The sequence below is a fragment of the Sebastes umbrosus genome, chromosome 21, assembly GCF_015220745.1.
Source record: "Sebastes umbrosus isolate fSebUmb1 chromosome 21, fSebUmb1.pri, whole genome shotgun sequence".
NCBI classification, from domain to species: Eukaryota; Metazoa; Chordata; class Actinopteri; order Perciformes; family Sebastidae; genus Sebastes; species Sebastes umbrosus.
Genome location: NC_051289.1, coordinates 9,156,046 through 9,228,134, shown reverse-complemented (window position 1 = coordinate 9,228,134; position 72,089 = coordinate 9,156,046). Strand labels below are relative to the sequence as shown.

The 72,089-nt window shown below is 39.0% G+C and overlaps 2 protein-coding genes across 8 annotated transcripts; one reads left to right on the top strand and one right to left on the bottom strand.

Moving 5' to 3' along the window:
- The first annotated feature begins 26,758 nt into the window (after positions 1-26,758).
- On the top strand, positions 26,759-58,360 carry rbm33a (RNA binding motif protein 33a). 7 transcript variants are annotated; one of them, XM_037757382.1, is made up of 19 exons: positions 26,759-26,954; positions 31,604-31,682; positions 32,410-32,458; positions 32,869-32,942; positions 33,087-33,390; positions 35,602-35,736; positions 36,924-37,092; positions 37,243-37,466; positions 38,854-39,175; positions 40,218-40,279; positions 43,701-43,830; positions 44,241-44,599; positions 45,232-45,465; positions 45,676-45,960; positions 47,136-47,939; positions 50,447-50,626; positions 51,472-51,657; positions 52,145-52,233; positions 52,753-58,360. In XM_037757382.1, exons 1-19 carry the CDS (start codon positions 26,936-26,938, stop codon positions 52,799-52,801), a joined length of 3,753 nt encoding a protein of 1,250 aa, XP_037613310.1. In that variant the 5' UTR covers positions 26,759-26,935; the 3' UTR covers positions 52,802-58,360. The 7 variants fall into 7 exon arrangements, with proteins under 7 accessions (XP_037613310.1, XP_037613308.1, XP_037613309.1 ...); XM_037757380.1 differs by having other exon boundaries at positions 45,202-45,465; XM_037757381.1 differs by having other exon boundaries at positions 44,241-44,611.
- Positions 58,361-62,375: 4,015 nt separating this feature from the next.
- On the bottom strand, positions 62,376-71,873 carry shha (sonic hedgehog signaling molecule a). Its single transcript, XM_037757406.1, has 3 exons — positions 70,895-71,873; positions 66,344-66,605; positions 62,376-63,407 (listed from the first exon to the last, which is right to left on the bottom strand). The coding sequence occupies exons 1-3, from the start codon at positions 71,195-71,197 to the stop codon at positions 62,731-62,733; spliced, it is 1,242 nt and encodes a 413-aa protein (XP_037613334.1). The 5' UTR covers positions 71,198-71,873; the 3' UTR covers positions 62,376-62,730.
- Positions 71,874-72,089: the final 216 nt, after the last annotated feature.

The following is a 72,089-nucleotide window of genomic DNA, read 5'->3' as shown; positions in this document are numbered from 1 at the left end:
GAACAGCAGCCCTAAATTTAGCACTGAAAACTTCCTACGCCTCCAGTATTTTCCTGCTCCCTCAAACTCTGTAAGCCTTCCAACTTAAAATATAAGCTATATTTGAGCTAAAATAGGTATGCAACAAAACCTTCACAAAACAAGATCTGACTCCACAGAAACGATACCTCTCTCTGACATCTTTTTTTAAAGTGGCATTGGGTGTTTAATACTGTATCTGTAAAGCACTGAAGTAAACAATGCTGAATATCTACCAAAATCACTACTAAAAACATCCAGTACTCTGGAGGAAACAGATGCATGTAAAGAAATCAAAAGGTACGAGCTGTATGTGTGATATGCTGCATTATGATTTCATAATTCATAAGATGATGGGAGCTTATGCAATGGAAACCAGATCTCTTGAACAGAAATAGTCAAGTTGGTTGTGTGTTTCCTACATTCTTCTTCTTCTATATACTAAATTAAGATGTACAATGTACAGTCATGCCATTTCTGGCCTTTGTTACTGAGTTTGTGTTGCTTGCTGACACAGCTAGACAGGGTCAAGGATACATCTGACTCACCTCAGGCCCCCTGCTCTCCCCGGGGACTGGCCTGTCACTCACTTTGTGGTTACGCATCATAACTGACAGAGGCACAAAGTGAGAGCTCGACGCCGCATCAACAGCAGCAACATCATCACCAAAACCCATCCTTAGCATGACATCTTCCTCCTAGTCCACCACCGAGGAAGAAGAAAAAAAACACACATATTCACACCAGGAGCCAATAATAAAATGTCATTCAGTGTGAGTAGCAAGACCTAAAAATAGAAGATTTGGACATTTACCTTAAAATTCTCCACACTGCAGTGCAGTTTGGATGTGGGATGCCTTGCAATAGAGTTGTTATGAAGTGGCAGCCAGACCTGCAAAGGGAATGATTGGGTGTAATACTTAATTTCAGATGGTTTATTGAGACTGGATGCACACATCTACGCTCTGTGATCCATTCTAAATGGGTCTCCAGCTCATTGGAACAGCGTTGGGTTGGTGTAGCGTATAGCCTTTAATTGGTATTAAGTAGATGACATAATAGGAACATACATAGAGCGGTTTGACTAAGAGCAAAGGGTTTCAATGATCACTTTGTTCTTTCTACATTAAAAATGAATACAGCCACTGAAATACTGTACTGTTCAGAATACAAATGATGCTATGGTCAACACTGACTACCAAAACTAAGATATATTACAACTAACACATATACAGTATATGAATAATACAGCTGGTTTTCACATCTTAGATGCTACAGAGCAGGAAAACGCTGTGATGATCAGCGAGTGCCCGTTCCCCGTGCCAGGCTGCAACCCATAATTTGGAGAATAAAATGGCAGCCGGCCAAAGATCTGGGTGAAGAGTTCAAAAAATGTTAACACCATCCATTATATTGTTGTAATGGTCACTGGATGTTTTTCTATTTGGCTGCATTTGTAGTGTGAAAATTGCAGCCGTGGTTTCGCCAATTATGTTTGGACGGATTCCATTTTTTAAACATTTAATAGAGGAATGTATTTAGTTCTACATCCTGACAAATTGTGGCTGGAAATAGAGCACCATCGTGAACTGATTTGGGATAAAGCGGTGACAAAAGAGGTTAACCCTTCACTGGTTTCCAGCCCAATCTACCTGTCTAGACTCCTTCAGATTCTACATTGTTCTCAGACGGCCGAATACACCAAAAATAATCACCTCAGTTTGAGTTGGCGTAGCTGCGGCTCAGTCGACCGTGCCACAGCTCACAGTAGTGGGCGTCTCTCTCTTTCTCCCTCTCACTCATTTTGCTGCATGCTGCCATTTTAACTGTTCCTGAGTGGCAGGCGAGAGGGCGGGGTTGGTAGCGGCGGCCATGATGGTGGAATCGCTACACCCACTCCTGAGGAAGAGCCTCAACATCAAAGCCAGTTCACACATTGGGTTGTGTTGTGGTTCGGGGCCAAAACCAGGGACTCTAGGTACAGGACGAAGAATGACGTGATAAATTAGAACAATGCCAACATCTTACTGCATGCACGGCGAAGCATTTGTGTTAGAGAATTCACATACTAATTACGTTATTCTGACAATATGAAAACAATTTTCATCCTAATTATTTGCAAAACCTTCCATAAAAAATCTAGACTTGTGACATTTAAATTCAAAATACTATACATCAATAGTAAGTCTGTACGTTCAATAGTATACATCAATACTGTATGTCGGTATTCATCTACTTTGGTTTTTACAAAAGACTTTGACTCCGCTTTGCTTTGTTTATTGCACTGCACAGCTTAAATTTTTAATATTTATCAAATCTTTTTCATTAAATCATGTATGTATAAGCTCTGTATAAATACAAATTAAGAGAAAAGTGCATGTTGAGAATAAATGCAGATAACTCATCTACTGAAATATAAAATCACAATTTTATACATGATAAAACAGAATAAAATAGAATGCAAAATTACTGTATGAGGTAGAAAATTGCCTTGGATCAACAAGGCACAACGTAAAAACAGCTCTGGAAGACGTGTATTACTCAGCAATGTTAAAAAATATGTCAACGTAAGAATATTTTTCTTTGTTTTACCCACAAACTGCCTGTTGAATATAATATTTAACAAGATAAAACAGGTAAGAAATTCAAAGATTACTTACTGTGCATGAGAAATAAATGGTCCAAAAATGTAAAAAATAATAATATGATGAACCAAAAACAGCATGACTTCTGTGGTGTTAGAAAATGTCACAAATTAAAAAAAAAAAAAAAAATCCTCCTTCCAAGAGCGTCATCGTGGCATCAGATGAACTAAAGCAAACAAACATAAAATTCTCGGAAAAGTAAATTAGTCAGCTATATTGTTCTTTATCTGTCCTGACGTCCTGACACCTCTCTGAAAATGTCACTCAGTTATTAAAATAAAAAAAGGAAGTTTTGCCAACAAATTCATGCTTGTGGTCCCTCAAAGCAGATTGTGTATTATGTGGGTCACATCAGTGCCCCCGCCTCATTTCCCCACCCCCAACACTGAAAATTAAAAAGAAAAAAAAAATGTCTTCCCTGGATGACCAGAGTGGCTCCTAACCAACTACATTTGAGGTCAAAGTTCATTATGTCCCCTTGGCAACACCAGGGCAACAAGCAACGGTGTCTAGACAGGTCATGGTATCCCCCCCTCTATGCCCACACCAACCCACCACCCCCTGGCTCTTTCCGGAAGGAGGTGTCAGCAGCAGCCAAGTGCAGGGTAAACAGGGCGGAGGGGGAGCGGGTGGCCTTTGGCCCTTGTGAGGTCGGATCAGCACCTCCACCCTCCACTGATCAAAGATGAGGATCCTCCATGCCAGGGCTTTGGTCAAAGGGGGCAGGGTCGGGAGATGAACTCTGCGTTTCTGTAATCTAGACGTGTCCAGACCCGATTGTCTTCTTTCACAGCCCAAAATGGACCCTTCCGGTGCCGCTGATTACATTAGGGAGGACAGCCTCCTTTCACTGGGGCGCCCGGACAAAAGAGGCGCTTCCGTGCCCCCTCGCCATCTGGTCCCAAAATAACAGAAAAGGTCCCAGAAAAAAAAAAAAAAAAAAAAAAGCCCAGGCAGCACACACAGCCTTAAATGAAAGGAACGCTGTTTGAATAGATGGGATGGCTGGACAGATAAGCAAACATACAGTAAAGCCTCGCACATTTACGCAGAGATTGGAAGCCAATCTAAATCAGCAAATAAAGCAGTGTACATGGGCTCTGATGAGCAGGTCTGCAAACCACTGACGGATTTAAGCAGAAATGGATTTCTGCTGTGCACAAAATACAGAACGGTGCCACACATGCATCATTATTATTATTACTATCAATGCCCAGAGGCTCTTCATCAGTTTAAACTAATCTGTGTTGTACCACTGTGGATAGATGTGTGATGGAAATGAAATGAAAAAAACACTAATTTATGTGACAGTTTAGAGTTTCTAATACAATACAGTCGATAGAAAGAGGTAAATAATTTAAGACATGAAACAGTAGGCATAACCGTAACTAGAAAAGCCAATATGTGGTGGCCAAACTTTGAGTTTAGTAAATCAGCATTGTTGCTACACAGGTGCATCATATTAGGTTGATTGCCAATTAGCAGTATTTGCTGTATGTCTGTCTGTTGGTTAGTTTCACCTTGCTCTCAGTCCACTTGGTCAAAGCTGTGTCAGTGTTTTGCACATAGCGTCATGACTTTTCACTGCTCCTTTCACATATCAAATTTTTTTTTTTTTTTTTTTTAAACCGCTGCAGCTCATATTGCCTTGAAAAAAATCAAAGTGCTAATTACTAGACATCTAGAAAAATGATGCTAACTGGTATTCCACATAATATTACTAGCATTTTTAACGTTGTGAGGAAGTCAATGGTGTAATGATACATCGATCTGGATCGATTCAATGATCAACGATCCAATAACATCGATGCAAAGTGAAAACATCGATACATATCATCTTTAAGATATGCCTTTATTTTGAAATTCTTTACTGATAAAAAATATTTGCAGTGAGAAATGTGACACTTTATAGTAAACTACAGGTCTATTTTTTATTATTTTTATTAAAAAGAATAAATAAATAAATAAAGGGTCAATCGATTAAAATATTTAATCGTGATTAATGGCAAATTAATCGCACATTTTTATCTATTCAAAATGTTCCTTAAAGGGAGATTTGTCAAGTATTTAATACTCTTATTAACATGTGGATGCAAATGTATGTATATATTTATTATTGGAAATCAGTTAACAACACAAAACAATGACAAATATTGTCTAGAAACCCTCACAGGTACTGCATTTAAAATAGAAATATGCTCAAATCATAACATTAGAAACAGCAGCCCAACAGGCAACAACAGCTGTCAGTGTGTCAGTGTGCTGACTTGACTATGACTTGCCCCAAACTGAATGTGATTGTCATAAAAGTGGGCATGTCTGTAAAGGGGAGACTCGTGGGTACCCATAGAACCCATTTTCAGGTCGAGGGACCCCGTTGAAAATGGCCATGCCAGTTTTTCCTCGCCAAAATTTTGCGTAAGTTTGGAACATTATTTAGCCTCCTTCGCTAGTATGACATGGTTGGTACCAAAGGGGTTCCTTAGGATTTCTAGTTTCATATGATACCGGTATCTTCACTCTAGCTTTAAAACTGAGCCCGCTACAACATAAAAAATCGCAAGTTGCGTTAATGTGTTAAAAAAATTAGTGGTAATAAACAAATTTGCGTTAACGCGGGCAGCCCAAAAAAGAATAGATTGTTTTTTCATTTAAATGTCTGGAAAAGCCCAGTAACGAAATTGTCAGATCATAATTGAGTTGCTTTTTGTGAGTTGGCCCCTGAATTGGATCGAAATCGTATCGTGTCAGACTTTGTGGTATCAGCAAATATCGTAACGTTGTCCAAAGAATCAATATAATATCGATATATTGCGCTGAAACTTGTGATTTACACCCCTAGAGGAAGTTGCTTCAGAGTTGTGATCATTTTCATGAGGTGTTTATCGCTGTTTTGTCTCTCTCCTGTATGTGCACTGGTGTAACTAGCGGAGTGAAATCATAGAATAAAAATGAAGAGTCTGGATTTTAAGAGGTATTACTGTTAAAGATATCAGTCACATGCAAATCTTCAAAGTTGTGCTATTTTGACATACTCATCTGGGTTTTTGAAAACCTGACATGGTATAAAAGTAGTGAATGTTATCAAAATGGGTATCGAGCAAATTTTAAATAAAAGCCTTAAAAGTGCTAATCTCCAGTCAGGAAGTCTTTATTTCTTTCCTTTGAAGATTACGTCCAATTTAAAAATCCAGCTCGACTTCAGGTTGTAATAATGTGGTTGAAAGGTTTCCATGTTCAACATGCAGGTACTTCAGGTGAGCTACACGTTTTACTGTCACAAAAATGTAGAACTTTTGGAGCTCAGTCGTGCTAATGCTGATTTTATGCTCTGCTATGCATGGCTCGTCTTTCTCTCACAGTCCACAAGGAAATTTGGTAAATAAACAACCTCATTAGTGGCAAAGGTGATACCGCCCTTGATCGTGAACGGCTCTGTCAGATGAAAAAGGTGAATGTGCAGCATTGGGAAGTAAAGTTAGATTGAGTGGTCTGCTCTTATGGGACCAGCTTTCTTATGAAAACTGATCTCATAACAATGCTTAAAAATATAAATTCAGCTCTTGGCTGGCACAAGCCAAGCAACGATGATCTGGAAAGAAGTATAAAACATATATTTTTGCACACATTATATGATTCTAACAGCTACAAATCACAGGGATAATATGCCCCACGCCCAAATTGAATATTAAACTTACATATTTGTCTAACGAATGCATCACTCTGTCCACCAATCATGAGAGGGAAGCCTGGATTATAAGATAAACTCACAGTAAATATAACCAGCTACAGCACAAAATTCAGTTTTAAATGAATGTACGCAGTGTTGGAAGAAGTACTCCGATCTTTTACTTAGGTAAAAGTAGCAATACTACAATGTATACTCAGTTAGAAGTAAAAGTCATGCATTCAAAATCGTACTCAAGCACAAAAGTATTAACATAAAAATATACTTAAATTACCAAAGTAATGTACTCATTATGCAGACTGGCCCATTTCAGAATAATATATATAAATTATTGGATTACATATATTGATGAGTTAATGTGTTTGACATTGCAGCTGGCAAAGGTGGAGCTAATTTGAATTACTTTAAATACTGCTATGTAGCTTATCTAAGATAATACATCATAGTCTGAAATTATTTTGTATTAATAATCTGCAAAGTAACTAGTAAATAAAGCTGACAAATAAATATATTGGAGTAAAAACCACGATATTTACCTCTGAGATGCAGTGGAGTAGAAGTATAAAGTTGCATAAAATGAAAATACTAAAGTATAAGTACCTCGAATACTTGTACTTAGTTACATTCCGCCACTGAATGTACCTATTCAAGGTTTCAGACAGACCTGCCATCCTAACTTTGAATGTAGATATGAGGGATTTATGACATCCAAATTAATAGTATTACCAGAACAAATTGACATTTTAATGAATAATGAGATTTATGAATATTACTGGTAGAACTAGGACACACAGAACATCCAAGGTAAAACTCCAACTAAAGACGATTTTTCTCTTATTAACTTTAAACTCCAGAGAAATTATGTAAAGCTGATTTTAAGTGCTGAAATTTCATGTAATTTTAATATCCTCTTAAATTTCAGTGTCCCAGGTCTGACATAGCACATATTCTATTCCGTGAATTGTTTACCTTCCTACTTTTCTTTATCTACAGGTCCTAATTATCGACCTTTTCTTACTTTTCTTCATTATAAAATCACATCCAGGCCCCAAACTTTCAGCTGTCTGTTTTTAATCTATATATAAATAAGTTAAAATAAAATTGAAATGCATGAAAAGAAGCAAATAGCTAAACGAATGAGCAAAATAACTGTGAAGATGCACATCTAAGTAGCCGAAAATGGTCAAATGGCACAGATAAATAAGCTGATTCTTAAAAAAACGAACTGAATGACAGTCTGCTGCTATGATTTCTGACAGCTATATCCTGAGAAGAGCGGAAATTACTGTTGACTTCAACGTCTTAAAAGATCTACTTCACACATGACAACAAGCTCTCCTCATCCCTGCTGTGATGCAGCAACATCCTGCTCGTATTTTACATCTGATTTCTTCATCTGTGTCATTTCTAGGAGAGGAGTTCATATAAAAAAAAAAACAATATGGAGGGAATAAACTGGAGCAGGTGAGGTGCTCTGATGTGTGTGCTGATGTTGGGATGATGCTCAAGAGGCTTTTTTTTCCAGTACCAAATAAAAGCACAACTCCAAACTTCAGAGATGACGCTCGTAACTGCCCTGAAATGCTCAAGACCTGCTGTATTGACATGCACTAAAACAACGATATGACATGAGTAAGCATGGCTTGGCCAGTCAGTTGTCAACCACATTGGTTCTTCTCTGTAATGATGCTGCTGCACGCTTGCACCTGCTTCAGCACTAAAAAAAATCAAACCTCTAACATACACAAACATGATGTGGCTGATGTTGCTTTTCTTTGTTCTTTCCTTTCTTTACTTTTTGGCCTTGCAATTATTGATATAAAAAAAATAGTCAGAGAAAAAAAAGGTTTGTAAACCAGGAAAGAATACAAATTTCCAGGGCAGCTAAAGCCAAACTGCTGCAAGATGACAATTTACTGGTAAATTGTGCAAAAGTAAAATATTACTTTAAATGTGTGGCAGTCAGATGCACATTGTAGGTATCAGTTGGAAAATCACTTAATGTATTGAACTTGTCGTAGTGCCACTGTGGCATAAATGTTAGAACTTAAACCAAAAGCTGATTTATATTCATGAACGACTTTGTCACTTTTTTCAACAAGGTAGTGTGGAGAAAAAATAATAATGCAGAGGGAAGAGATTCACAACCAGAAGTGAAGCAAACTCCTCATACAGTGCTGCATATGCCCTACACCGTGTTCCTGCCCTTCTAAATGTCTATTCCCAAAACATTTTATTGAAATATTTTAGACAAAATGCAAGAAAAACCAGAGCTCTTCCAGCAGCAGGTCAAGCCACAACATCTGACAAATACTGTCCAGTGCACCATATGTACTAATAAGCGCCTAGAAACTTTCTTTTCACTGCTGACTTTCTAAACTTTCCCTAAGTTTCGGTAAAATCAGCAACACTGGAGGGATTTCACTGAATCCTCCTTCGAACCAAACTCTCAATCCTCTACGTCATCTACTTCTAATCTTTTGTTTACGGGTAAATAAAATCTAAATGACAAAAGCATTATCAAGTCCAACCCACTACTGATTCATTGCGTGTCTGTGTGTGTCTGTGTGTGTCTGCTGGGGGTTGCACATAACTGGCAGACACCAGCTCGCTTTCACAACTGTGGGATAAGTGAAGTGAGTGTGACATATAGAGGGCAGGTGGTGCCAGTCAAGTGAAGTACACGAGCGGAGTCCCAATCTGTAGTTTCTGAGCTCCATAATTAGTTATTTTTCCGTAGCAATCTCCAAATTATGTCATCAGGCCTTACAGAGTACTCATTATTCAGTGCAACAAACAAGCTGGAAATAACACCCAATCCTATGGAGACCTGGGAACCGCGTTCCAGGGAGGGACTCGAGTCGCTGTGTGAAACCAACAAGAACCAACACGACACCTGGCATTTTCCAGCTAAAGTGGGCTGTTGCACACTGCTGAGCACAATGGAGAGACATGCTTCTTAATTGTGCAGGTTTGAGAGTGCTGAGGGAAAAAAAAAAGATCACACATATGGTCGGCCATATAAAGGCTTAAAAACCTGCCTTTTTATATAAATATGTATTTATGAGGAAACTGACTTAATGTTTGGACATCTTAAAAGAGAGAAAAAAAGAAAAGAAAGGTTGTTGTAGCTTAGCATCAGTTCAAGGGTATGCCAAATAGAGCTGCAACGATTAATCAATTAGTTGTCAACTATTAAATTAATCGCCAACTATTTTGATAATCGATTCATCGGTTTGAGTATTTTTTTAAGAAAACAAAAGGTGAATATTTTCTGGTTTCTTTACTCCTCCATGACAGTAAACTGAATATCTTTGAGTTGTGGACATATGAGGACGTCATCTTGGGCTTTGGGAAACACTGATCAACATTTTCTTACCATTTTCTGACATTTCATAAACCAAACAACTAATCGATTAATCGAAGAACTGATCAACAGATTAATCAATGATAAAAGATTAATTGTTAACTGCAGCCCTACTAAATATGTCACTGTCTAGTCAGTGTACAGTCTACAGTATTTACTCATTTTAAGGCTACACCCGACAACATTCAATAGTGTGAAAATATTTCAAAACATCTGAGAAAAATCAAAGGAAAAAGGGAAAAATTAAACCTAAATATCAGATGCAAAGAGGAGTTAAATGTGTTTAAAAATGGTAAACCTTTCTTGGAAAGTATCCACAGAATAAACAGGTCAATGAATGTGCTCAGTCTAAGCTGTAAAAGTAAAAAAAAAATTATTATGCTCTTTAAGGCAACACTTATTAATACTGTAAATATTTGCTATAAACAAACTCTACAACTTGCCTTGCTGTAGTCTTGGAAGTATGAGGAGGGGAACATCTAAATAACCTGTTCATCAGCAATCCTCTGCAGGCTGTCAGACATTCACTGTTTATATTTTCAGTGTAATTGAATGAAAAACTTGTTGAAGGTAAACTGATGGCAGGTTAGACATACTATATGTGGCTCAACTTAAAGATTCAACAGGAACTTATTTGAGTTTTAAAAAGTAAACGTCGTCCTCATTCACTAAACACTTTTATACAATTTATATACTTTACAAACCTAGTGGATCAATCAAAATGATCAGAGGATCAAGCAGCAGCATTGCTCAATACCTCATTAATAACCCCAATAATCTGAGTCCTTTCTTAATTTCTGATAGAACCGTCATATTGTACCAAAACAAAGTCATATCATAACAAATAAAACTATTTCTATGCAACAGGTTTGTAAAAAATATACAGAGTTTGTGAAAAGATAATTTTAAGAAGTATTTCTAAACATCCTGATTTATTAGTTATTTATCTATTGTATTATTGCCAATCACTCCCCACTGAGAAAAAAATTCAGTTTCAGGCATTTCATGAGGAAATAATTTGTTAAAATGAATAAAGTTCAATAACAAAAGTATATTTTGATATACAGCCAAGTGGCAAATTACTGCAATTGTTGGCTACAGTGTAAATTTCTAACAAAGATGTGAGAATAATGTAAAACTTCAGTACAGATGTTGTAACGTGGAAGATGTCTAATATAATTTAGTTAAGTTGGTAACCACTTCTAGCTGGAGTGAAACGGTGAAAAGGATGAAAAGGTTGAGGGCTGCAACTAAGGATCATTTTCTCGATTAATCTGTCGATAATTTTCTAGATTAATTGATTAGTTGTTTCGTCTATAAAATGGTGAAAAGTGTCGATCAGTGTTTCCCAAAGCCCAAGATGACGTCCTCAAATGTCTCGTTTTGTCCACAACTCAAAGATATTCAGTTTACTGTCATAGAGGAGTAAAGAAACCAGAAAATATTCACATTTAAGAAGCTGAATCAGATAATTAAGACTTGTTTTTCTTATAAGAATTACTCAAACTGATTAATCGATTAACAAAATAGTTACTGATTAATTTAATAGTAAACGTTGCAGTTCTAAAAAGGGTTCATTAGGGTCTAGTGACTGCCAGTAAACATATAAATAATATAAAGTGCTAATATGGGTTGCAGTATGAAGATCAGAGAATGTTAACAGAAGAAGTTACTAAGAAGTGGTAGAACTCCTGCACTTTCATAAAGGTGACACGGGTCCTGACTTAAAGTCCTCACAACATTTTAAAGAGGGTCATTAGTTAATAGTTGAAGGCGGTAATCACCTAGTGATGAAGATGAAAGCCCTCAAAGGGAAACAAAATGGAAATGGGCTGGTACCATTCACATCACAGTCGGATTCTAGAGGTCAGGTGCTAAGTCCTGTTAAGAGCCTCAAAGGGCAAACGGCTGAGCATTGGCCACTTTTGTGTGAGTGTTTAGAAACACAGCCAGATTTTAAGCACACAAACATGAAAAATATCAATTTCACATTTGGTTTAACGCTTTCACACTTTGTGTCACTGACACCCAGAGAGAAGGGCTGTGGAAGACAAAACACAGCTCCTGGATAAGGATCATGTTAATGCCTATCAATTAGGATCAAAAAGGGATTAAGCGGCATGGTTGCAGCGGTGGGACGGAGGCCCATGCAAAGTCACTGAATACGAGGGGTCACACCCCCGACTTCATTAGGCCTGACCTTTCCACGCCATTGTGTGGCAGGAAAGAGACCCTGCAGTCTGTGTTTCCCCTTTACCCATCTTACATGGCTTATGGAGAGTCAAATATGAGACATGCAGAAAAGCTGTTAGAGATCAGTGAAATATGAAATATTCACTTTCAAAGTCCAGGGAGACTTATTAGGTTACTGCAACTTGGAGCAGGTGGGTATTTACTCATCAACCCCCAACCTCACTGCAAAGGAAATCATTTTTTTCACCTTAGAGAGAAGTGAGATTTACTAATTAGTCATGGTGCGGCCTCCCCTTTCCTCTGTGATGTACCGCAGGGTTGACGACTCCTACTCTGATGCTTTGCTGTCTTAATTCACAAAAAGGTCAAATGGCAAAGTGGAAGGTGTGTCCAGGTGTGTTTAAAATAAGCCCCAATTAGGGAAAAATGCAAGCACACCCTCAAGTCTCACATATCCAACTTGGAAGGAAACTTCCAGTAAAGCTCCTGATCTGGGGCAATTTTAATGCTGTGGCATGTTAGAGCACTTTTTTACATATTCATTGCATATGGAGAGAAAAATGGGAGCAATAGAAATAACTTTTACATACAAGCTCATTGTATGAATATGATATTTAAACTAAATTATTGAACACGAAACACAAATAGTGGTGTTTACACAAGTGTACAACTGGGGTTTGCAACTCTTACGGCTAAACAGGGTTGTTGCATCATTAAAACTACTTGCTGCAATTAGGGCTGCAACTAACGATTATTTTCTCAATTAATATATTAGTTGTTTGGTTATAAAATGACAGAAAATTGTGAAAAATAGCGAAAAAATGCCCAAGATGACGTCCTCAAATGTCTTGTTTTGTCCACAACTCAAAAATATTCAGTTTACTGTCATAGAGGAGTAAAGAAACCAGAAAATATTCACATTTAAGAAGCTGAATCAGAGAATGATAACTAATCAATTATTTGATTAATCATTGAAGCTCGAGCTGCAATATTATTTTTACACCTTAGCTGCAGCTGAGAGCAGAGACAAAACATGTCTAACTTCATAGTTTCTCTTTCGTCAGTATATAAAGTTAATTCAACATGTTACACTTGAGTTCAAGCGTCTTTAAGGTTCAAAAAAGCAAAATTTATAGCTGAGCGGACTAGAAATGAATACAAATCGTTTTACTATATGGTTTAGAGATACAGCGATTAATCGATTAGTTGTCAAATAATAAATTAATCGCCAACTATTTTGATAATCAATTAATCGGTTTGAGTAATCTTTTAAGGGAAAAAAGAAAAATTCTCTGATTCCAGCTTCTTAAATGAGAATATTTTCTGGTTTCTTTACTCCTCTATGACAGTAAACTGAATATCTTTGAGTTGTGGACAAAGCAAGACATTTCAGGACGTCATCTGAACACTGATCGACATTTTTCACAATTTTCTGACATTTTATAGACCAAGAAACTATTGATTAATCAGGAAAATAATCAACAGACTAATCGACAATGAAAATAATCGTTAGATGCAGCTCTAATATGGTTCTCATAGTACCATAATACAGTTTGACCAGATGTTTGTAATCACTCTGGTAAGACAATCACGTTATTGTTCAACTGCACAATAACTCTAATAACTGAATTTGATTGATTCTTGATTAAAATGTGTAGAAAATAAACAAATATCTGCTGATTTATCATTAGCAGAATGTTTTATCACTGTCAGGCTCTATATACTGTAGTCACTACAGGGTTACAAAGACACTATGTACTTTACGTTCAACCTTTCATATCAGAGCTGAACAGGGTCTGGCCTGCATGGAACCCCGGCTCAGAGAAAGGTAGATCTGGGTTAGATAACGGACAGTGAATTGACCCATTGTTACCAACGGCAACCAGTGTTTTTTTCATCAGCTTTTGTATGAAAGGGAAAAAAATATATATCTTTTAGTTGAGAATTGAGTCCAAACATGCACATATTTGATGATTTTACTGTAGACACTGACCCTGTTGTTCTAATGAACAACACAATCGTCATAAAGCACTGTTCATGCAACTGTTGCATTGAAATGAAAATGGTAACTTAGACTACACCTCTTCATTTGCCTCCATCCAGCGGTACGTGTTGAAAACTCAGTGAAAGTTAAGAGTTAAAGTGAAAAAGCAGAAGTTCATCTCAGGCCAAAAGTTTCTTCCCAGAAAGTGAGTAGTACTTGTTCAGGCTGCTGTTCAGTTTAAGCAGGCATGCAGCCTTGCACCGCAGTCAAACAGTGGTCACCCAGGCCTACAGCCGCCTTTGTACCGTTTATGAGGGTGTTATAGATGAGCACACTCCATTTCAAAGTCAGTGGTGGATTCGCAGTCAAATTAAAACAGGAAGTATCGCTGATGCTGTCAATGCTACGCAGCTGAGAGAGAACGGACGTGCTGCTGGCTGGGTCACAAACATACGGCAGGTCACACAACACTGCAGAAGTTATTTACTTACCTTTCACAAAGCTCAAAAATAAGCGTTTTAACAATCGACATTTACAGAATTTAATTCTTCTAATGAGGATCTAATATTCATGTGACGCTGATATTGATGTTGTGGCTGCACCTGAAATTCAAAACCTCTGCTCAGTCAGTGAATGGTGTGTGTTGTGGTTGTTTTTATGTTGAAACAAAGGTCTGCTATCTCCAGGCAAAGATCTCACTGTTGGCTCAAGATCAATTGCACACCTCAGAAATTGTGTTTGAACACAAGAGAACAAGATAGTTTGCAAAATCCAGCCGATAAACATGTTGTTATTGTAATATTAGTGCGTCACAAATACAGTATAAAGGAAATAAATTGTAACTGATCGGCAGAAATATTAGATCAAACGACAAAAAAACAACAGAGAATATTATCAAAAGCATTTGTGGTGAACTGAAGTATCGATATGAATAACTATTTAATACAATCGGGATATTATTCGGCTAAAATAGTTTAATTTCAGTGTCCATACTACCTGCTTGCAATATGGTGAAGTAAACTTGTTTTGCACCATCTACAAAAAAAGGTCAACAGGTTTGCAAAACAATAAATAAAATAAAAAATGAAAATACTCAATCTGACATTAATCTATAGGTTCCGACCTTCCCCCAACATATGCATAACCCCAAAGTGCCTTTTCTCTCTCTATTTTCATGGCAACAGAGCAGAGGCCTGCAGCTTAATATGTTACTGACAGCCACTGTTGTGTTACGTGGCATCAGGACACAGTCTGGCTTTCACGCAAGGTCTTAACGGTGGACGAAAACACGTATTCAAGAGGGTAAAGGTCACCTAAACCTTTCAGGGAGTTAAGTTAGCAGCTCTGCATCACAATGTACAGTATGTTTAAATAAATGCTGCAATGGGCTGATTTTAAATTGAAAGTTTGCAACTTTATCATAAAGATATAACGATCAGTTTTAAGATGAAGAATTTTCAATTAATGCAAAATAACAAACAAATAACATGGTATTTTATATTGCTTTCATTTTTTTTTTAAATTCTCAGTAAGCGTAATATACTGTACATAAAATATTTTTTACATTTAATATACACGTGTTTATAGTTAGCTTAAAATGACAAAAATGGCATCGCAATATTTGCAAACTGAAATAATTTTCTTTTTTTAATATAATATGATCGTGCAAAACAGCCAACTAACATTTTAATGTCCTTTATTACCCAGGTGATGTACTGAAAAAAATAATTTTGTATTAAATCATGTTTACAATGCCCGACTTGCTTAAATAAAACTAAATTTTATTTAATGTGTATATATTCTTTTGATGACAGTTTTTTATAAATAAAACACAATTTAACTACGTCAAGAACTAATAATACATGTAATATTCAGCTGTTGAAAATATACACTTACAATATCAAATCATCGAGCGTATCAAAAAAAAATCTTTTCATTCCTTTTGAAAATATTTTTCTCTTCACGTACTTTGCACGTCTTACTCATCACCTTATGATTTAGGTGACGTTTGGATCATTTTTGCAATTAAAAATATAAATAAACAGCAAAACTGCATCGCACACGACATTTTCAAAGTAAATAATTTCACTTGGTTAATATTATGTTACTGTAGTATATTATTATACGCATGGAATTTAATTACTGCTGCAACATTTTATCAAGTCTTTATCGACGTGCATTTTTTGAAAAATGAAATATCCCATCAAAAGCATTTGTTTAAAAAGAAGAGTGAAAATAAAATAGGAAAATGTAATGCTAAAATCAAAACGCTCATCCAAATGAAAATGAAACGCGTTGCACTTGACAAAAAGTGAACCTATAAATCATAAAACGCAATTCAATGCAAGAATTTTTCCACGTGTGCCCGTTTGTTCGGTATCATTTTCAAATCTGTCCCCTGAAAAGTTCCACAAAAGTCGTACCGTTTCCAAACTGAATTTACGCTGCGAGTTCAGATTTCCTTTTTTCTACCAGCTATGTTATAGTATATCTCTTTCGCCACTGCCTAAACCTAAAATGGACGCCGCTGGCTTTGAGTTATCGATGGCTAGGACCGGCTTGGGGTCACAGCTGTGCAGTTGTGCTCTTAGGAGGGAACGGGCAAATGGATCCATGTTTTGGCAGGCTGCCAGGAGCCTCCTTAAAATACAGTGAAGGCCTTGATTTAAAATATGCCACACCAATGTCAAAGGAAACTGCGTCATTACGCAGCAGAGGCTGGCGAGATAAACAACCCACCGTTTTACAACAGACAATGGCAGGTGCTGCTGTAGTACAGAGCAACGCTTTGAAACTAGCTCACATTTTACTGTGTATGTGCACAGAAATAACCCTTTTCATTATAGCTCAGGCAGCATTAGAGCCTGGATGAAAGCCTGTTTTCTCCAGACATCATCATGATGTTGGACCTCGTGACTGCACTGTGGGTGGAGACAATGAGCCAATAGAAAATCAGGATGGAGATTCAGAGCCCTTCTTGCATCAGCATTTTCCGGCTAAGCCTCAAGTGAAAGTTACGAGATCCATATCCATGATTATCTTATGAAGAGATCACAAATCAGTGTAAATAAAAAATGATTGCTGCTGACGAGTGAACGACAGCACTGAATTTGATTAGCCATTTCTCCTCATCATATCATGCAGGATTGACGCTGCAAGCCAGAGCTCAACCTCTGTAAACACTGGTGTGTGCAGCCGACTGATATTTCCCTCAGGCAATCACATTCGCCCACTGCAGCACCTTAAAGCATTCCTGGAATAGCTTTTCTCAACTTTTAACGTGCCCAAATGTGCTTTAATGAACAGGTCAACACAGATCTTACCATTTGGGCGGACACACTCCAGCGTCGGAGACATGGAGGCATGACAGGCTGCAAGGAACCATGGACGTCCTGTGAAAACAAGGGAGAGAAAAAACAAACAGCTGTGAGGCTTGGTCTAGAGACACATGTTGTCACAGACAGAGTCAATAAACAAACAGAATGAAACCTAAAGGACGAGCATTAAATTAAAAAGCTTTTTCCACATTTGTTTTGTAGATTTGGCTATATCAAACTATATTTGCAGTCCTTAAGTTAGAAAATATATATAAATAAATACGATGTTGCATAGGTAGCAAGAATTGTCCGAAACGATTAAAAACAAATAATTGTTGCAGTCGTTTATCATTGTAAAAAAAAGCATAATATTTACGTTAAAATAGAGGATATCTAATTCAAGCCGTATAAATTAGGAATAATTGTTTTAAGGTAGTATTAAGTGATGCATCACTTATTGTATAACAAGCACACAAATCCTCATCCACTCAGTATTGTGGTCACTACTACAAATAACAACACATGACCACCAACATCTAATAAACTGCTGTATCATATGTAGGGCTGCAAATGATGATTATTTTCATTGTCGATTAATCCGTCAATTATTTTCTTGATTAATCGATTAGTTGTTTGGTCTAGAAAATGGTGAAAAATGTTGATTAGTGTTTCCCAAAGCCCAAGATGACGTCCTAAAATATCTTGTTTTGTCCACAGCTCAAAGATATTCAGTTTACTGTCATAGATGAGTAAAGAAACCAGAAAATATTCACATTTAAGAAGCTGGAATCAAAGAAATTTTCCTTATTTTCTTGAAAAATTACTCAAACTGATTAATTGATCATCAAAATAGGTGGCGATTACTTTAATAGTTGCAGCTCTAACTGTATGCATAACCGAGAATTGTGATTTTGTGACGCATATTTTTTATGTTTTGAAAACAAAACTGAAAGCCATACCGTCAATAATCTGATAATATATATTGAGCAGAACTACGACAACAAGTTACCCCAAGAAAAATGCATAATCCTAAAACTGTGCTGTCCATATTTCTTACCTTTCTAATTACGATTCCAGTCATTTTTGTCAGACACTGGATCAGTTTTGGGACAGGCCCTGCAAAGACACTGCATGCTTTAAGTGTTTCTGTACTCTCCAATGAAAACATAATCAACAAGCACTCACAAACCATTAAGGAATATGACAAGACGAGACTAAGAGGAGCTGTCTGACAGCAGACGAGTATGCACTAAGTAGGTGTTAATGAAGAGATCTGTCCAGGCCGGTCACTGATATGGCAAACAGATAAACATCATACACTCACTGAGTGGAAGTAACTTGTAATGTCAGAGTGAAGCTCGAAGCACTTTTAGAAGCCAAAGTTAATATTGCCTCCCTCACTGAATAAGTGGACTGTAAAAAAAAAGTACTTTTTTTAAAAAGCACGTCATTGCTTTGTGCAATATATGACTTTTTAAAGCTGTAAAAATGTATATAAATAAGTGATATAGTGCTTAAACAAATCCACTAAGTGGCAGGTTGCTGCTCATGAAACTTAACCTCTCATGAACATAAGAGGCTTATCTTATACCATCATGCATACCACTTTTTACGATAGAAATTATGACATTAAGATACGTTTCATTGACTATTATTATAGCAAGGAACTGAGTCTAAAGCAACAAAGCTACAAGAAGTGATAATAATACTTAAAATGTAACTTTTGCTTCTAACTGATGAGAAATGTCATCTAGATTCAGTGAGTATTTAGCCCAAAATCCACCAAATATGATCATTTATACCAAAATATAAACCGTTTTTTTACAGCTGCTAATTTCATTATCAACAATATTCATACATTGCATAAAATTACGCTTGTGTTCACACTGTTGCCTCCACAATGTGCTTCGCCACATGATAGAAAATGCTGTAATTATAATATATTTTGTTTATATTTCTTTCAAACGGCCTCTAACATATTGTAATTACTTTAGAGATACCTCCTATAAGTATGTGTAGTTGCATGATATTGTATTCAATAGATATACCGATTAAAATCAGAAGCCACTGCTGATATTTCTATAGTGTGCATAGACATTATCGTTGCTCACCAAAGTGATGAATCAGACAAAATGGCTACCAAACGTACTAATAACAGACAGATACGCTGTGGTAGAGAACAAGGAATGAACTTCCATCAAGTCAAGAATTGCATAATAACACTGGAACGGTCCAGTTACTGGGTTGCGTTGACACTATAGGATGAAAACTAGTGATTAAATAATCATCCAATCGACTAAATGCAAAAACATTTAGGTTAACAAAACCTGTTAAAGAGTTCACTGTCCTTTCCTGTGTGCGATATACTGTACAGGGATATGCTTGAGCAGCTGTGCTCGGTTTCATTGAAGTATAATGTATCACCATGTCTCCCATGTTTTTTCCGCTCACATCAATTCATATATACGTCATGGATAACAACAGTGCTATAGCAGCCATCTTGCCCCAAAAGAGCAGACACTGGGAGGAGGGGAGGAAGGCTCCCCAAGTCATATGACTGCTGCACCGTCTGCTGACAACTGCAGTGACGGGGCAAAAGCGTCTAGACGAGTCTGAGGCAGCAGAACAGGTACACATACATTGTCGCATACAACTTATTTGCACATATTTACCCCTATTTTAATTTCTGATCTACGAGATGTAAAAGCTCAGAAATGTGGGTAGGAAATAGTGTGATGATTAACCTCCTCAAAAGTGTGGACAAGCACTGTTCAAACTGGTGAACATCGTAACATTTTTTTAAATATATCAAGCGGTGTAGTGGTCGTTGATGAGGTGGGTGTACTACTAGGTAGACGAGTAGTAGGTTACAGAAGAGGAAGTGGGTATACTCTCCTATATATTCCAATGTGGCTGATTGGTGGGTTTACTGTAAACCACCAGAAAAAGAGGTGAGTATAGTCCATACACTGCGTATACCCTCCACTACACCACTGATTATAGAATAGAAAATGCTTTTTTGTGTGCTTTTCGTGTACAAAAGGCAGAAATTTGTCTTTTTTTTTGTTGCATGTGGAAAAACTGCTATTAAAAGAGTGCATTAAAACAGCATATCACATCCAGACAGATCACATTAAAACACAAGAAGATACATTCAAAAGGACCACCAGTTATCAGGACTGAATCAAGGTTAAATAAACAAAAAATAATATGCCAGGCTCAACCCCAGAGAATGTGTAAAAACAATGCACAAAACATGCAGAATTCTCTATTTAAAGTGATGATTTAATATTACATTTAGATAGATTTAAATATAGTGTGAAAGACTGCAGATACATATATACTTTATGTAATGTTGTCAGACAGTGTGGAAAATGTTTTATTGTACTTTTAAGCTTGTGTGAAGTTTACCATAAATACTGAAAACATTAAAATGTTTTCAAAATTGCTATTGGGAGATGTAATAATGACAAATGAATAAATGCAATGGTGTGATAAACCCTATTAAATCTATGCATTATCACTCAACACCACTCTACAGACATTTAAAGTGAACACACTACTACCCCTGTTTGAACCTACAATGTGTACAGCAACTGACCTTTTCTGAGCTGCAGACTGAACTTCTGGATGTTGCACTCCTCTTGAACTCCTGATGCCCTGCAGAGCATAATAAACAAGGGCAGGACAAGAAAATAAACAATTTATACATGGATTCATGATTTTACCTCATCTCAGAGACACATAGATTAGTTTAAATTAGTTATCTGCATGTGTGCGTGAAATATGTCATATTCGGTAATCATAAATTAATATTGGAGGTATGGCTGAAAGGGTTAAAAAATAAAAAAGAAGACAGGTTTCCCCCCCAGGTGCCTGCTGGGTAACAGGTAGCTTAAAGCGCGCGTGGGGTTAATCAACAACCACACGTCAGCAGCAAAGGTGCGTCACCTGCGCATCTCCTCCTGAAGTAGTGTGAATGAGGTCAAGTCTCCAAAACAAAAAATACATGCACAAAAATGCATGCAAAAAAAGAAATAATAATAAAAAAGCATATCATGCAACATTATTTTAACGACACAAAATAATCAAGCCACTTCCAGTTTGTTACAATAGCACAGAATATTTTAAATTAGAAGCTAGCAAGCCATTTTTTGCAACAAAAACGTGCAAAAATAAACATCTTTTTTGCAGATAATGCTGCAGTATCCACTGTGTGTGATAGCTAACTTGCACTCAGGCGCCTGCCTTACCTACCTGTGCATAAAGAGCTGATAGACTGCAGGAGGAAAAAAAACTTTCACAGCATTTATCTAATAAAATATATTTTTTGTCTCAGCCTGGCGACTCGTGGGCGAAGACGTCTGCAGGATGGAGAGCAAAAAAAAAAAATCCCATTTCCATCAGTCGGCTTCGTTGTAAAAATGAGCAAAACAGATGTAAAAAAAAAAACTCCATCTGCAATTTTATCAATTTCAGACAGACTCCAGACAGTCTCCAAGCGGGGACGTGCCTGCTTGTCTTTTGCGCGTGCACGCCGAATGGCGCGGGAAGCGGCGATAACAGATTCCAGAAGTGACAGCTCGAGCAGCCAATAGGAGAAGAGGAGCCGAATCCAGCGTCCAATCAGAGCGGCCCGATGCGTATAAGCCCCGCCCTCTCCGCCTCCTCCTCACCAGTCTGTGTTGACAGTGCACTGAATAAAACAACAGTCTGAGTTAAGCAGTTCATTGCACTGAGATATGGGTCACTGACTGCAGCCTATTCACTCAATGCAGATGCGTGGTATTATGTATTACAAAGACATATTATTACCCACAGATATGTGCATGAATTATACAATTAATTGTACACGGCCTAAATGTAATTAACTAACATAATCATAATCTACATTTTTTCATATTCTTTTTAAATATATACCATGGAAAAGCACATTAATATGACCTTAGTTTATAAAGGAACCACACAGATTTTGTGTCAATACATACAATCCTTTGTTGCACATGACTATACTACTATTATAATACCATACTTATTTCATCTATCTATCAAAAAAAAGCAAGAATTTCCCAATTTGGGATCAATAAAGTACATCTATCTATCTATCTATCTATCTATCTATCTATCTATATATATATATATATATATATATATCCACCTATCTATCGATCTATCTAACTATCTATCTATCCATCTATCTATCTATCTATCTATCTATCTATCTATCTATCTATCTATATATATATATATATATATATCCATCTATCTATCTATCTATCTATCTATCTATCTATCTACATTTGACTGAAATTACTGCAAAATTAAAAAATACTCTGTTATAAGTCAAATTTGTGCATTAAGCATCAAAATATACTTTAAGTACCAAAAGTAAAAGTACTCATTATGCAGAATTTCCCATTTCAGAAAAACACAAAATCAATGGATTATAATTAGTGATGATTAATGATGATTCATGATGATTCATGATGATTAATGATGATTCATGATGATTAATTAATCTATCTGCGTGAATAGTAAATTATATATATTTCTAGATAGATAGATGGATAGATGAGGCAGATAAGAACCAAAATACAATTAAAAACACTACAATAGACTAGAATAATAGCTGAGAATATAGACTATAAGTAAGACCTCTATAGGATGTGTGCACAGTAAGGTGTAGGATTGTCCTTGGATATCAAAATATAATATTTTCTGCGTAAACAATGTTCAGAATAGAAGCTCAAATCCCTGACTTTTCCAGTGAAAAAATATGAGATTCAAACCCCCAGTCTCCCATGTGCATTTGAAACAAACATCTATAAATCTGCCAAAGGCAAATCTTCCTGTTGGAGTATATTAAGCTAATTGTTCTCAGGTATCCTTTGACCTCCCCTAATTACAAAAACTGCTCCAACTTGGATGATAGTCTGCATCTAAAAACAATGCATTTAAAAAATTACTTATTAAATCTCTCATTCACAAGACAATCTATTGCAGGCCAATACACTCCACAGCTCCAGTATCACTTTCTCAAGACAGTTACTGACCCTCATGAATTGACAGCAAAAAACTCATTGTCTCGCACAAAACAACTTCCAAGTTGAATTAAATTTAAAGGCGTACAGACAAGTTTGTTGTAAAGAACCTCTGTCCTTTGGATGGAAAATAACAAGTCTTGTCTCCTTCGGCTTTGCACCCTTTAATTTGCATTGTTATGGAAAACCGCTGGATTTGGACAGGGCACAGAATCATTGAGGTCACCATAATAGAGTGTGACAGCTCCCCTTTTCACACCTATTTGGAAGTAAAATCAAAATTCCTGGGAAAGTGAATCCAGGGAGCAAAGAAATATCTCATAGAGCTTTGGAAACAGCTGTTTAGAGTGAATATTTAATAAGGTGTGGATTACATATTGATATGCATTGCACCTGCATTCAATTCAAGGAGGAAAAACTGGATACACAAGCTTGTGCATGTACATACAACATGAAAAATGGGAGTTTGGGAGGCTGAAACATCAGGCTTTTAGAAAGATAAGAAAGCACGTTATAAAAACTGGGCCCTTGCCATTTTTTATTTAATTTGTACACTACTATAAATATTGACCTTGCATGAAGCAATAACTGCCCATGACTCAAGGAAGTGCCTGGGAGCCTGCAATACTGTGGATAAATTGCATTTCATATTACTTTTAAAGAGAAAAGGGAAACATTTGCAAGCTCAACATCTTGGCTGTACAATCCCCACAGTCCATTAGAATTCACACACTGTCTTTCATGAGGAAAACCCCTTTACGCTTTCTCAAATTAAAAATCTCATGGCTGATCCCCTCCATCGCCCTGGCTTTCATATATTGACCTTGTGCTGCTACAAAATAGCTTCTTCCTCACTGCGGGACCCCATAATGAGCCAATACAATGAGGCTTCAGTTCACTGCTCACCTCTCTTTGGTGTCTCTCGGGGTCTTTGTTGACGTTTGTCAGCCCAGGAGGAATTTGGGGGTTAGGATTCTGCTGTAGTCTCGCTGTAGACAACAACTCTGACTCCCAGACTTAAGCACGAATGAGGAAAAAACTTGGTCAGAGATAAAAAGGCTTTGACCTTACAGGGAAGAAAATCAAAGGAGTGACTTGAATAAAACTTGAATTGCCAAATTGACCAAGATTTAAAAGAACAAGCATACAAACATGTGGCATACTTGCTATAGCACTAAAATTGGAAACCAAGAATAATCATATTTTTTTAAGATTGACTAATTTTCAGGTTCTAATGCATTCAAAGATTTGTTGTGCTATTAAAATTGCCTAAAATGGCAAAGGAAGGTGGGACTAAGAGTGAGTTAAACCTGCAGTAGGCAGAATATTTTTGGCATAATTGGGCAAAAATTCCATAATAACCTTTCAGCATATTGTAATTCAAGTGTTCTGAGAGAAAACTAGACTTCTGCACCTCCTCATGGCTCTGTTTTCAGGCTTTAAAACATCTAAAGCCCGTGATCTGTGATGCAATACTCCCATATTGTAAAAACTGACATTTTCATGTCTTTTATATTATAAAGCAGGTTTAAGTTCTACATAAGTGCTTTACATAAACATTCAAGAACATTGCGACAAAGTGCAAAAGAACATTGAGACATAATTAAAACAGTTATAAAAACATAAAAACATTAAATATTAAAAAATAAAAACAAGCTAAAAATAAAAGCTAGGATCGAAGCTAAAATAGAGAATAACACACAAGAGTAAAAGCTGTAGTGCAGTATAAGATCATTATCTGGTTTAATAAAAGGCAGCAGCAGCAAACAGGAAAGTTTTAAGCTTTGATTTAAAAGAGTTGGAGTTGGTCCTGCAGGTTTCTGGGAGCTTGTTCCAAATATTTGGTGCATAAAAACTGAACGCTGCTTCTGCATGTTTAGTTGTGACTCTGGGGACACTAAGCAGACCTGATCCAGATGACCTGAGAGGTCTGGATGGTTCATAACATAGCACAATATCAGAAATGTATTTTGGCCCTAAACCATTAAATAATAATAATAATAATAATACATTTTATTTAGTGGCGCCTTTCTTGACACCCAAGGACACCTTACAAGAATCAATTACAACATTGACAGATAAAACAATATAAAAACAACAGGACATGACAGAGACATAATTGTACAGACACATAGGATGGGTGATGATGAGTACTAGAGAGAGTAGGCCAGTTTAAACAGGTGGGTTTTGAGGAGGGATTTGAATGATGTGATATTGTCAGACTGCCGGATGTGTGGTGGGAGTGAGTTCCATAACCTGGGAGCAGAGCAGCTGAATGCCCTTTAGTGCTTTGTTATTTGCATGCAGTTGTGGAGTTTGCAGATTGCATGTCAGATTCATAATGATCCTCCAGTCCAGTGTGTTTTACTTTTCTTTTTTTTTTCGTTACCAAAATGTTGCTATATTGAGCCCTGCATCAACAGCAGTGGATTCAAACACAAATACATAATGCAAATCACACAACTGTTTGTGGTTTCACTGAACAGTGGATTCACAATAGAAACAATGTAAATTCGGCATAGAGTGCAATGGATTCGCAATACATATAATGTAACCTTGCATTAACCGTTTTCACAGTGTATCAATAGGAGCATATACATACTTCAAATGTATCTTCAGAGTGGATTAAGAACAGCAAATACAGTTATAAACCCAGTGTAAACTTGTCACAGTAGATTTAAAAGTGCAAATACAAAATACTGTCAACTATTACCACAAACAGCAGATTTTCAAGAGCAAATACAAAACTAGAATAACACTATCTCATAAGTAAACTAAACATGGTACAAAGTGAATAAGGCAAAATTAGAGGTGGTGCTTTGTTAAAAAATTTACTCCCAAGGTTAACCCTGCGTAAACCATTTTTCACAGTGCGGACAACAGTATTTTCAAAGTGGATTTACAAATTAAAAAACAAACGAATATCAACCATGCGAAAAAAAGGTTTTTCTCTGAGGAATAAACACAGATATGTAAACCTTGTACAAGCTGTCAGTGTGTTTTACTTTTTTTTTTTTTTAAAGACTTTATTCAATTTTTACAATTTTATAGGAATTTGGTGAATATACATAGGATGTGACATGGATTACAATAGAAGAATACAAAAAGAAAAGACAGTTATGCAAATAAAGTGCTATGTGGAGAAGTCATTGATTGTTCGTTAAAAGTGCCTCCTTGAGCGCACAAGGTTAGAGGTCAATTGAGAAAGGCCGGAACCGGAGGGACCGGGCTCTGGGGCATGGGTAACATCACAATATACAGGGTAAGATCACAATGTTCAGGGTAAACCTCACAAAGTACAGGGTATCAGAAGTCCAGTTGGCTCCATGGGAGGATCTGGTTCTTGTCCAAAGTTCTCCTCCTTCTGAGGTCAGTCAGTATTTGCTTCACAACAGTATCGCTGTCATGTGTTTTACCTGAACCTGTCATCAGCTCTCTGTTGTGCAGCAAACCTATAGGGGGTTGAGCTGGTGTTTACCACCCACAATGCATCACCGCAGCAAACACAGCTCGGCCATGTTCGGTCGCGAGTGGAAACCACAGCCTGCCGCATAGAGAGAAGAAGCTGTTCTCTTTGCAGTAGTTTCACCTCTTTGTAACCTTACATAATGGTGAAATACTAAAGAATTAAATGCACTCTATTAGTTTGTAGTCAGACTTTAAGCTGGACGCGCCTTGCACCATGTCAGCCAACACACAAGGTGAGTAGCGACAGAGGCGTGTTGTCGACAATGCTAAAGTTAACTTAGCATTGTAGCTAATGTAGCTAAGCTAACCAGGCTGTGTTGACTGTAGGCCGCATACTAAACCTCTGTTTTTGTAAACTAAAAGATAGATTAGCTTCACATTGAGTAAACATTTAACACTCTTTGGTTATAAACATAAATAAAATCAAGTTAAAGCTAACACTAGCATTAGCTTGTGAGCTAACACTAGCATTCACATGATATAGCGGCTAGCTTATTTTAGCGTAATTTGTGCCATTTATAAAAGTGTTTATTTGCTTATCCACGATTATATCAACTATTATTATCCACAGCTTATTAACTGTAGGTTAAATTACGAGCTAACTTAAGCTTTTAATGTTTTAATCTTAAGTTTTCCGGCTGTGTGTGCTAACATTGTAAGCTAATTTAGCTTTGTACCAATCATCATAACATCACTTGAGTGACTGATCCAGAGTCTTGCGTCTGGTTTGCCATATTACAATTACTCTTGAAGTGTTAACTTTGATAAAATTGTGATGTTTTGGGGGGATAATGTTCTCCATAATGTCAGGTGTTTTGGGCTCAAATGCAAGCTAACATTAGCATTTCTGGTAGAAGCTATCCAATTACGCACAAGGCAATCGTGTTTCTTAGAAAGACTTTAACTTAACAAACGTTGCAGTATCTGACATAACTGGTAGTCATAGTCTTTTATTGTTTGTCCTTGTCGCCAGGGTTGGGTGCATGGGGACACCAGTATATGACGCAGTTTACGCGGTGCTTTTATTCCACATTTGCGTTTGGGCTGTAGTGACTATCAGAAGGTACTTAGCATGATAATTATACTCAAAGTCTATACAGGTGACTTGATGTGGTGAAATACATGCACCAGGCCTGTTTAGCACACATTAGCTCACCACAAGTGGCATTACTGGGGAAGAGATACAAGCAAATATGCCCATATAACTAATATCTTTCTGTATTGTTCTGTGATTAACAACATATCCAGGCAAGAAAATATTCTAATATTTACATCATGCATTGGCTTTTCTCTCAAACTCTAAATTAACCAGTTACTGATTACCACCTGAATGCAAACACTTGGTAAATATGGCTTGGTCTTCTGATATTGCTAAATACTCCCAATTGTTCTGTGATTAACAACATATCCAGGCTGAAAAGCCACTGCATGATGTAAATATTGGAATCTTGCTTACAGCCTGCATATGTTGTTAATCACTGAACAATGCAGAAAGATGTTAGTTGTATGGGCACACTTGCTTGTACCAACATATCAACATATGCAGGCTTGCTTGGTAAATATTGCTTGGTCTTCTGATATTTTGCCAAATACTCAAATTGTGTCTGCAAAATGTCAGAAGACCAAGCAATATTTACAGAGTGTTTGCATTCAGGTGATAATCAGTAACTGGTTAATTTAGAGTTTGAGAGAAAAGCCACAATGCATGATGTAAATATTGGAATATTTTCTTGCTTACAGCCTGGATATGTTGTTATGTTGTTACAAGCAAGTGTGCCCGTATAACTAATATCTTTCTGTATTGTCCTGTGATTAACAACATATACAGGTTGTAAATATTGGAATATTTTCTTGCTTGCAGCCTGGATATGTTGTTAATCACAGGACAATACAGAAAGATATTAGTTACAAGCAAGTGTGCCCATATAACTAATATCTTTCTGTATTATCCTCTGAAAATACGTGCAACAGAAAGATGCATTTCCTAGCTATTTTTGTAATCGGGCAGCTTCATCAGCCTGTTATGTCTGAGTAGGTATTGAGTAACTCAAGAGAGCTTCAAGTGCTGTTGTTATCAAATGTTAGACCAACAGTTTTGTGTATGTATGGGGACACCAGTATATGACGCAGTGTTTTATTCCACATTTGCCTTTTGACTTTTTTAATCAGTGTTTGGGCTGTACTGAATATCAGAAGGTACTTAGCATGATAATTATACTCAAAGTCTATACAGGTGACTTGATGTGGTGAAATACATGCACCAGGCCTGTTTAGCACACATTAGCTCACCAAAAGTGGCATTACTGGGGAAGAGATACAAGCAAATATGCCCATATAACTAATATCTTTCTGTATTGTCCTGTGATTAACAACATATCCAGGCAAGAAAATATTCCAATATTTACATCATGCATTGGCTTTTCCCTCAAACTCTAAATTAACCAGTTACTGATTACCACCTGAATGCAAACACTTGGTAAATATGGCTTGGTCTTCTGATATTTGCCAAATACTCCCAAATTTGTCTGCAAAATACGTGCAACAGAAGGATGCATTTCCTAGCTATTTTTGTAATGGGGCAGCTTCATCAGCCTGTCATGTCTGAGTAGGTATTGAGTAACTCAAGAGAGCTTCAAGTGCAGAGACTGAAATGTTAGACCAACAGTTTAAACTTAATCTTGGCCACATCCACAACCTTATTTTGAAGCCAGTAATATGTCTGTTTCATGGAAGACATGTCGCAGTAGCAGAAAAGCACAAGTCTAAATAATAAAATTAATGATGGCTGAATTTTATTTAGTTGCTTTGGTTTTATGCACATGGTATTGTGCATGCTGGCTCACTGTAACAGTGTCATAGCTTAAAATCTCAGCATGCTTTCTGTAGAAACCTGCATGCTGTCTCCTATGTGGGTGTACATGCACTGCCACAACAGTTATTGTGTACATACAAGCCTCACTCTTGTCCATCTGGGTGCTGTGGACACATCTATAGCAAGCACATGGGTAGAAGAAGAAAGCAGGAAAAGCTGCATGTGATGGTTCTTTATTCAAACTTTTTTTTACAGTGGCTTTTTCGCCACTGTGCTCGTGTGTTGTATTCTACTTGCTTCCTTCTTCTTCTCGTCTTTATAACGTTGGTTATCTGATTATCTGTGTGTTTTTGAAGGATGCAGATGAGGAAGTGAATTAACCAATCATTAAAGCCTTGTTTATTCTTGCGCAAGACACTTGGCGTGCAAGGTGTGAGCACGCACAAAGACGTTTATGCTCCGTGCTGTGTTTGTTGTAGTATTCTCCAAAACGCCAAGGGGAGCTTACAAACAAAACATTCTGTGAAGAAGCAAGACAAGAGTTACTGGAAGATTATATCAGATCATATCTCATATAAAATATTCATGGACATACTTTATCACCTTTATACAATCCCTGTAAAAAAAGGAGTCAATTATTTAGAACAACAAATGTATTATAATGAAACAAAGGTTAATAGGTTAAATATCCTGAAAACGATTTGATTTGGCTTGTAAAATATTTACTCAAATGTAGATTTTTAAGATCCCCTTTTTAATCGCTTTTAAAATGAATAGGTCATCTTTCTAAACTCCTGAGATATTTATAGTAAAATAATTTAATTATTTTACTTCTTAATTTAAACAATTAGATTTTTTTTCAGTATTTGTGGCACTCATGTCTGAAAAGCCCTCAGGCAGTGGGCGCCTAGTGAGGATCACAACCAAGAGCCGCAACCCCTTGCAGAGCCATCATGCTTTACGCAAAATACATGTAATTTTTGGCTCGTGCACCCTCGTGCTGGGGACAATATGGCAGCATAAACCTTGTTTAACCGGGAGCTGTGTGCAGGTTTGCGGGTGCCCATACAAACACGCAGAGCCTAGCACGAGAAGCTACAGGCCTTACTGTGACATTTGAATAGAATGAAGCTGTTGTTAATGGTGGTAATAACACTTGTTTTTCCAACTATGACAAGTCAAGCTGTGAATAAGGCCTATGTCCAGATGCAAGCAGACCCAGGATATAAACTGAGGAATTAAATCACAAAGCCAGTGTCTCTCCAATCAGCTTTGTTAGGGCAAATGGTGCAGAGTTATTGTCGGACCCATCCTAGATATACATTTTTTTTAGGTTGTTACTGCTTACAATAACAAACTGTTATTATATGAAATATCTTCTTGGGGAATGTCTATGGTGTCATCTTTCTGGTTATTCCTCACATTTTTTCTTGGAAGACGTGTAACTCTGAGGGAATTGAGGGTTGCCCTTTGCCTGATCTTTTCTCCCAGTATCTGCGCTCCCTTTGGTAGAGCCAGTGTGCCAAATATTATGTTGTGGCAAGATTGGGAAAACCTATTAAAACTGAGTGCATGGGAAACATGAGGCAGAAGGATTGTTGTTGATTTGTATCAGCTGATGATCAAACAGTAGCAGGAGGTGTGGCAGGTGCTGTGATAACAAATTCTTATTGAGGATTAAGTTGATAACTAGAAACAGATAAATATCTGGTTGAATTCTGAACACTTAAACCTATACAACTATACTTTAGTAAAAAACTTTAGTTTCATGTATAATAAATAATACAATACCTTTCTATTTGGATTCAGCCATGAGAAAGATGTGTTTACTTGTCTCTACTGTATACCATGCTATTGGTATACAGGCATTTGTGTACTTGCTGCACGAGTTGTTGATTCAGCTTGGCATGAGGGGCATGGCAATCTGAATCAACAATTTGGTGTGCTAATATTCTCGGTACATTTCGAATTGTGCAAGCCAGTAGGACAGACTGATATCAAGCTTTGAGGATGGTGAATATTATTAGCATAGTCCATTGCTCTGTAAACAAAATTGCTTTTCTTTTGCAGATTTTGACTTTGATGAATATGACAAACCTGGTGCTGAGCGGTCACGCAGGAGGAGAGGTGAAGATGACGATCTAGAGAGGTAACTCATCTTCTCAAGTTCTAATTTCTCTACAAGAAGAGTACTGTAATGTATGAGATTCACACCCTGCTAAGGTAGTCAAATTCAAGAGGGGTTGAATGCAGCATAATAATCTTATTTTCCCACAAACAAAACATCCCTATACTGTGAAAACCATGCATCTACAAAACATCAACTTTTTAGGTTTTAAGAAAAACAACTGTTTTTTCAGCTTTCTGACATTTTTTCAGATAATTCAATGAATGCCATAATGTATTTAGCTTAAGAAGTAGTAGTAGTAATAATTTTCTCATCCTTTAAAGGAATGCTGAATCCTTCAGTTTATTTGTATCCATATGTACTAACTACTAATACACAAACTACTTCGTAAGGTCACAAAAATAGGGTTCTGGCAGAATAACAGCGACAGAGACAGTGATGAACACTTAAATCAGTCATACACAGTCAATAACCCTCTAACACCAAAATATCTGCTGTTGCTGTTATAGATTATAATTGACAGTTCTTAATGCACATTTTTTTTTACCCTTTGTTTTGGTCTTTGGGTACTGTTTAACGGTTGAGAGTGGTCACACACAAAGAAAGCACTTGATATACCTCCCTGGGACGTATAGTGAAAACAAGCACTTTATTATCGTAGAAAAACATTATTTGTGAATAGAAATAACACTCTGCACTATTATCTGACTCCGCTAACCTGTTATTGGTTGTTGTTTTTCCCTAAAAGTGATTTGGAAGAGGATTTGTTGGGGGAGGATTGGCTGTCAGGAAAAAAGGTAAGATAATACAAACTCTCACACTTTTGTTTATGTTGATTTGGTGCCAGAAAAACACTTGGCTTGTCAGTGTGGTTTCTCTGCTTACAAGCAGGAAACGGAAAATAATGTCCAAAACATTGAGTGTTGGTGTTGGTAGAACATTTAGAAAATAGAAGTGGACAGTTGACTTGGAGCAGGTGGCTCCTCCGCGGGGGGATCTGTTGATGTGAACCAGGAGGAAGTACAGTGGACAAAAAAGAGCTGTGTTGACCTGCCCAGATTGCCTTCACCACATGGGAATAGAGCATCCTTTGGGGTTGGAGGTGGTCCCCTGCCCCCACGCCTCACACACGGACAAACACACAACTGAGGAAGAGTAAAATAGTATTTTAAAGCACACCATAATGTTTATTTTATTTGTGTTTTAGAATCCCTCAGAAATGTCAGATGAAGAGCTGAATGATGACCTTCTACAAAGTGATGAGGAAGATGTAAATATAAGGTAAGCTAATGACATAAGTGTGTGACAAGTTTTTTTAATGATTTCATTTATAAAGTTAACAAAGCTAAGATCCAAATTTTGCACATTTTACCATCATACTTCATTTCTGTTTTCTGCTAAGTCCCCATGTTTGTTTGTTTTCAGCGGTCAGGGTGTGAGCCTCAATGCCACATACAGCTTGGGCGCATCCTATGGCCAGCAGGAAAACACGCAGGAAGCAGACTACACAGATGACGTTGTGAACCTGGGTGCAGAAGGGGATGTAGGAGGGGAGCGTTACCAGCAAGAGGGGGTAGAGGTGTACACACAGGAATACAGCCAAGACAACAACACAGAGATGCCTGAAGACCAAATGGATTACACCGGAGAGCTAGCTGAGGGTGACGATGGCTACCAGGATGAAGTGCTAGACATCCAAATCAATGAGCCCTTAGATGGTGAATTTCAAGTGAGTTCTCACATTTGCTTACTCACACATAAAAAGCTTGCGGTTGCACACACAAACACACACACACACACACATACATCCTCCCACTCCCCTTTCTATCCAACTCTATTGTATCCAAGAGATGATATCAGTTTTCTTGTCTCGGTAAGGGGACAGTCAGGATTGAAAATCTATTCAGGAGAAGGAGATGTTGGTTGGCGTTTTTGGGCAGAAGAGGATTAGATTCATTATCACTTCCTGCCAGTTAATTTCTCCATCTTGCTGACAAAGTTTGTGTTGACAGCTTGTTTGGCATGAGGTAATGCTCTGCTGTCGCCTCCAAATCCCCATGCTATTGTGACCTTGGGCCCTGTATCTTTGGGGGAGTAAGGAGCTGCTTTGTGTCGGGGAGATGTGCTGCCAATCGGCGGAGGTTAATGTGGGGGGCTTTTATCTCAGGCTTTAGACTGGATCTGATAAAGTCTCATGCAGGTGAAAAGATTATTGACCTTCCTGAGGACACCCCATACAGTTTTCTAATGATTGATGCGAGTTTCCCTTTTATTCGTTTCCCTTCCCTCTTAGCCAGGACTAAGAGGATCAAAGATAAGACCAGATCCATGTGCAAATGTCCGTTATGGTCCATTTACCAAGGTGTGATGGTGTTTGGCATCTGACAGAGATATATTGGCCTACCTCCTTTCTCCAAACAAAGATAAGACGTTGACCTTCTTACTGAGGGTGTGCGGCACAAGTGGATTCCTATTTTGGATGTGTATTTGTATTATGTGTATGTGTAATAACTGTTTACAAGGTCACTAAACAGCCTGGCCGTGACATTTTGCTCACCATGGTATTCATTGAGTACTATGTGGAACAGTTTAAAGGATTAAGCTGTTGTGTTCCCTTGGGGCGGCCTGTCCATCCGTCTGGTTTGCTGAAAGTGTTTTTTTTTCTGCATTAAATATGTGCTGCTGTTTGGCAGGTTAATGGAGCGTAACACCAAACACCATGGTGTGACCTACAGTCTGACCTTATTTAGCGATGAGTTTTTGTTAGAGGGTGTTATGCAGATAGAATGACTAGCAACTCCCATATAGGGCCGCAACTAACGATTATTTTCATTGTCGATTAATCTGTCGATATATATATTCTCGGTTAATCGATCAGTTGTTTGATCTATAAAATGTTGATTAGTGTTTCCCAAAGCCCAAGATGACATCCTGAAATATCTTGTTTTGTCCACAACTCAAAGATATTCAGTTTACTGTCATAGAGGAGTAAAGAAACCAGAAAATATTCACATTTAAGAAGCTGGAATCAGAGAATTGACTTGTTTTTTGTTTAAAAAAAAAAATTCTATTAATTTAATAGTTGACAACTAATCAGTGAATCGAATTATTGTTGCAGCTAATCTCCTACACCAGTAGTAAGAGGTTGTTAGTTTTCTGGAATGACTGACTGTGTATTTAGGATTATATGAAATGATTGCATCATGACTTGAAGTGAATTTTTCTTATGGAGTGGCAAAAAAAAAAGATTTGTCATCTCCCAGAATGTTTATGTCTGTGCGATGTTTTTGGCATGCAGTCATGAATTTACTGTGCGGCCAATAACGGAGCGATTTGCGAGGAGTCAGTCAATGATATTTTCACCATCATTGAACTGGGGAGGAGTGCTTTTATCCGTGCCTGCATTTCTGTATATCATGTCAAACATTTACATCTCATTGAATTTCAAATGCTGTCAGGAATAGTAATGAAGCCTTGCTCCCACTGTTATGGTAATTTGGGTTCGGAGGGGGGGTTACATGGTGTCTCCCAAAAATCCTCTCCATAACATTTTAATGTTTGCCTTCATGCTCTGTATGATTTTTGACCTTTTTTATAAGAAAGATAAAATTTCTATCCGTCTAAATTACAGATACGCACAAGTATATCATCATTAAGCCCACTTGTATTTATTTAGCCATTCAAATTGGATAAAAAAAATGTGTACATCCATATTTCATTAAATGTGCTCTTGGATGTCAGCTGCTTTATATATATATATATATTTGCTGTACATCATGACAGCATCACACAGCATAAATAGATGTTTTCATTTACAGCAGAGACACTTAGAGATGGTTTTCCAGCAATGGCTGAAACACAGTCGGCCATTGCTGATCCTTATCGAAGCGTTGTTACCACTTAAACTAATCAATACGTATTATCCATGTGATCTTTAAAGGATGATGAATACCAAACCTCTTATGATGATGGGCGTCTGGGTGAGCATGGAGTCCAACAGGAGGAGGTCCCCGAGGAGCAGGAAGAGCAGGAGGAGCAGGAAGAGGAGGAGGAAGACACAGCCGAGGGCTCTCAGGTCTGTATGATGACACCCCCTCAAACAACACATTACACTCTTTGTTGCTATAGATGGAATCTGCTGTTGAAACCCAGCAAAGAGGGTGCAGTAGGGATGTCACGGTACCAGAAATCTAGTAGTCGATACCAATACCAGTGAATTTCCACGATTCTCGATATCAAAGTCGATACCACAATAAAAAAACCCAACAACAATAAATCCCACGTAATTCAACACATACTCTTTTATTAAAAACATTTGAACATTATAAAAAACAGGCATGTAGCCTTTAAGTAATAAATACAAAGAATTGACCCATTTTGTTCATTTTGGCGTATCAGCGGCATGCTATCAATCGATAGTCAGACGACGGACACTACATACTGACCATGAACGCATCTGGTCCGTCATCTCAGAGTAGTAGGAGCAGAAGGCAGAGGATTTATTGTCGAAGTGAAAAGCAAACGCACCTATTTGGCAATGTTTCACGGTTAATCTCAATGCCATAAGGGAACCATAATGTTAATGAGGTAATCGCCTCGAGGTGGATGGAGCTGTCACAGCAGGTGTGCACGGAGCAGCGGCGCCAGGTAGACCCCCGCAGCAAAAGCACTACCGGAGAGGCCAGACACACCGCCACCCGACAGTAAAGATCAGAGTCAGCGCTCTGCACATATTGACCGTCATCTTTTCTTGTAAAATGTCCGGTGTAATCGGTAACAAAGGTGTTGTCACAAGTTTATTAACCGGTGGGAAAATTTTCCTCACTGTCACATCCCTGCCAACGACCATTACAGGCATCGTACGGTACATTCGGTACTGTAGAAAAAGAGTACCGTCACTTTTTTAAAATTTTGGCATTGACTTGGTACCGAAGTATCGGTTCTTGTGACATCCCTAGGGTGCAGATAGTTAACCATTTATTAATTTTCTTACTCTTCATCATAGCTCAGTGTGTGAACATAGGGATATGTAGTTATATGGTGCATTCAAAGCATTTTTGGCATTTTTTCTTAAAAAAGCTGCTTAAACTATATATTGATTATTAAAATTGCGGCAGATAAAAAGTCTTTGGATCAACTAATGAATTAATTGGCTAATTGTTTCAGCGTCAGAGGAGAGTTTGTGATGCACTGTAAACCATGATGACGTTAGATTGTAAAACATTGTGACTTCTGGTTTTAACTTCTGAAAAATGTCCTCAGATTGAAAATGAAGCTGGGCCTGAAGAAGAAACAAAGGAGGAATCGGACGAGGAGGATGAGGAAGATGAACAATCTGGTCGCATACGGTTCAAATCTGAGAGAAAGGATGGCGCTGTTGTGCGGTTGGCTGATGCAGGCAGTAACCGGAGGAATATCCCAGAAACACTAGGTACAAATTATTCCTTCGTTCACTAACAACCAGAGTGAATTCTCAAATATTTTCTGATTTTATGTAGTTTTACATTACTATGAACTTGAACCTGTATTTTATACCAAGTTTTTCCAGACGGTTAATGTACACGTGCTCTGTTTTCATTAGAACTGTCAGAGAAGGCGAAGCAAGATTTGATGGAGTTTGAGGAACAAGAACGGCAAAAGAGACAAAACCGATACGGATACGGAGGCCGAGGCATGCGAGGAGGAATGCGAGGAGGCAGAGGAAGAGGAGGCTTCCCACCTTTCGGAATGATGGATTTTAGAGGAGGAAACAGAGGAAGAATGATTGACCACAGGATCCCCCTGATGGGACACATGGGCATGCAGGTAAGCCATTATACAGTCATCCACCTGAACACTTTTAAAGGGATAATCCTTTTGGCTACACTGAGTAACTCATCACACTCCTCTTGAAGAGTAGCTAAAGAGAGCTTCACTGGATAAGATGATTTAAAAGGGCTTGACTTTTTACCTTCTTGTAAAACACGTGTTTTATTCGCTGCTGCTCTCTTCACTATCTAAGACCTCCAAAGCCATGGTCGTTTACGCATGACAAAAGTCAAAGCGCTCTGCTCCCCCGTATCTATGTTGATATATGGATTATAGCAAATCATCTGGCAGTAGTCCATTTAGACAGTGTTACACAAAATTAAATTTGTTCTTTGCCCAGGATTTAGTTTCTTGTGGGCTTTCATTATTAGATATCACTCCAAGCATTTAATCCTTTGATTTACATGGTTCATCAGTTCATACAAGACCTTTTGAAGGTCTAGGGGAAAAAGTTACTTCGAACATGTAACCTAAATAAAAAGAACTAGTGATGATCTTCAGTAACACAGTGGAAGGTTATCAGATTTCAGAGCTGGGTAAGGTGTAGTTGTTACCATAATCACTTCCTGTTAATCGTGACGTACCACATTTCTATTTTTTATGTTATTCTTTTATTTGATCACTGAATGAAATTATTCATTTTAACAAGGCTACATCGTATAAAAGTGCACAGAAACAAAACTATTGTACATGAATAATAAATATTGTGTTAAAGCGATTGTTCTCAAGGCTACGTTACATTTCACTCCAGCTCTCATTATTATTTTTTTTTAATTCAATGATAATAGGCTGTGAAATTCAAAAACAAAACATCAACGCTGGAAATGAATATTTAATGACAGATGGACGACACGCCAACACCACAAACATTGGGCTGACTGCTGTTAATGAGCTTGTACTTTTTACAACATACTGTATGTTTAACCACTTGAGTAATTTGGTCACTGGCATGTTTGTTTATTTGTTTGTTTGGTAGTTTAAACGGATAGACTGGCCAATTATCAAGCACACTGTTGAAACTTCACTTGACGATATAATTATTGTTGATTTATCATTTGGTGCATCCCTGCTTGATATATTCTCTATATATATACAGCTGACTTTTTTCTTCTTAAAGGCTGTAGCTCACTTTAAATATATATATAGTGATCCCACCAAGGTTACCTTATGTTTTATGTCACTTTTACAAATTATTTTATCGTCAGGGGAGCCTTGCATTAACTTATTTTATGATATCATCTTCAATCTTGCCTGTGAATTGACTTGTTGGTGTGTCATTGCATGGCTGCAAGCAGTGATATCAGAGCCTTCTCAGAAATAAATGTGTTTTGACAGGTTGTTTTGGTTTTCCCTCCTCTCCGTTTCCCCATCTCTTTCCAATTAGCAGCCATCCTCCCGAATGCCTCTTCCTCATCAGCCCCATCAGCAGCAACTGCACTCCCAGCAGCAGCACCACCCTTCACGTCCAAGAGGTCCTCCTCCCTTCCAGGACCACGGGCGCCCGCTGGCCCAGCAGCCCCTTCAGCCCCTCATCCCTCCACACATGACTCACCGCTCCCCACCGTTGCGGCCCCAGTTGGAGCCGCCACGACTGATGAATTCCCCGCCACCCAACTTCCCTCAGCATCACCAGCAGCAGCCTCCACAGCCCAAAAACATCCACATTAACCCCCATTTCAGAGGGCCCACGTCATCCTCTGTACAAGGTAGGTTCATTATATACTTAGAATTATAACTAATCGATTAATCGTATCCAGACTGTGTAAGATGAGTAGAGCCAAAGTCATCCTACGTATAATACTAACATGTATTTACATTATGAAGGCAAATAAAAATGCAATAAATGTTTTTATTTTAAAAAATGATTTCTTTAAATTTCATAATCTAAATTCTGAGAATGAAAATCATAATTTTTTAATTTAATCCGAATGTGTGTAGCCCTAGTTAAACAGCAAGATGCTCGGTTAAGGTGTACGCTATGGCTGGCAGTTATCCTTACACTGTCCTGAAAGGTGTCTGGATTAGAATGTCATTTTGTTGTTTGGTTGAATGACAAGTGAATAGCTCTCTCAGCCAGTAATGGGTTTATCCTCCATTTTTCTTCTGGCGGCATCACCATTTCATTCCCTGAGATGGGTTTATCTGGCCTGTCTGTCCAGGCCAAGATTGAAATTTTGTTAGTAAAGCATGTTAGCGTGTGTCTGTGTGTGTGTGTGTGCTAGTGCGCATGGGGTTTCGGTTTTGCTCCTGAGAGGAAGACGTGTTCTGGAAAATCAGGGATTGCCTGTGGTTATGATTAAGTGTGTGTGTGCATGTGTTTGTATATATATATGTCTGTTTATTTATTTATATATTCATTTAAATGAATGTTTTCCAGTTGTAGATGTTGACATTAAATTACGGTAACCCTTATTTTGAAGCAGTATGCCAGCAATATGAAAATCCAGTTCATTGAATTATATTGTGCCAAATGTTGTCAAACAGAAAATGTCTTATTCATCTCTATTGGTTGAGTTTGGCAATTTCTTCTCGTGTATTTGATATTTCCTTGAGCTCTCTGGTCCGTAGCTGTGTAAAGATGTGAGGAACATGTATGTCTGTGTAACAGCCTTTAGCATGGAGATGTTTAATGGGCTCCTCCTTTCTACTATCACCACCCTCTCTCTGCCTACTGCCCCTCATTTTCATTTTCTCCCCCTCCTCCATCCACCCTCCTTTCTCTTGCTCTCTCTCTCTCTCTCATTGCAGTGCCCTTGATGCCTCCTGCTCAGAGCCAGCCCAGACCTGCTGTGGGTCCTCAGAGGTTCCCTGTGAGTAGCAGCTGCTCCTCTCCCTCCCTTTCGCCTCACTTTCTCTCCCTCTCCACACGGTTAGCGTCCCTTTTTGTGAGGGCAATATCATTACGGCAATTAGACCGCCTGCCCTGGCCAAATACTGTTAAAGCAAATCTGTAAACACCGATATGAGTCTGGCTGCACAACTGGAAATGCGTGATAGGGGCTTTAGGCGGTAGACTTTTGGAGGTCGAGGCTGCAGTGGCGGGACTTAGTTAGCAACTCTTCATGGATGGGCTGGGGCTCAGACTAGCCAGCTTGGCACATAATGGAATTGTGAAACCAGGATATACTGCCAGTTAAAATTCACTTTCCACAAGTTTGTGTCCCAAAGGCACGGAGACCTTTTTTGAACGGTATTTGAATTAATGAAACATGCTGGTGGTTTGATGGGGCAGGGGTGAGCCTCTTGCCTTTTTGCAACCATATATTCCGAAGGCGGAATTTCACGTCAGAGAAAAGGGATCTTAAGTCAGTGATTTCCTGTAAGAAAAGGTCCTTTATTTCACTCACAAAGAACCCCTCCAAGGGATGACGGAAATGCCTTTAAAGTAATTACTGTATTGAGGGAAATGGCTCGACAGCCAAAGTGCCTTAAGTTACTCCGTCCTTCTAGTTAATGATGTCCAGGCATCAGGTGGTGCTGGTACTGACTGACATCTTCCTGGAAAGTGCATTTTATATGGATTTATGCAAATTAGCCATTGGAAAATAGCTGCATCCAATTGCATTCATGTGGATTTACAACCAGGTTGCCAAATGAGCCAGGCTTTCACATGGAGACAATCTTTGTCCAAAAAATGTATTTTTATTTACCTCTCTTCCAACCTTCAATGTCAGTATCGTGCAATTCCTGCTCCCCGAGGTCTTTGATTGTGCTAGATATTGATAGCACAGTAGCAGGGAGCTGTTTTGCCTCTTATCAGACAGTAGACGGTGGGGTTTGGAAGGGTATGCAGACAACTGGGCTGATGAATAGCATAGTGTTGGATTCCCCAGCTGTCAATCGCGTTTAGGCTGCCGTTGCCAAGGACACAATTTGAAATGCAGGTGACATAGCAGCCGGCAACATTCCATTTACCAGTGGGCACCTGATTACTCATGATTATCATACATTATCATCCCATCAAATTTAATTGTTAAAAGACCGGGCGAATGGGGGGTCATAGCCTCTAGTATTACTGCATTAAATTTTTGCTGGGGGAGACTGGTTTTGAAATATTAATCTCGGCGCCAATTAACGGTATTAGAATATTTAATCTGTTTGGATAATGACATTCATTTTAACCACGAAATAAAGATGCCACAATATTTGGAAATGTCAGTAAGGACTGTAATTTCCAGTAGTTATTACCTATATATATATATATATATACCTTTTTGAAATCTTTATTTCTTGTTGTGCATGTTGATAATCAAATTTAGAGATGCAACGATTAACCAATTAGTTGTCAACTATTAAATTAATCATCAGCTATTTTGATAATCGATTTCAAGATTCTTTATTTGTCATTTGTCAATTCCAACAAAGCAGTCATTGGCAATGAAAATCTTTGGTCTCAGATTCCTTCAACAATGCTCATAAAATATGTATATATAAAAGGCCGAATCACACAAGTAACAGCAAAATGGTAAATTTAGGCATAAAATAGTGCAGTTAAAATATAGGGCTTAAATATAAACATAAGTAAATATAAAATAGTAATGTAAATTTGTAATTTTGTTGAAGACAGTATTTCAGATGGGAAAACTGAATGTAAACAGGGTGTAGTATGTATATGATGTAATATATGTACACAGAGGTGTAAACAGGAATGGTAGTAGTAGTGGTAGGTAGTATGTATAGAGAAGTAGTAAATGTGTGTATATACAGTATATACACAGAGGTATAACAGTTTGTATAACAGTATGTAAAGTAAAAGTATATAAAGGTAAAATGATGAGCTCAGTAGCTCAAGAGTTCAGCAGTCTTATGGCCTGCGGGATGAAGCTGTCGGTTTGAGTAATTTTTTAAAGAAAAAACAAGTCACAATTCTCTGATTCCAGCTTCTTAAATGTGAATATTTTCTGGTTTCTTTACTCCTCTATGACAGTAAACTGAATAAATTCTAGTTGGCTACAAAATACGACAATTGAGGATGTCATCTTGGGCTTTGGGAAACAATTTTCTAAATTTTTATTTCTACATACATTTTAATCGACCAAACAACTAATCAATTAATCAAGAAAATAATCGACATATTATTCGACGATGAAAATAATTGTTAGTTGCAACCCTAATTAAATTCTTCCTTGGTGATAATTGGACGCAGTCACAGCTCCTTAACTCTCTTGTGAACAGTACCATATGCCAAAAACAAAGAATATGCTTCAGTGCCCACAGCATATATTGGTATTAGCTATAAGAAGTTAACATGAAAGCCAGAGACAAAGCATCTCTTTAAACCCAAATTTCCATTCTTTATTAAATACTTTGACATTTGGCCCCTCTCCATTATATTTGTCTTGGTTATCCCCTAGCATCAGTTACATATTGAGCAGCCCGCAGCCTGTTTATCAAGGATTAAAAGCGAGAGGATGAGCGGCGTTATTTGAGAGGTATTATATGGACACCAGAGTCCTCATTGTGCAAACCTGCCTGTCTGACCTTTTTAGAACGGTATGATTGCGCCCTCATTGTGATCCCCTGTCTTTGTAAGCCCCTTTGATTAACTTTCTGTTAAGCAAGTTTTTGGGACTCTGGCCTTCTAGCTTTCTAACACCTCTCCTCTCTAAATACCGCCACGCAGCAGTGGAATAAAGATGGATTAAGCCTTGATAGCATCTTAAGTAATTTACAATAGGCTTGGAGGAGGCAAGCAGCCCATTTGTGGAAGTGCCACGTGTTGAATAGCAGGTTAATTTTTCAACAGAGATGGATGTTTAAAAGAATAAAGGAGACAGTTATGAGGGGGATTCGAATTCCAAGGAGGGATTAAAGGGTTGTTATCTAGTTTTCCTTGGAAGATAGATTGGGAGTAATGCGCATGCAATGAGTAGAAATCTGTCGAACACACGTAGAGGTTGAAACAAAGGTAAGGGCACTTATCCCCTCCTGAAATACCCTTTCCTTGTTAGAGATGGGCTTTTAGAAGGTTTATCAACAAAGCCCCAAGTAGCATTAATGCAGGTTCGCTCACAAATTCAGGCCGAAGGGTTTCTTTTAATATTGGCATGCATATTGATGTTTACAACTCAAGATTCTGCGTCTTTTTAATGACCCTAGCCTTTCAATTACAAGCGCTCCCTGCCCGATGCAGTACTCCACAACAAATTCCCATTTTTCATTAGTTTAATTTGTTTGTCATTATTGAGTTCCCAGTATGGCCTATAATTCATGAGTTTTGTGTTTTCCCAGGGACCGGGAGACTTCCAGCAGCACATGTCTGGTAATTTTGGTCAGCCCCAGCGGCCCCCTCATCACATGGAGCCCTTTAGGAACCAGCCACCTCAAGGCCCACAAGACAGAGAGCCCCTCTTTATGGGAGGTGAGTCCCACACCCACCTTGGACGAAGGGTTACAAAGCTCTCTTGGCATATTTAATCCTATTCGACATCACCTCTGGCAGTATACCTACAGGGTACGCTGCTAGCTTTCTGGTGCAGCTCCATCAGCAGCACTCATGTTAAATGCATGTGTATATATATACATCTGAATGAGCTTTGGAAACTGCATTAAACATCTATATTTCCCATTTTTCATTCACAATGTAGAATTAAATACGACCCACTTTGTTGTACACTTTCACCTTGATAGAGTTGTCTGTTTTCGTTTCCCTTGCCATAACACTATACATCTGGAGAGGGAGTTACTGATGTATTGAAATTGGCTCGCAAGGCAAAAAACTGACATCTCTGTTGTGTTGTTTTTTGTTTGGTCTTCCTCGTGTGCACACAGAGCGCACAGAGTCAACACGGTTTCCAGGGCAGCACATGTTTGATCACCAGGGCCCAGCTCCTCTGATGAACAACCTCCACCAGCAGCAGCAGCAGCAGCAGCAGCTGCCCGGCCAGGGCCACATGGGCTTCGGCCCGCCAGGACCAGCCTTCAACCAGCCGGGCCAGGGTCCGCTAGGACTTTTTCCGAGAGAACCCCCAAGACCCAACATCCCTCCCCACCAAGGTCATCAGGGGATGGTCGGCTTGAATCAACAAGGTGGCCCCCCCAACCAGCCCAGACCTTTCATGGGCCCTCGTCAGCCGTTTGGCCAGCAGGGGAACCTTTTCCCCCCTCCACAAGTCCAATTTGGGATGCAGGTACGACTAAGAGTAAGTGATTTAAGCCAGTAGATGTATGTTGTGCTTCTCTGTAGTTCCTCCCATATTGTTTCTTGAATTTGCTTACTAAATATGGTAATTTTATTTGAATATCATAATGTTTTTTTTTGTTGCATCCTCTCTTACCTGTAACAAATCTTGTAAAGGAGCCTGGCAAACAATTCACATGCTTTGTCTGCCATGAATGTATGAATTTTTGTCAGCTTTGCTTAGATTATTAAAATAGCTGTGGCAAGAGCAATGACTAGACAAGTACTGTACACATGAATAAACTAGACTAGTTATCATATTCACTTCTACTGAAGCGTTAAGGAAAAAGACTCCTGTCTGTCTGCCACCTCTTTTGTCAAGAGACATAGACAAGAGCTCCCTCTAGTGATTGAATCACTATTGTTGTACTGCTAGGTAGATACTTGAGGATACCAGTTGGAGGTTAATTATAGGCAGGAATTGCCTCATTTAATGTTGAGATAAGTGTTCATAAGAAGTAATAATTGCTGTTAAAAATCACATGAATATTTAACATTATATGTAATCATTATATAGCATTATATGTTTCCCTTCATTCTCTGATATTTCAGGGCTTAATGCACGGCCCTCCTGTCTCCCAGATTCCACATCACGAGCCCTTACAATCCCATCAGCCCATGCACCAGCAGCAGCAACATCATAGGCAGGAGATACCCCATCATCAGCAGCAACATCTAAATGTCAATGAGCCTCGCCCCATGATGCACCATGGCCAGAATCCCTTCCATCAACAGCAGGCGCATGGTAGCCCCAGGCAGATGACTCCCCGCCCTCAGAACCCCCAACAGCGCAACATGTCCAACAGGCAGAGGATGGTGAGAGATTAACATATCAGCTCATCTATTTTCTGCTCAAACTGATGAAAGGCAGTAAAATGGGGTCATTCTAATTACTGTATACTGTCAGCACCTCTCCTCAATAAACAAAAAAAGAGTGTGTGAATAATGAATATAACTAAATGCATATATTAAGATCAGATTGATTGTAAATAAAACATAAATGTTTGTATTGTGCCCTTTCTTTAGAACACACCCATCTCTAAGCAAATGCAGCAGCGCAACAGCAACCTCCGGGAGCTCCCGGTAGCACCTGGCAACACAAACATGAACAGTAACCGCCCCGCCGCCAACGTTAGGCCTGTTGCCAAGGCAACACAGGGGGTGCGTCCCGGGCAGAACACTCAGCTGGTGCCTGACGGTGGCAGAGGAAGAGGCCAAGTTGCTGCCAAGATCGAATCACAGCCTGGAGGAGCAGGCAGGACAGTGGTTCGCAAGGAAATCCCAAGCACGCCGTCCAGCACGGCACCACAGGTCAGCTATTTAACAAAAAAAGCAAAACAAAGGAATGGTATCATGTCATTATGGCACAATGGACACATTATTTCAGATAAATGTTTATTCATTTTTTTTTTATAGGGCTGTCAATCGATTCAAATATTTAATCACGATTAATTGCAAATTAATTGCACATTTTGTATCTGTTCAAAATGTACCTTAAAGGGAGATTTGTCAAGTATTTGATGCTCTAATCAACATGGGAGTGGGCAAATGTGCTTGCTTTATGCAAATGTATGCATATATTTATTATTGGAAATCAATTAACAACACAAAACAATGACAAATATTGTCCAGAAGCCCTCACAGGTACTGCATTTAGCATAACAAATATGCTCAAATCATAACATGGCAAACTGCAGCCCCACAGCAACAAACGTCAGTGTGTCAGTGTGTCAGTGTGCTGACTTGACTATGACTTGCCCCAAACTGCATGTGATTATCATAAAGTGGGCATGTCTGTAAAGGGGAGACTCGTGGGTACCCATAGAACCCATTTACATTCATATATCTTGAGGTCAGAGGTCAAGGGACACCTTGAAAATGGCCATGCCAGTTTTTCCTCGCCAAAATTTAGCGTAAATTTGGAGCGTTGTTGAGCCTCCTTCCCGACAAGCTAGTATGACATGGCTGGTACAAATGGATTCCTTAGGTTTTCTAGTTTCATATGATGCCAGTATCTTCACTCTTGCTTTAAAACACTACAACCTAAAAATTGAAAGTTGCACTAAATGTGTGTTAAAGAAATTAGTGGCGTTAAAACAAATTTGCGTTAACGCGCTATTAGTTAACTTTGAAAGCTTTAGTTTTTTATTAATATCCTTCGGAAATGGTGGTGTAAACCATGAGTATTTGTTTCCTGCTAAATTTCCAGTGACTCAGAAATTGTAAGCTTGGCCGTGCTTATTAGTGTGCTGAGAAAGACCCCCATTTATTAAAAGCCCAATCATAAGGTTGTTAATGACAGCAGTCTCATTCCATTGGAAAGACCAGATCAATACTATTGCATTTTTCTCTTGGGGTTTTGCCTTTGATTACATCTGAGTGTCAGGCCAAGTAATATGGTGCAAATAGGACACAGTGGCTCACAGCTCCCTTTCCAGTAAGCGGAGACAGGTGGTCATATTGTCAGTTTGTGTTTTGTGCCACAGAACCCTGATGAGGATGAGGAGACACGGCAGTACCGTCTGAAGATTGAGGAGCAGAAGCGTCTGAGAGAGGAGATCCTGAAGAGAAAGGAGATGCGACGGCAGATGCAGGCTGGCGTCAGGAAGAAAGAGCTGCTGGACAGGCTCAACGCCCAGTCTCCGAGCCAAGGCCCAGTTCCTGCACACATTCAACCCTCACCACAAAATCAGCAAATGCCCCACCCTGTACAACAGCTACAACATCAACAACAACAACAACAACAACAACAACCACCACCTCCGCAACTACAGCAGCAACAACAGGAACAAAGACAGCAGCAACAACTGCAGCTACAACAGCAGAGACAGTTGCCTCAGAGACCACAACAATCATTAAATCAATCATTAAGGAATCCTAATCAAGCCACCCCCATCCCTCCCAACGGCAGTCCTCAGATCCCTAGCCCACGTCCCAATGTTAAGACACGGCTGCAGATGGTAAAAGGTGGCTCCCAGCAGCAGCAGACCCCTGGGCCTGTTCCAGACCAGCAATGGAGGCCGCCTCAACAAATTCAGCAGCTGCAACAACAACAGCAAAGGAACAATGCTGTGCAGAACCTAAACCGGCCTGGTGCTCCGATCCAGTCCAGTCAGGTCCCCCAAAAGATCATACCTGTGACTCCCTCTGTGGGCCCTGGCCAGGCTCCGGCTCCGACTCAAGGACCTAAACCCGGGGCTAAAAGAACTGTGATGCAGCGAGCCAAGAATTCTGGTTTCGAAGGCCAGCAGGTGCCACAGAAAGTCAGAGTCGTCAAACTTTCAGGAGCGGTGAGCATTTAATTTTTTATCCAACACCTTCTTCTGTGTTTCGGTCCGACATTTATTTGATCCTCTTCAACAGATTTCACCCACGAGGGAAACGACAGTTTTGAAGTGAAATGCCACTGATTGGCTTCACACTGTCTATTTTGTAATCCAAAAGATATCTAACCTATGGGAATGACAAGGTGATGTCTGTGTCATTTTGGTAAAATTGATCTGTTAAGAGTTTCCTCTCTTAAGCTTTGGGAACTGGTATTTAAGACACAACGCACATCTTACCTTTAGAACACAGAAAGGCATTAAAGAGAGCAGTATGACATTTATCTGTAGAGTTGGGGACACTTCATCACTGCTCTTAAAGGTTGATATCCTCTTTTAAGGGCAGAAGAGTATTCTTTCAAAGATAGAGGGTAAAACAAGAATGACAGTAACACCAACAAGTCCAGAATTACCACTGCCGGCTATTTTATACTCGCTTGATAAGTTACTGCTGCAGCCTTAATTACACATTAATCTTTATTGAATAACCACAAAGGCATGCATGTTAAACATTCATACTTGTCACTGATGAGACGTGTTGGTGGGATGTGATAGTATTTTGAAATAAGCCGCTTTCCGACTCCATCCCAGAGGATCAAGCCACAGAGCCAAAATCGCAGGCTGGCTGCAGATGAAGATAACTGGGTGTCAGTGCGTTAATGGAAACCTGCGCAGAGCTATCTGATGTAGCGCATCTTGGAGAAAAAAGAGGAGTGGGATGTGAGGTGGAGAAGGAGAGATGGAAACAGAAAGAAACAGCTAAGGCCGTAGTGAAAAGAAGATTGTCTAGATGCTCCCTCTTCCACATTGTTCTGCTGTCATCAGCGGGCTCTTGACAATGTTATCTCCTCCCTTCTCTTTTTTTCTTGCTCTCTCTCTTCCTCTGTCATCCCTCGGTTGCTTTTTCCCATCAACCCATCTCTCAGGTGCGAGGCAACAAAAGAATGCCAATCCAAGACCCTTGTAATTAATCTTTTTTGGTTGAACGGGGAGGGGGGGCAACATAATACCTGTGTAAGAAAGTTGCCACTTTTGAGGATTTGGATTTGTATGGCTTAGGCACACAGATAAGAGGCAAATTATATTTTCATCAGGGATAATACAAAGCAGCGCAAGACACAAAAGCCGGGGAGGAGAGGGGTGTAAGGGGGATGGGGTACACATCGAGCTGCTGTCGTTCCAGTGTAATGCAGCTTAGCATTTGATGGGTGCAATCAGGAGCTGTGATTTCTATAGGAGGGATTAATCCATTTACTCTCAACTGGGGACAGGTCAGAGATATCGCCTCTTTTCTTCGCCTGTATTGATCTGTCACATCTCTCCGCAGAGTCGGGGAAGAGACGACCTTCAATTCTTCCCCGCATGTCAACAGAGTTGAGCTGTGACTTTATTTGATAATGAGACCATCACCTTGTTTGGTTGATCTTTATTCCCCACAGCATGTCTGATAGGGATCCAGCGCCAATGCTGGCACTTTTTTCCCTTTTGCTTTTGGAGATATGGCCTTGGTTTTTTCCCTGTTGTTCATAAACACTTTGCCTAAATGCTAAATGTGAATTAAGGATCGACCAGTTATCAGCTGCGATATTCAACATTTTTACGATTATGGGAATTGTTACTTTTTTAATCTCGTTGCCGATAAAATTAATTAATTAAAAAATGTGCTACTTTGTCTCGGATACAGCCGGATGACTGTAGTCCCCACTTTGTAGTCTCACTTAATGTCCCGCCCACAGCACTATCTGATTGGTTACACGTCACGGGTAATAGCCCATCACCACCACTGAAGGATACTGTTCGTCTGACGGTCAAAGCTGCTCTGGTGAGCGAGCGGAGCATTCACACCAGATCAGGCGTTGCGACGATTTTCCGCAGGGTTGTGCGGCGGTGGGGACAGTCACTGCATCTGCACGACAATTACTGTCTTTTGTTCCCGCATGGCTGGGTTGTACAGCTCTGGATCGCCAGTTTTCGTGATTGGCCACCACAGCGTGACGTTGGGTTGCGTTTTTCCAAAACTTGATTCTGTTTCTAGTTTTCCGCCGCATGGCGCTGCATTTTTCCTGGCACCCCCTGCAGCAGCCCAAACGCACTATCCCTATTCCAAACGAATTGGGAGGACTTGCGTTTTCGCCACACTGCCAGATGTGGAGTGAATGCAGCCTAAGACAGCAGATATTGCTGAAGTTGCAATAAACGTCACAATCTTCTACTTCACTGATAAACCACAGAATTTTAAATTAATGAAACATGCTTACAGGCATTTAAACTAAGTTTTGTGTTGGAGTTTGTGTTATTCTCGATTTTGATTCTAAGATTTTTTCCTTGATTACTAATAATGGGTATCGGCTCTGGAAAAAAACAAACATATTGGTTGATCGGTATTGTGAATAGGATTGTGATGCCTGCAGATGAATGGAGTTAAAGGAATTTTGTGTTCTAAATTAGTGTTGTTGTCCATCATCCCTATGCAGAGTGGAAAGGGGCCAGTGGCAGCCGGCAGCCCAGTGCCGCAACAAGGCACCTGGCCGGCAACCCCGCCCAACGAGGCTGTGCAGAGGAAGGTTACCATGACGGGGCAGCAGCAGCAACAGGGACCAGGCGCAACACCACCGGCTGGCCGAGGGGTCGTGGGCAACCCACAGCAAAACAGGGTATGTCATAAATGAACACACGCAGCCTTTATCTATGCTTTGGACACCAGCCACCATTTCACCTAAAATATATATACACAGTATATTAATAGTGCAGACTTTGGGGTAATGGCAGTTCTAAAATAAAAGGAGCTGAAATGTCTCCTGTAAAGTTGTCCTATGCTGCTACCCTGGCATTCAGTAGACATACCAATCGAGCAGTAGTGGTAATAAGACAGGACAGTATGCCAGGTGCAGCAGTATTGACAAGCTGAAAGCAGTGTAACACGGGGGGCTACACAAGGTCCCCTGGCCTCTCTGCACGCCTGTCACCACCAGGCTGCTGTCACAGTTACCATACTCACTGACGCTGACAGGGTAAGGCAGTCACCATAACGCTTGCATGGCTCCTCTGTCTTAGGCTCCCCCGCCCCCAACACACACACATATTCCCTCTACCTCCTCTCTTCTCTTTTCGGGGTCTCTCCCTCCTCCTCCTCCTCTTCCTCTTCCTCTGCAGCTGAAGAAACATACCTCTCACTCTCAAGCTCAAATGAAGATATGCCATGCCACATGCATCATGTTCTGACGTTGATGTTCTATGTAGAAATATGATAAGTCAATCGTGTGAAAGCTTGGCGTGTCTGAGAGGAGCGAGAGGAAAACATAGCGTTTTTTTAAATGTGCTGAGAAGCAGTATAGCTCCTCTCCACATGGTTGAATGCGAGATTAAAACATCAACATGCCTGTGTAAGCAGTGAGAGCTTCAGTCTTGTGTTTCCGCCCGCCGCCTTTTCTCCCAACCCTTCCCCGAATTTTTTTTTACCACATGTGGGCAATTTTTCTCACACCTGCCGTCGGTGCAGGTTGTCGTGTCGGGCCGGGGCCGAGGTAGAGGGGTTGGTCAGACGGGTCGAGGTCGTCCGATGGCCACCAGACAGAGCCAAAGAGAAACAGAGAGCGAACGCTGCACTGTGTCCATTGAGGGCCTCTCCTCATCCACAACTGACGTTCAACTGCAGAATCTTCTCCGGTCCATCGGCCCCATAGAGGTAGGTACAAAGTTTCATACTTTAATGTATTAAAGTACCTTTCGTATTACTTAATGTGCTTGTAAAGCATCCAGTTTGTGTAAAGTGTAACCTCGTGATGGAAACTTAAAACGTAGATATGTACTTGCACCCACCAGAGAGGCAGTAATGAAATGTTCGTAGTGTGATCCCATAGCGCCCTCTGTCGTAGTGATTAGGTAGGTAGAGAAAGTGAATGAATAGATCAATTTCCCTACACCACCCCCACTCCCTCTTGTGGATAAGGAGAGAATCTAATTTTCACTGAAGATATTTTGGCTTGTCACAGCAGGAAAAACACAGGTGTAAATAATGAAATTAATTAATGATGGCTATTGTGCATGCTTCACTGAAACAGAGCCATCGTTAGTGTTATTAGTTACACTTGGGATTTTTTCCTACTATGACAAGTCAAAAGGTCTGCTGTGAGAAAGGCCTAATTGTATTTCACTATTTCGGTTTATTGCAGATGTTCAAAATGATGCCCCAGCAGAGGAAAGCAATCGCCACATTTTCCAGTCCCCAACATGCAGAAAATTTTCAAATGAGCTTCCATAGGTAATCAATATTCCCTCTTTTCATCATCTTTATAGAGATACCATTTAAACAGTTACATACTGTAGTTGGTAGCCTTTAAATTTTGCCAACGTGATGGTCATGGAATAGAAGGGGCGAAGTCCCGCCATGGGACGTTATTTCGGATAAAAAAATATATATACGTAGTTAACGGAGAGAGACAAATATTTTTTTTGATCCCGTTTGAATTGCGCCATGAATCACACATATGATGTTTGTCAATTTAAAACATAATTTTGCGAGTCAAAGTCTCAGTTTGTTGTAGGTTTTGTCGTAGCATTTAGTTTTGTGTGAAACAGTTCAGTGAACTACATCTCTCATCTCACACAATATGCTTATATACTTAATATTCTTTATAAAATAAGGTCCCATGGTGGTCCACCGTAAGGGGCGGGACTTTGCCTCTCTATTTAGCTGCTGTACATATTGTACGACATAAGTGTTTATTGGTATCTTTGCCCCTGAGACGATGGCTCAAACCTTATCACAATTACTACACAGGCACATGATTGATTTGTCCCACATTGATGTGACGCTGGTTGATGGATGAGGAGCGCAATAGAGCCAGGGAGTCCCGTTACAAGGAGTCACCTTCTCCCAACGTGGGAGCCTCTCTCGTGCACAGCTCCAACCTGGCATAGGAATACTTCCTCAGCGCTTTGGGGGTCACACACAGTCGACATCTCTGCACAGAAGCGTCATTCATCTCCTCAACAACTTGGAACAGTGAACATTAGCTGCGAGCATGCCTTTTTTTTTTGACTTTACCAATTGTCCATTGTTGTAAAATGGCACTGGAGAGACACTGGACAGTTAATCCTACTTTGACGTAGTTTGTGATGTTTTGTGCATCTTACACGGACACTAAGTAGAACTTATCATGGGATAATGGTTGCTCCCCTCCTAAATTAGGTTAATTATTAAAACAAACACCTAAACCTTGTAGAGTAATTCTGATATGACCACTTCATAGTTTATTAGTTTGCAGCTCGCCGTTTGGTTCGGTGCAGGAAATGGTTGTGGCAGACTGAGGCCAGCCTCTTCACATAGCAGTGTTTCTCCCCCCCTGTAGATGGCAGTATTTCATCAGTAATGGTGCTTCATGTTCTTCCAAACTTTCAGGTAGAGATGAGTCTCCTAGCTGTTTTTGGGTGAATGGCACGATCTAGTGGAGAACTTGTATACAGGCACAGAGGTTTAACATTTGACACGTAGCAGTGACTACTGTGACCAAATTGGCATCGGATGTAAAACGTTTTTTTCTAAATTCCCAATAGTTTTAGGAAGTGTAAATGTTGTGACTCTTGTGTATATTTTGTGGTGCTTTTCAGTTTTGAGTGCAGCTTCTGGGACAGATTGTTCAGACCATCTCTAGTTCGGGTTAGTCAGTTCGGTCATTCGGCGTTGTTGTCCTTGTTCTAAATATTGTTAGATATTTTAACTGTTACCTGGAATCCCTTTTGGAATAACCTTCATTGCATTTTGGATGCATATTTTAGTTGTATGTCTGATTATGGAGTAGTAAGATTTAGGTTTATAATCTGCTGAGTGTACTTTTAGGGAATGAGTATGTAAGATGTTTTTTTGAGTTGTTTTTTTACAATTGTATATTGTTTGGGAGATTTAATATTCGTCATATATTTGGTACGTCAGGATACATTTCTGTGAATGTTTTGCTAGGATATACATTAGGCTTCCTCCGTTCTGGTATAATTGAATCTGCGTGACTATCAGTTGATAATTTGGTGCCTTATCATTGAGCTGCGTGTTGTATCTGGAATGGAAATTTGAACGGTTTGCCTTCACACTGAGCTGATAACATAGATGTCTGGCCGTAGAGCAGAAAAGTAATTCACTGTATTACTTTGCCCCTTAAATTGAATCCCCCTTAATATAATAAAGACATCCTAAATCACATTGATCGTACATAAAGTTAAATTTCTTCATGAGAATTTCTAAGTACAATCTCTGATATATTTTAATTTTATTTGAGCATGTGCCCTTGTTTGGGGAATGCTACTACGTCACTGAAATCCTTCAATTTTCTAAATATTTAATTTCCGTGTCTGGCTCTCAGTTTGATTTTATGACACATCGTTATTAGACTAAATAAAGCAACGAAGGCTCATTTACTTTTTCCATAATTCCATGATTTTTTTCCCTTCATCACACAACATTTGTTTTGTCTATCCCGGGTTTAAAGTTAAACAAAAACAGTTATTTTAAATATTAAGACGTTGTTACGCATGGTAACTAATAATTGAAGTCCAGAAGTGACTCTAATGTACATTATTCACAGGAATGTGACAAAGGAAGCCGAGGGGGCAACCATTATCTATGTAGTGATCATGTACATACGTAGACCAGAACTTTCTCTCAATATTCATCCTGTTGAATTTTTTTTTTGTTGTATCAAGTTAAAACATTTTTATATGTAAAGATATGCTGATGTGTCCAGACATAAATCATTTTACTAGTGTTTTGTTTCTAATTTAGAGCCAAAATGAAGAATGACTGGACCACATTTCTGTTTATAAAACATTTGACAAAAAGTTTAAGGGAAAATAAAAACATGGCCAATATACCGTGAACATGCAGGTATGTGAAGCCGGTTAAACTTTAGCCCAAAGATGTGTGTGATGTCCATCTGTCTGGTGCCTTTTACGATGAATAATCTTTCTTATTTTTGCTGCAATTTATTAATTTATACTTTACGTATTCTGTAAGTTCCTGGGTATTCAACGTGCAACATATCGCATATACTTTAAAAACACTTTTTAAACACCTTGTATGGCAAGAAATACAACGTCATATAGATTTAGGGGAATGCCACTGAATTTTGGCATTGAAATGATTTGCTTCATAGCCGAAAACACAAGAATCTGTCCTGCCCCTTTAACTGTGATGTCATACTAATGTTCAGCTCCCTATAGCCCTGACGTGCTAGAGGTAACGCAATAGGCAAAGACTTTTAAACTATTTCACTGGATTTGACTGAAACAAAGATAATTTTGAGGGTCTATTATTTACTGTTAGTAAATCAACTCCTGGCTGTGCATCTGGATGACATCACAGATTACGTTCTTGGTTCTCTGGTTTTAAGACTTGGGAAAGAGTTGTTCATGTTCACAACTACGTATTGGCCTCTGTCCTTGTCTGCATGTGTGAATCAAATTCATAAATTTAGTGGTATTTCCCTTAAATTACTTGAAGTAAGTCAAACTCCACAAAAAGTTTTAAAATAAGCTGCACATTCGTGATTCTTGCCAGTAAAGGTCACTTAATTCTCAACATGCTTGAAGTATCCAAAGTGTTGGGACAAATGGGGTGTTTGAAAATAACTCCTTCTTCTTGTGAAACTTGAGGTTCCACGGTTCTAAGTCTTTTTTTGTATGTTGTACAGTTGTTCTAAACTGTCTTCTTTATGTTTTTATTCCTTTTTGTTTTGAGTTGAACTGATGTAGAGGTTTTTGTTCCCTAACAATGTGTATTTAATGTCTTTCATGTTGTGGGTTACACTTGATTTTTAGTGCTATGGTAAATCCTGTGGATTTGAAAGAGTACCGGCAATGCCAGTGATAGTTATATTGCTACAAGACATCTGGTCTTGTAATGACAGCAGATTCATATTGAATCTTTTTTGTACCTTAATTTTAAGAGTTTCGTACATATATGTACCTTGAACTTATAGACATTGTGTTCTATATCTTATAGTAATTTCCTTGAGGAAAATGGGGCTCTGATTTACAGCAGGCTATTTAACTAGCTTGTTTTTCCAATCACATCACCTCATGTGGTTGCAGTAGGGTATTTAATATTTTATTAAGAAAGGCTCATTTGTGTCTATGGGTCTTTCTTATGCTTGCATAAGCCTTCATTATGGCTGCTAGCATCAGAATGGTTACACTAGCTGGGTTAGGTTTTACATAACACTAACTCACAACTTTTTTTTCAACAGGTCCATTTGATGATCCAGGGTGCTGAGATTTTGCAGACAGGCTGAAATAATTAAATTTTTTCTTTCTCTTCAGGTCGCATTCATGCCAACAGAGCTGTCTCACAAGCTGTCATCAGTGTGGTTGCTAGACCCCAAAAGCAAAGGACCATACCAAGGGTTTAGCATGTTTTAGCAAATCGACAAATTGGGTTATAAATGGGTTATGATTTATAAATTATAGCTACAGCTTTTCCCAACTTAAAGGCAGCTGTTGGTTTTAGTTCATGCAAGCGCTGTGTGAAAATCAACTTGCTTAAAATTGGCAATCCATCACATTCGACTATTAATTGGCTTTACATTCTGTCAAAGTTATTGTTGCATGATAAGGTAGTTCATGTTATTGGTTCCTTGTTGATGCATTCAGGTGCTTATGCAAAGCTCCAACATCTGATATTTGAGTTGGGTGGTTTATAGTTTGTCCCTCTAATGTAATAAATTAAACCCAGCAGGTCATTTGAAAACACTTGCTACTGTTTTGATTTCTCAAAGGCTTTTCTATCCTGCTGGTATGAAAAATAATTCATTTGCTGCATGTTGTTTACAACACATCACCAAACTGAAAGGTTTTAATCAGCTTTTTTAATCTAATTCTCCTCAAGTTGTGCTAAACAACCAAGAAGATACAGTACATCTCCAGTTTTTGTCTTTGTTTGGTTCAAGTAATAGTTGCACCGTATTTATTTAAGTTAACGATACACCAGATGGATAGTTTTTTATACCAGCAGAAAGCAGCTTTAAGTGTTGTCAAATGACCCACAGTTTTCTTTTATTTTGCCTTGTATTTATATTTGATGAAATCATTTGCTTAAAGGTGCTATTGATAACATTCGACCACTAGATGTCGCATTCTCCCTCACCCGTTACATTGCATTCTCTTCACAACAAGTCGTTGCCAGACACACTTACCATCAAAACCCTGATGGCCGAGATACCACGTGATACCAACGTCGTTTTACTATTGGCTCACAAGCCTTGTTAGAAGTGGGAACCAAACGCCAGATATCTTCCACAGAAATAAACAAAAACATTCATTTTGGACCCGTCAAAAATGTTTTAAATGATTAATTCACAATCATCAAAAAATATTCGTCTACATGAAAATGTTATCAATAAGACCTTTTAAGATTGTGACTTTAATGAAACCATTGATGCAAAACTCTTAGAAGTATTGATTACATGAGAGGCGCAAACAGGTTGAACAAAAGCATTCAAAACCTTTGGCATGGTCCGACACTTGTGGTGCTCCTGGTTGAAACACATCTGGGCTGTTTGAGGTTTTGTTTTGGAGGGCACTGTAGGGCACATCACTATAACAGAATGACCTTTAGTATTAATCATTTTTCAACAGCGTCCCAGTGAGAGGAGCCATTGACCAGCTTTAGCCATGATACTATGTCACTTTTCCTGCCTTCACTTAACACTTTAGGTTCCTTTTCAGCCATGCAGTGTCCGGCCTTGGAGTGAAGATTTCACTTGAGCTTACTTCCCTCACTAAATAGATATTGCCGCATTCATTTGGCCCGCCGCATTTCCTTCCATTGCTGCTTTTCCTGCCATCGGCTCTTCTTCCAACTTGCATATATTTGCTCATCATTTCCTTGATGCTGCTGTTGTTGAATGAACTTCTGTATCAAGCAGGGTGGCCTACCTGGATTACCATTGTTTGTTAGCCCAGTGGATGGAGGTTTCCATCTCTGTGACGACAGCCGGGTTCACAGAGCAGACACGTAACTCTAAAGCCGCTTTATGGCTTTCACTGCACCAAAGGTCATCCCGACTCCTTGACATGCATTGTTTGGTTGGATTTTGAAAAAAAAGACACTACAGTGGTTTCCTCATCCCGAACAGTATGGTGCATCAAATAATGACTGAAAATCCAACCTTGAAACTGTTGACAATCCATCCTGTCATGTTTGTTCACAACTTGATGTATAACATGAAGTAATCATGTTTTGTGTTCGGAAATCAAATCCTGTTCTGATGCTGTAAATTATGTTTTCTAAAGAAATTTAATGTTTTTTAAAAGAAAGTGAATACTTCTTAAAGAGATGGAATGTGTTAAATTTGATACTAGACACTTGAGAAAAATAAAGGTTTTGATATACACAGCAATGGATTTGAGTTTGTTTTTATTGTGAGTGTTTTGCAACTGAGTCCAAAGCTACTTCCTTTCAGATCAAACCCACCAATGGGTGTCATCTAAAGCAGTGGTTCTTAATTTGTTTTCGGCCGGTGATCGGCTTGTGATCCCTCGACTGTTCAATATATTTTTAGTTATGAGCAGTTCAACCTAAGAGTGATTAAACTTCTCAGATTGAGTATTTGTTTTGCTTCTTCAGGACCTTATCTAGTGTTGTACAAAGGAAGGAAAGTCGGAAAAAACAATCTACATCTTGTGTTGTAGAACTGTTTTCCTTCTTTTCTGTCCCCCTTATTATCTTGCGACCACTCATATTAATCTGGCAACCCTTCAAGGGTTTTTGTTGGTTTCATGCCGTCTTCAATCTTTTTCTTTCTAAATTGAAGACCAGTATATCTGAGACATAATTAAAATCTTGAACCTTTTGATTGTGATGTTTAGATGCGAGTTAAAACAGTGCTGCAGTTTAATAACATTTGTGCTTCATAGATCGCATCAACCGGGAAAGGTCATGAGAACTCTGAAGTAATACTAATTGATTCAAATCAAAGTTTTAATTGTCATACATTGTTACTCCATCCAGCCATATCTCTTTATTTTGGTAAAAACATTTATAATCACGTATCTATCCTCTTCATTTCTGTCCATCTACTGTATTATCTATCTAGCCATTTGTCCGTCCATCTATCATGAGTGTATTTGCAAAGTCTAGTTGGTCCGTCTTGAAAGGTTCAGCTGTATGATTCAGTTTATTGACAGTAAGGGAGGAGGCAGTAGTAAAGGTGTGTTGCCATGTTTAGGATCTTGTAAAATGTATTCCCCCCTCCAATTTACCACGTAGACGTCTTTGATCACTCTGCTGGTCGCTGCCACAGAGGAGCAAATGTTGCCTGTAAAGAAGAACGGAGCGCTGCCATTTGCAGAACTTTCTTAGAAACGGGGGAGATTTGTTTTCCAGAATGCCAGACTGTTCGTGTTTGCAAATGTCAACATTTGTAAAAGCCGTTGTTGAGCTCCAGCAGACTGAGGGCCCCCAGAGGGATTAGAGGAGGCTCTGTTTACCTGCTCTGAGGAATGCTGCCCTGCACGGACGCTTTTGTATCTGTCAGGGACCCAAGGTCACAGCGACGGCAGAGATGGGCCCGCTTTGTCCCTCCACAAAGTTTCCACCTCACAGTATCAACAACAAAACACAATGTGGGCGACCTGGGAGAAGGAAATGGAATTCCTGCTCGTGTTGCTACAGTGTTCAGAAACTCAGGTTCAATGGCCCCTTTTACCTTTGATACGTCTGGGTGTCATTTTTGTGATTTGTGATTGAAAAAAACAATAGATTTGCGTTATTAATTTGTATTTTCATATATTTTGATTAGTCATTTGCACTTCTTCTCACTACACAACATCAAACTTAAAGGTGCCGTAGAGTGCTACATGAATGAGTTTTAAAATCCGTAAATGAGTTAGCATTTTAGCACTTCCGGTTCCCTCGTCAGGAAGTCAATTTCTTGTTAATGGATTTTTAGTTAGATGCCTGAAATAAGGTCTGTGGTTAACACAAGCGTAAGAGATTTTAACGCTTTGTTCAACAACATAAAATACATTAATAAATACCACATTCGTGGATTTTGAAGCTTTTAAATGTCTTTAAAAGGTGTTTGCTAACAAGTGGCTAAATGAGACTACTATACCTCATCACGCCGACTCATCCTCATCCGCCGTTACATTCTTGTGTATACTTGCGCTCATGCAACAGTGGTGTAGTTCGTTTATAGCCTAACGTTAACTTTTTACTTCTGGCGATAGTATTCACACTTCAAAAATCATAAAAGTTGTGTTCATTTGTGAAGATTATCTTGATGAACAAAACGTCTAAGTATCATAAATGTGTGTTTGCCACAGAATATTCTCTGCAATAATTGAAAAACAAACAAAAATCCTATTCGCTTTTTGTCGAGGGAACCAGGGCGATGCTAACTTCCTGGTTGGCCTACAAACATACGTCATCCCTGGAGCACTCTATTGATAACATTCAGCCACTGCATTTACCTCACAACAAGTCATTGCCAGTCACTTACCGTCAATCTCAGCCATTTATCTGTCTATTCCCACACTAACTGACGACCCAGAGATACCACCTGATTACAATGTAATTTTACTATTAGCTCGCAAGCCTTGTTAGAGGTGGGAACCAAAGGTCAGATATCTTCCACAGAGATAAACAAAACATAATTTTGGACCCGCCAAATTTAAAAAAAATTATCAATTCACCATCATAATAATTGTTTTCAGGAAAAGCTATACTTTTATTGGGTGCCTTTCTAAAAGCCCTGTGAATGTATTATTATTTTTTTTAAATATTAATCTACATAAAAATGTTATCAGTATGACCTTTAAATTCTTAAAAACAGCCAAATTGAAAGCCACTTTAGTTAGTTCTGTCAGCCTTTAGATCTCATATTAATTAATTAGTAGTAGTTAACTCATAAATAGCAGTTACTTCTTATTTTTTACATGTGAGTTAAGTCAATTACTGTACAATCAATCAGCAGTACCAGTGTTTCACCACATGGTGTCGCACTTGCACAACTTAATGACACGAGAAACTGATGCTCTAATCAATGTCATGCAGCCTTCTAATATCATAGAAATGCATCATTAAAACCTCACTATTAAGTGCTACATGCACACTATAAGTCCCTGTGAAAATACTGGAGGATTATAGAGATTTGTTAACACTGACAGATGTTTTCCTAAGAGCTGTGATTTTAGACAATGAGCGTGTTTCTTCTTTTCTGGACTGTCAGTCACTGATGGAGCAATCTGACCTCAACCAGCAGACACCGAGAGAAGCACATTTAGGGGCCAACAAACACACACTTGTGTTTATTTTGTCTGCAAGTTAGGAGTTATTTGCGGAGGGCAAACCTCGTTAAATTTGACATGGGCTCTCAACATTTCGCAAGCATGCAAAAGGTAGTTCAAAGCGCAATATTTTCTCCATTTTGTAAAAAGCTGGCAAACAGGGTGAAATTGTTTGCTCCTAGTAGGCTATAAGCTCATTCAATAAGCATGTAAAACAGTTGTTATATGTTAATTATAACCACACAAAATGAATGTTATGTTAAACACAACTGGACCAAAGTGAAAACTGTTCCAACAACTTAATTTAAGACCTTAAATTTGTGTTTTCCTGTGAAGCTCACTCAGACAAAGACATGTAACAACTGCAAGTTTGAAGATTTTCTTTATCTCATTTTGTAATAAACATATAAATAATAAACTCTAGACATTTTTTGACGCATCGCCCTGTTATGAAAGTTAACTGGTATGGTCTGGCTATATAGACTATCCAAACTTTGCATCTGCCGCAGGTCATTTCTATAAAACTATTTCCCTATTACAAAATATGAAAAGAAAAATACATTTTTTAGTACATTTACAGGAGTTACTTATTAATTTATTTTAACGAAACTGTTTCAGTACCTACTTTTAACTGTTTACTGAATTGTCAGAATCTGCATTTAATATTTTTCTCTCAGAAGAAAACAGAAAAATAGAAACACAACAAATAAAACAAAAAAGCAGAGAATGCAGACATGAGGCAGAATATCTGTCCCTCTCCGACAACTTAAACGAACAGTTTCCAAAATAATAAAATTCTTAATAAAACCAAGCAGTACAAGATTTTTTCCAATACTTTCCCAACTACTGTATTTAAATTAAAATATATTCTCATATCTTACACTATTTCAAATAACGAAATGTGATTCGGTAGCGATCTGTCAAAATCTAATTTACAATTCTGTGTATAAAAATATAATTTATGGAACCCCAAGAAGTTTGTTCTCCCCAAAATATAACAGTCAGTTGCACACATATATATATGCACATATGAACATTACAACCTGTCAAAGTTAGCTCCTTTTCTACTTCTTCTTCTTCTTTTCTCTTTGCCATATTTTTTTTTCTTCATTTTTTTTCTTTCTTTTTTTTTTTTTTTTTGCATTTGAGATATACAAAAATAGATTATGCACAATTTTTGCCTGCTCATACACACACACACGTTTTTTTCAGAATCCATTTGTGTGACAACAGCAGCGAGTTCACATGAGAATAAATTATTCAAAGAGAAACTTTTTTAAGGCTCCATTCATTCTTTGAAAGAAAGGGGGGACACATGGAAAAAAGTCACTGAAATAAATATCCCAACTCCTCTGGGGGGCCTTTTGTCTTGTTTGTTTGTTTGTTTTTTTAATTATTATTATTTTATTTTTTAATCTACTGAATAGTTCATGTGTCCTACATGTATAAAGTCTCATTTCTGCTCCTGTAGTAGAGGTTTTCAACTCGAATATACTGACATCCCAAGTGGATGCATCGAGTGGCTGTCCAAGAGCCATGTTCCTAATTGATAAAGCATCTTAGAGTACCAGTGCACTCCGTCGTTACTCTGTGCAGGCTGGGAAGTGAAAAGCAACGATGACACCCAGTGGGTGAGCCTGATGGGTGCCAGGCTCCAGTGTGCCAGGTCGTGGTCTTCAATCACTGCATAACAGGACGCAAGGACCTGGTCCACCACCACGGTGCCCTGCACGGTCACCGGTGCAAACGAGCCTTCGTGCATTTGCGTGTAAATCCGTTTCACCATCACAGGCTCGAGTCGACTTCGCTCGGCGTCGAACACGAACACCTTCTGTCCAGATCGAACTTCGCTGGCGAAGATCGCCGCCGACATGCGCTCCTCTTCTGTGGTGTTGTGGACGATGAAGAGGAGGTGCGCGGCTGTGAGGGTGATTTTCTGGCCCGAGTCGGTTTCGATTACATAGAAGAGCCTCCTGGTCGTCGAGTCTTGGTCTATGAACATGATGAAGTCGGTGTAAACTGGGTTTCCTTCGTCATCTGCTGCCAGGACCCTGTCTCCAGGTTGGAGGTGTTTAACAGCCTTCTTGGTGCCATCCTGGAGGATGACAGTGGAGGAGCCTGGGAAGCAGCCGCCTGACTTTGCTGCCACTGAGTTTTCTGTTAGAATAAAAGATTGTGTTGTTAAAATTTGTTTTGTTTTTTTGGGAGGGGTTTATACTTTATTTTTTCCCTTTTTTCAAGGCTGTTTTCATATATGCAATCCACTGTTTGTAATTACAACAGTCTATAAACTTTTAAGTAGATGAGCTTTACAGACAAACCCATCAAGTACACTATAGAGAAAACAACCTCAACATTCAAAAACAAAAACAAAACCAGGAAAAGAAATAACAATAATAATAATGACAAAAAGAAAGAGTAGAGTTAAAAAACAAAACAACAAAGCAAACAAAAAAAACACACATTACTGACTTTGCAGCCACTGAGTTTTCTGTTAGAATAAAAGATTGTGTTGTTAAAATACGTTTTTTTACACCATCAGAAAAAAGTTTTCCACAATAGAAGTTTAGTTTTTTTACACCATCAGAAAAAGTTTGACTTTGCTGCCACTGAGTTTTTTGTTAGAACAAAAGATTGTGTTGTTAAAATTATTTTTACACCATCAGAAAAAGTTAGACTTTGCTGACACTGAGTTTTCTGTTAGAATAAAAGATTGTGTTGTTAAAAAAACGTTTTTTTACACCATCAGAAAAAAGTTTTCCACAATAGAAAATTATTTTAAAAATACCTTAAAGGCAGAAATTACTGGAATACTATTAGTGTTTTTTGTTTTTTTGTTTTGTGTTTTTTTTGTTTTTTTGTTTTTTTTGCTTTGTTGTTTTTTGTTTTTAACTCTACTCTTTCTTTTTGTCATTTTTATTATTTCTTTTCTTGGTTTTGTTTTGGTTTTGAATGTTGAGGTTGTTTTCTCTATAGTGTACTTGATGGGTTTGTCTGTAAAGCTCATCTACTTAAAAGTAAAAAAAAGTAAAAAAAAAAAAAAAAAATAAAGGCAGAAATTGTCCCAAAGCATCAATATTTAAAGCTTTTTAACACTTAAATAACAGGTGCTTTGAGCCATTCCAGTCAAAGCCCATTCAAAAACCTCCCTTTTTTTACTCCTATTTGTGTTATTTCCTGCCTACACACATCATGGTGGGCCATATGCATTTTTGCATAATGATGCCTGTCTGCTCCTCCATGCCAAATGCGTATTGGCTCAACCCACGTTGTCTTGAGACAAGAAAAAAACTGAAAGCCTTTGGCTCATCTATTCTTAATTAAAAAACCCAATAAAGAGGCAGGCATTGTTATTCTAAATCAGCTTGTGGATCGAGCTACTCTCAGTAAAGAACACTTATACGCCTTTCCCAGCTACTCTTCCCCATATTTACTCAGGTGCAGAAACCTCCATGTGACAATTCACACAAATAGGCGACTCACAACTACTATTTACCCAGTGGAGCCACTTTTCCAAGCCTCTCGAGTTGTAGATTTGAATTTAAATGAGGGCCCTGGACTCTTAAATGCTTTCTGTTGTGCAACATCAATGTGCCCTCTTTTCCACCACCTCTCCCTGCTTTGTTGTCAGGCTTGATGACAATAATTTTGGCCTTGGTGGAGCTCTTCACATACCAGTCTCTAGGATCACACTGTCCTGCACACACAGAGAGAGAAGGGGGTTTCCTATACTTTCAATTTGGGGGGCTTTTAATCTTCTTTTAAGATTCCCGAGCATGAAATAAGGTGACAACTGAAAACCAGATTTACCCCAAACCAATTCAACATTGTTCAGCCAAATCCTTTTGGTAAAGTCGCATGACCCCTAATGACACGTCGGCCTGGCCCATACTGTGATCTCAAAACGTGTGTGTTGAATGATAAGTAAGGGATTTATCAATAAAGTCTGAGCTGATGGAAGCATTAGGTGTGCTTTAGCTTAGTGGAGGCCTGTGAGGTTATTTTAGCCCCCAAAAAAGGAGCCAAAATGATTATTTTAAGATAATTAAAGATCTCAAAGCTGAGACAAATCCAGGAAGAACAGTTTAACAAGGAATTATTTTCGTTTCTCCATTATATGATCAACTCCAAAATATTTCCTAAAAACAGCATTTTATTTTAGCTTCCACTCCTGTACAAAGAAAGAAAAAATCCAGTGAACAATTTGCTTTTCTAGGTCACACCGAGCAGCCTTGTTAGATTATGGTCGTGGTTCCCACCAGGAGACAGTGTGGGGCGATGTAAGATCAAGAAATAAAGCTGCATGAGAAATGCTCCTATAACGCCACAGGCTGGGATGTGCCCACATACATCATTCATAGAAATAGATTTCATAATACAAACATCTTGTCAAAACGAATCCTCTGCACTCCAATTACCTCATTAAGACAATTATTGAGTGCGCGTAATGGTGATTAATCATTAACTGGATGATAATTTGGTGTTTTTATTGATGATCATGAAACGAAATTAACAGATATTAAAACACATTTTATTGCATTTCTACTCTCACATTTTGTTTCTTGGAGCCTGTAAATGTTGCAGCTGAAATCAGTGTTTTTTTGGACACTTGAAGGCATCACCTTTGTTTCTCTTTGGACTCTTTAGTTTCCCTCACAAACAGCTGAAGGAAATCTAATGTATGAAAAAGATAAAACTGCAAAGGAGCTGCACCTGCTCTTTCAGATTACAATCGCACCTGACTGGAAATGCGCACTGGTGGTGATGCATCTGGTTATTCTCCCCTACAGCCAGCCCCACAATGTGCATGACTTTTCCCTCTGGCTACATTATAAGGTGCATTTTCTCTCTCATCTTGCAGCCTTACCTGCTTTCACAGAGCAGTGGATGTGTCCTACAGCCAGCACCACAATGCACATGACAGGTTTTTTCTCTGGCTACAATATAAGGTGCATTTCTCCTCTCATCTTGCAGCCTTACCTGCTTTCACAGAGCAGTGGATGTGTCCTACAGCCAGCACCACAATGCACATGACAGGTTTTTTCTCTGGCTACAATATAAGGTGCATTTCCCCTCTCATCTTGCAGCCTTACCTGCTTTCACAGAGCAGTGGATGTGGGCTTTGGATTCATAGTAGACCCAGTCGAATCCGGCTTCCACCGCCAGCCTGGACAGAGTGCCGTACTTGCTCTTGTCTCTGTCCGAGGTGGTGATGTCCACGGCCCTGCCCTCGTAGTGGAGAGACTCCTCGAAGTGGTGTCCGTCCTCGTCCCAGCCCTCGGTGACCCTCAGCTTCACCCCGGGCCACTGATTCATCACCGAGATGGCCAGAGAGTTCAACTTGTCTTTACATCTCTGCAGGGAGGGAGAAAATGGACCCATTAGTCACCTGTTGTTGCACATAGAAAGCTGTCCAAATGTGGAAAAGTCTGAATCTAGATCAGCATTTGCCACCAAAAGCCTTCCTTATATCCTCCTGGGAACCGAGTAATAAAAAGAGTCTTCCAATTACTTTTTTTGTGTGATTTCCTTCCTATTTAGGGTTAAAAGAAAATCTTACAATTTAGGCTTTTTGAACTTTATTTTACAGCATATCCACTGTATAGTGGACCACAGGACCATTTCAGTGGGAAAGACTTAAAAAAATGAACAGATTATGGCCGTAGAGTGATATTAAACCAAGAATACATTCAACTTGATTATAAAAACCCACATGCCATATCACTGGAAAGCCTAGGATATCCTCTTTACAATACACCAGGGGTTGAAAGAGTAAGTCAAAAGAGTAAAAAGGATATGCATGTGGACAAAATGTCCTCTACAGAGGACACATGTCAATGGGCTGGGTCTCAGGAGAATATAGACACAATTGTTGTTGCCAAGAGCAGCAGGTGCTCAAAATTGACTAAAATATCATAAGAGAAATGAAAGTTTATTCTCTTTTCCCCCCCAAAACAATCACTTCCCAAATACATATCTATAATTTGTTTGCTTGATCTCACTATTAAAAATCAGTGAGGCCTCTTCCACACCTCTCCATCCCCACCTGACGCCCTCTGATTCCTCCACAGCTGAGGTGAACCACTGCATCTCTCTGAGCTTTCCATCTCTCAGTGTGAGCAGCAGCGTCAGAGGGCACATCTCGGATAAGAAAGCTGCTGATGAAATATTGATAAGGCACCGCATTCGCTTCACTGGCCTATAACATATGGGGTCTTTTGGTCTTGATAGAAAAGGTGCGAGCAGCATCCCTTTTTCTATCAAAAAGTGTTGCATTGAACACAACATGCATTATAAATTCATGAGTTTGTATTAGGCCATAAAAATGAGCGAGTCCCTTTGTTTGTTTTCTTTAAATCAATAATTGATATGCAGATTGATATGAAGGTGAGCAGCTGGCTGCAGTTAAAATATATCTGGAAGTTTGTCCCTATAAATAAATCGTCTCCTCAATGAGGATGCTTTGGCCTTCTCCAAGACAACTATTCTCGACACTCAACCAATATGTCAAATAAAACATCACAAAGAGTCTTTTCAGTCCAAACCGTGGAGGGAAACTTTCATTATTCCTCTCCTGCAAAGTGTGTTGAACGTGACATGCCTCCTTAAGTCCGAGGTGTTTTTTAGCTGCTGACTGACACGACTTGTGAAATATCCAGGGATGGTATTATGGGCGCACAGAGAAGAGACCCACTGTCCTTTTTTTCCCCTTTATGGTGCATGTGTCCTAAAGCAAGAATGTTCACACAGACCCCTAAAAGAAAAAAAGCCACATATATCAGTGTGTGTTTTATGAGGATATCACACTTGTAGAATGTGTTGAATAAAAAAAAAAAAGCCCCCCTCAAAAAAAAAAGGCTCCCACATTTCTGAGTGTGGATTGTCGGAGTCAAGAGCCGTAAAGCTTTAAACCTATTTATTAATTCATTAGGTCGTGTGCCTGCAAATCAAGCCAAATTCTGCTCAGCCACCGTGAAGCCCAGCAGGGAGCCCACAGACCTGGTGCTTTGTGCTCGGGGGGTAAAGTTGTTCAACAGCCTCCCTCTTAATCTTTTCACAAATGATTTGGTTAGAGGAAACACTTATCAGCTACCTGTCAGTGCAAACAAGCTCATCTCTTTTACCGACGCGTTTGCACTGTGGGCAGAGACACCTAACAGTGCTACACTGCAAAAAAAAATCTAGTGTTGGAGCTTTTCTTAAAAGTAGCATGTGCCAGTGAGGTTGACCTGATTTAACAATGCAAATCAAGTATTTTTCTTTAATTTCTTGGCTTTGATATCATGAAAAACTTCATTGGAAACACGTCGAATTTAGGAGCTACGCTGCAAAAAAAATCTTGGAGCTTTTCTTAAACGTGAAAAGTAGCATGTGCCAGTGAGTGATGACATGATTTAACACTACAAATCAAGTATTTTTCTTTAATTTGTTGGCTTTGATATCATGAAAAACTTCATTGGAAACACGTGTGAATTTAGGAGCCATATCTCACCTCCCCACTTATTCTGAGAGACATAATATTTTACGACAGATCATGAAACTATGATTTGTGGATTAGAGTGATGCTCCTGTTCATCTCATTCCAGGAAAACACCATCATCTGTAAATCTCTGTTAAACGCTTCTGTGTTGGCAATCTTCCTGGGAGAGCAGAGATGCTTGTCGAAGCGCTCCTTCAAGTATCAAATATTATAGTCTTGGCTGGACCTCAGTGAATTGATTGATTAATTAATTTATTGCGCACGCCCTAAGGGAGCCACACGTGCCTTTTTTTCATTCACATCTATTTTCTAAAACGGATGCATTAAGGAAAGAAACATTATATTCGTGCGTAAAAGTCCGTGCGTAAAACCAATAGTTCATGCGTAAAGCTCGTTGGCACAGCGTAAATCCCTCCATGTGATAACGCTTAAGCCACTGGCAGCCTTTCAAAACAGCACTTTTGCATGTGCATCCCCTAATTTGATGGGTTTTACAATGTCATGTCCGATAAGAACAATCTCACCTGTTTTAACTTACTATGGCCTCCTGCTGACCAAAGGTCATAAGTTCAAATTGGCTGGTTTCAGTTCCCAGTGAGTGGTTTGCCTAAAAAAGCCCCTTTCATGCTTTGGAGCCTGTTGTCTGTAAACGCTCGGATGCTGATGATGAACCAGAAGCCACAATTTACCTTTTTTCTTTTTTTTTAAATAAATAAATAAATCTGTAAAACCCAAATCAGCTCCCAACATGTTATTTTAGGCCCCTAAATAGACGCACAGATGCCTCATATAATCACATGTTATCTGAGGGACTCCCACCTCTGTGTGTATGATTTAATACAGACCTGTAAACACAGCTGTTTATACAGCAGGTGGGGTGTTTTACTCAGATTGAAAAGCCTCACAGTTACTCAATATTCTCAGAAATGAATAGTGATATGATATGATCCATCTTTTTATGCTGGAACCTCCTCGAGGACCCCAGTTTGGGCATCACATCCCAACGCGTCTGTAACGTCCTGATGTGTATGAGAAGCTATAGGTGTATCACTGAGGAGATGTCTGAGAGCGCACGCACTGTGAATATTTCATCGGAGCTCGTGCTCATGCATGGTGCGAGGCACGGGTTCAGGGACTCCGGCGCGCGCGCCTGCATGGCTTCATCACCACCACCATCACCAGTACATCACCACCGGCATTTTTATTATTACTGAGCCAATATCACCCAAGCGCCTTTAATAATTCACCAGCATCTGAGTGCTAAAAGTCATGCTGAAGAGATCCTGCAGCCAGGGAGAGAGAAATCTCTCCCATGTATTATTGTGAGCATCATCTTATCTTATCTGTGCGGAAACGGGCTTTGATAATTAACTGCCTATACATCAGGATGGAGTATTATTAAAAAAAAAAAAAAAAAAAAAGATGTCATCATCCATCCATGCAAAGGAAAAGGCACCATCACCTCCTGTCTGTCTGTCTGTGCGCCTTTTGCTCCTTATAATAATTGACCCACCCAATTTATATGAAGTCCTGATAGTGTTCAGAAACACTCTCAAAAGACATGTCAGTGTTTTCATGCACCGGTGCACAATTTAGAGGCTAAATTACAGCAGCCTGTGCGAGAAAATGTCTGAATGAGCCACGCCATGCCTGAATAAGCCCGGCTGTATAAGAAGCGGTGCGCATCTCTCTCTCTCTCTCTGTATTCATGGGGTTAGAATAAAGAAAAAGGCGCTTTAAAACAAGCTGTATGCGTAAAATAGGCAACAAATAACTGCATGTCTCCACGAAACGCAACATGAAACAACAAATACAGCCTCACAAAGATATACAAATATAGATATGAGGAGATGGGGCACATTAATATTTTAAATACACTGTCACAATCATGAAGGCCGAGTGTCCTGACTGTCCTGCTGCACATCACCATCACTTCTTCTCCAGCTGCATTTGCATCCATTCCTGCAGCCTTTTTTTGCAAAAACTCCCATGCATGGTGCATAAAGGCGCATCTTGCTTTTTTTACAGTGAAGTTAATGTGAAGAGTTCAGACTTCTCTTAAAGGTGCGCAATGAGTCTGAGTGAAGGAGGTTGTTGCAGTGCGCAGTGATGGTGCGTTATAGGAAAGAGGAAAGGAAAGAAAAAGGTGATTGTGTCTCCTTACCTGAGTCATTAGCCGGTCTGCACCGGTGTTCTCCTCATCCTTGAATATGATGTCTGTGTTATAATTGGGAGTGAGTTCTTTAAATCGCTCGGAGTTTCTGGTGATCTTGCCTTCGTATCTGCCGCTTGCCCCTAAGGTTTTTTCTGCCACGTTGGGAATGAACTGCTTGTAGGCAAGAGGTGTCAGCTTCTTCGGGTGTCTTCTCCTGCCGTAGCCTCTGCCAGGTCCGCATCCCATCCCAGAGGACACCAAGGACAAACAGATGAGACCGACCAATACGATTCTGGTCCAGAGAAGCAGCATCTTTCTTCTCCTTTAAAGATCTCAAACGAGCTGCTATATCTCTACACCGTCTGTCTTCTCTCTCAATGTCCTTGTCTCCTCCTCTACTTCTTCTTCTTCTCCGTCGCCTTGGTCTCTCTCTACTGTGGCAGGTGCGGAAATGAACGCCTCAGACAATAAATGGCAATGCACATCGAAAAAGGAAGGGTTTTAAAAAAAAAAAGTAGTGAAGGGAATTAAAAGCCACGGGATCTCTCTAGTCAGAGCTGCAGCTCGCTTGTGTGAGGCGACCGCTTTTTACTGCTTTGTATTATAGCACCGATCTATAGCAAGGGGAGGGATTTGATTGGCTCCTCTAGACAAACCCTCCTGATGTTATCCCACACAAAAAAAAGATTTCTTCCACCTGAGGGTTTGAGCCTGTGTTGCAGAGGAGGAGGAGGCTGCTTCATGGGAAAACATCAATTATAAACCTAAAGTCTTTTCTTTTTTTTTCAGCCTCCCATTTTCCAGATTTCACAGGACAGACAGGAGCACTTGCAATCTGAAGCAGTGGAGTTGGCTGAAGTGATTTCAGTATGTGTGCGGTAATTGAACTGCGTCTGCAGGAGAACTTTGAATCTATTTCCCAAGAGAATAAACCTGCTCGTGGACGCGCAGTGCGCACGTCTGTGTTGGATGATTTTTGCTGTGACCTCGTAGCCACCAAATAAATGAATAAACATAATGAAGAGTTTATTTATGCCTTTAAACATGCACTATCTGCAACCATCTTGGACTCTAACCACTGGCGCACTTTACACTATACATCCTATATACCACTTACTTTACACTATACATCCTATTTACCACTTTATAGACTGCCCATATGCACATATTACATTTATTCATTGCACATACTACATTTATTTAT

Bases quoted from the DNA above. Each gene is read 5' to 3' on its own strand.
- shha (XM_037757406.1), bottom strand. From the start codon at position 71,197: ATGCTGCTTCTCTGGACCAGAATCGTATTGGTCGGTCTCATCTGTTTG. The intron at 66,606-70,894 runs GTAAGGAGACAC...CCCTCCCTGCAG, and splicing joins CAGACCGGCTAATGACTCAG to AGATGTAAAGACAAGTTGAA. The intron at 63,408-66,343 runs GTAAGGCTGCAA...TTATTCTAACAG, and splicing joins CCACTGCTCTGTGAAAGCAG to AAAACTCAGTGGCAGCAAAG.
- rbm33a (XM_037757378.1), top strand. The intron at 32,459-32,868 runs GTAAGATAATAC...TTTGTGTTTTAG, and splicing joins ATTGGCTGTCAGGAAAAAAG to AATCCCTCAGAAATGTCAGA. The intron at 45,961-47,135 runs GTCAGCTATTTA...TTTGTGCCACAG, and splicing joins CGTCCAGCACGGCACCACAG to AACCCTGATGAGGATGAGGA.